The sequence below is a fragment of the Pituophis catenifer genome, unplaced genomic scaffold (assembly GCF_029215685.1).
Source record: "Pituophis catenifer annectens isolate HBS135680 unplaced genomic scaffold, rPitCat1.0.hap2 SCAF_9, whole genome shotgun sequence".
Lineage (NCBI taxonomy): Eukaryota > Metazoa > Chordata > Lepidosauria > Squamata > Colubridae > Pituophis > Pituophis catenifer.
Genome location: NW_027256889.1, coordinates 3,873,881 through 3,943,546, shown reverse-complemented (window position 1 = coordinate 3,943,546; position 69,666 = coordinate 3,873,881). Strand labels below are relative to the sequence as shown.

The 69,666-nt window shown below is 43.0% G+C and overlaps 6 protein-coding genes across 9 annotated transcripts in view; 4 read left to right on the top strand and 2 right to left on the bottom strand.

Moving 5' to 3' along the window:
- The window catches only part of APOE (apolipoprotein E), a 5,863-nt gene extending 4,179 nt beyond the window's left edge, over positions 1-1,684 (top strand). For both annotated transcript variants that reach the window (XM_070949872.1, XM_070949874.1), the window contains exon 4: positions 548-1,684. In XM_070949872.1, coding sequence (XP_070805973.1) covers positions 548-1,175 — 628 coding nt within the window. In that variant the 3' untranslated portion in view covers positions 1,176-1,684. The remainder of the gene's footprint in view (positions 1-547) is intronic.
- Positions 1,685-16,696: 15,012 nt separating this feature from the next.
- On the top strand, positions 16,697-24,858 carry APOC1 (apolipoprotein C1). Of its 3 annotated transcripts, none has more exons than XM_070949841.1 (4): positions 16,697-16,751; positions 19,532-19,600; positions 20,815-20,965; positions 24,612-24,858. In XM_070949841.1, exons 2-4 carry the CDS (start codon positions 19,543-19,545, stop codon positions 24,685-24,687), a joined length of 285 nt encoding a protein of 94 aa, XP_070805942.1. In that variant the 5' UTR covers positions 16,697-16,751; positions 19,532-19,542; the 3' UTR covers positions 24,688-24,858. The 3 variants fall into 3 exon arrangements, with proteins under 3 accessions (XP_070805942.1, XP_070805941.1, XP_070805940.1); XM_070949840.1 differs by lacking the exon at positions 16,697-16,751 and adding an exon at positions 17,272-17,295; XM_070949839.1 differs by lacking the exon at positions 16,697-16,751 and adding an exon at positions 17,272-17,295 and having other exon boundaries at positions 19,529-19,600.
- Positions 24,859-27,601: 2,743 nt separating this feature from the next.
- Positions 27,602-33,256, top strand: LOC139321250 (apolipoprotein C-II-like). The gene is made up of 5 exons (XM_070949911.1): positions 27,602-27,632; positions 28,642-28,693; positions 29,990-30,058; positions 30,917-31,073; positions 33,013-33,256. Exons 3-5 carry the CDS (start codon positions 30,007-30,009, stop codon positions 33,095-33,097), a joined length of 294 nt encoding a protein of 97 aa, XP_070806012.1. The 5' UTR covers positions 27,602-27,632; positions 28,642-28,693; positions 29,990-30,006; the 3' UTR covers positions 33,098-33,256.
- Positions 33,257-36,470: 3,214 nt separating this feature from the next.
- On the bottom strand, positions 36,471-39,028 carry LOC139321155 (C-X-C chemokine receptor type 3-2-like). The gene is made up of 2 exons (XM_070949791.1): positions 38,981-39,028; positions 36,471-37,496 (listed from the first exon to the last, which is right to left on the bottom strand). Exons 1-2 carry the CDS (start codon positions 39,026-39,028, stop codon positions 36,471-36,473), a joined length of 1,074 nt encoding a protein of 357 aa, XP_070805892.1.
- Positions 39,029-43,703: 4,675 nt separating this feature from the next.
- On the bottom strand, positions 43,704-47,346 carry LOC139321324 (C-X-C chemokine receptor type 3-like). Its single transcript, XM_070949995.1, has 2 exons — positions 47,269-47,346; positions 43,704-44,792 (listed from the first exon to the last, which is right to left on the bottom strand). The coding sequence occupies exons 1-2, from the start codon at positions 47,344-47,346 to the stop codon at positions 43,704-43,706; spliced, it is 1,167 nt and encodes a 388-aa protein (XP_070806096.1).
- A 15,491-nt stretch (positions 47,347-62,837) lies between these two features.
- BLOC1S3 (biogenesis of lysosomal organelles complex 1 subunit 3) lies at positions 62,838-65,536 on the top strand. The gene is given in 4 exon segments (XM_070949679.1): positions 62,838-62,902; positions 62,904-62,924; positions 62,926-62,963; positions 63,961-65,536. Coding segments are annotated over 4 exon segments (714 nt in total). The 3' UTR covers positions 64,551-65,536.
- Positions 65,537-69,666: the final 4,130 nt, after the last annotated feature.

The following is a 69,666-nucleotide window of genomic DNA, read 5'->3' as shown; positions in this document are numbered from 1 at the left end:
TGGCTGACGGTACCCTGAGGAGCCCCTCTCTATGGGAGCGAACTGGTCACTTTTCATGCCAAAAGTGGGACTAGAACTCCCTGTCTCCTAGTGATTGGCCCAAAGTCACCCAGCAAGCTTTCATGCCAAAGGTGGGACTAGAACTCTCCGTCTCCTGGTGATTGGCACAAAGTCACCCAGTGGACTTTCATGCCAAAAGTGGGACTAGAACTTCCTGTCGCCTAATGATTGACCCAAAGTCGCCCAGCAGGCTTTCATGCCTAAAATGGGACTAGAACTCCCTGTCTCCTGGTGATTGGCCCAAAGTCACCCAACACGCCTAAGGCTTTCATGCCTAAGGTGGGACTAGAATTCACCACCTCCTGGTGATTGGCCCAAAGCCCCCAGCCGCCTTTCATGCCTCAGGCAGGACTAGAACTCCTGGCCTCCTAGTTTCTAGCCTGGTCCTTCACCATTCCTAAACCTGGCTCTCTTAGACCAAGAACATAGCTATGTAAATATGATGCATCCGAGGAATTGACCCCCTTGGCTTCTCTTGTCTCCTCAGTGGCCTTATCACCGACACCATGGCTGAGGTGGAAGTCTACACGGATGACCTGCGTTCCAAATTTGGCCCCTATACCCAAGAACTACAGGACCGCCTGACGAACGAAGTGTCCACCCTCACCGGGAAGTTGAGAAACGATATGGAGGAGACCAAGGGCAAGCTGCTCCAATATTGCCGAGACACCCGCCTGATGATCGACCACAACGTGGACACGGTGAAGTCCCAGTTCAACCTCTTGATGCGCAAGCTGAAGAAACGTCTCACCAAGGACGCCGAGGAACTGCGTCAGAAGCTGGGGACCTACGCCCAAGAGCTGAGGACCAACACCGACGAGAAAGTCAGCTCCGTCCGCCAGAACCTGGAGCCCTACGTCTCCAACATCCGCGAAAAGGGACAGGAGAGAATCCAGGCCCTGCAACAAGCCATTGGGGAGCAAAGCCAAATGGTCCGCCAGCAGCTCAGCAGCCGCGTTCAGGAGCTCCAGAACCAGTTCCAGGAGAAACTTCAGGAGGTGAAAAGCGCCTTTGACCAAGCCGTTGACAAACTCCGTCAGTTGGTCAACCCTCTTTTGGAGGACATGGGCATCCAAGCCGAGACCAGGGTGGAGGAGATCAACCAGGAGGCATAAGATGACCTGTGCCTTCAGCAAGCCCTCCTAATTTGTCTCCTTGGAAACCAAACTTGAGGGCCTCTTGGTTGAGATGGGTCTTGATAGGCCAGCCATGTATTAACCTAACCTTCCCAACTGGCTGAGAGCCCTCCAGATGTGTGGCATGATGTCCTCCAGCATTGGGCTTGCAAGCCGACACATCTGGAGCACGCCAGATTGTTTTTTTTTGGGGGGGGGGGAGAGACTGCACTAACCTCATGCTTCTTTTTGCACAAGCCCCATCGTCCCCTTGAATGAAGAGTCTGCCATTCGGCCCTCTTAACCATCTCTCCCCCTTCCCAGTCTCGTATTAACCCAAGTTCTGTGTTGCACTTGTGAATTCTTCCTAGGAAGATCCTGGAACGATTCCTGATGCCCGTTTCCCCTTCTCACTGTAACATCTTGCATTCCAGATGTGTCACCCACCATCCTTCCTCAGCTTTACTGGTGTTTTGATCTGTAACAATAAAATATACTTTGGATATGAATCTCTCTTGGTCACTTGGCATTTTTTTTCTGCTTGGGATGGGTACGGACCTCAACCTAGGAACACTTTTGCAGAGGGGAAATAAAGATTTAATGGCAGGTGCTGTGTCCTGTTCCCGTTCCATAACAGAATGGGGTATTTTTTAAAAAAGCCTCCTTTCCATCTTTACAACCTGTAGCAAAAACCTTGGCCTGAAAACTGCAGGAATGGCAGAGTCTGACATGATAGAATGGAAGAAATGCAGACTCACAAACTGGAACAGAACAGAACAGAATAGAATAGAATAGAATAGAATAGAATAGAATAGAATAGAATAGAATAGAATAGAATAGAATAGAATAGAAAATAGAAAATAGAAAATAGAAAATAGAGAAAGAATAGAACAGAACAGAATATAGAAAATAGAGAATAGAATATAGAAAATATAGAAAGAACAGAACAGAACAGGAAAATAGAATATAGAAAATAGAGAAAGAATAGAATAGAATAGAATAGAATAGAATAGAATAGAATAGAATAGAATAGAATAGAATTCTTTATTGGCCAAGTGTGATTGGACACACAAGGAATTTGTTTTAGGTGTCTTAGGTGTACATAAGGAGAATAAAATACATTCATCAAGAATAAAAAGATACAACACTTAGTGATATTCAAGGTTACTAATAAGCTATCAAATCGTACTTAAGAAATAAATAAAAACAATATAAATTGAAAGATACAAACAACATGTTATAGTCATAAGTGGGAAGAGATAGATACTAGTAAGGAAGAGAAGAATAATAGTAATACGGTCTTAGCAAATTATTTGACAGTGTTGTGGGAATTAGTTGTTAAGCATTCGGGGGAAAAACTTGTGTCTTGTGTCTAGTTGTTCTGGTGTGCAGTGCCCTATAGCGTCGTTTTGAGGGTAGAAGTCAAAACAATTTATGTCCAGGAGGTGAGGGGTGTGTAGATATTTTCACAGCTTTCAATTCACAAAATGAAAGAAAGGAGAAAAAAAGGAAAGAAAAAAGTGAAGAGAGATAGAAAAAGAAACATTTGAAGAGAAAAAGTCCCGAAGAAACCAAAAAGGATTTATAAAGAAGCGATTCTCCATCTTTAGAGCAGTTGCAAGCATCCTTACCCTTCCCTATTTAAAAGTTTAAAATATCTTTCCCTTCTTCCCACATTCATCCCTCTTTGATCAGCAAATCCATAAATCACCAGATCAAAATAATCTGCTTTTGTAATGTTTGGCCCTGCCAACAGACCCCCTGAAGAAATATTTTAGAGGTTAAAAAAATGTTGGAGGTTATCTACATTGTCTTATTGAAGAACGATGCTAGTCCAATTACAGGTAGCCCTCGACTTACAACAGCTCGTTTAGTGACCATTCAAAGTTTAATGCACCCTGTAATTAACACAGCTGCCTGCAATTTCTGCAGGTTCGAATCTTACCAGGCACAAGGTTGACTCAGCCTTCCATCCTTTCTAAGGTAGGTTAAATGAGGACCCAGTTTGTGGGGGCAATAAGCTGACTTTGTATAAATATACAAAAAGGATGAAGGCTATTGCTTAATGCACTGTAAGCCACCCTGAGTCTCCGGAGAAGGGCGGCATATAAATCAAATTAAAAAAAAAAAAAGTTACAATGGCCCTGATTTACAACCAATTTTCATGCTTATGACCCTTGCAGCATCCCCATGATCACCTGATCAACATTTTGGATGCTTGATAACTGGTTCATAATGGGGCAAAACTCATTTCTCACTTAGCGACATAAATGGTGGTCGTAAGGCTACCTGTGCAGCGATTTTACTTTTTTTTAAATTTAGCTTTCATTTAAAAAAAAAAAGAGAGATCTTAGCAATATGTTTTGACCGACAACTGGAGGCAAAAACATATGAAGAACGGTTGCAGGAACTGGGTATGTCTAGTTTAATGAAAAGAAGGACTAGGGGAGACATCTGGATCAGAGTGTTTTTAAAAAAACCTACAAAAAGCAGTTAATTTTACTGATTTCTTTTAGCTGGCTGCCTCCTTTTGATTTAATTCAGAATGATGAGCCCCAGATAATAAAATAGGAGGTATGTGACAAGCATGTCTTTAGCCATCCGAAATGTGATTTTATTTTTTTTTTCTAATTTAGTGCATTTGGCAAAACCATCCTTTCGAAAGCACAGCACAAATTTTATTTCCCAAGATTTAACTTTTCGGTTAAATTTCTCAACATTGCTAGGGAAGGTGGTATCAAACCTGTTTTAAACTGATGTAAAATTGCAAAATAAGTGTGTTTTAAGGGAGGAGCCGGCAAGCCAGATTGTTAAAAACAGGTTATTCTGTTATTATGACAAAAATGGTTTCATTTAGAATTTTTTACTGATTTAATTTACATATTTCACTGGAGAAAAAGAGAAGAGAGATTTACTGCGGGATGGGCGTGCCAAAAAAAAGTGCAAATGATAATCCTTTGGTAAGACCACATTGGGAATATTGCATCCAGTTTTGGTCGCCACGATGTAAAAAAAGATGCTGAGACTCTAGAAAGAGTGCAGAGAAGAGCAATGAAGATGATTAGGGGACTGGAGGCTAAAACATATGAAGAACGGTTGCAGGAACTGGGTATGTCTAATCCTATGAAAAGAAGGACTAGGGGAGACAAGATAGCAGTCTTCCAATATCTCAGGGGCTGCCCCAAAGAAGAGGGAGTCAAGCTATTCTCCAAAGGACCTGAGGGCAGGACAAGAAGCAATGGATGGAAACTAACCTGAGTGGCGTAGGAGGCTAATGCCTCCTACTAAGGCAGCATTTAACATCCAGCTGCCTGCAATTACTGCGAGTTCAATTCTCACCAGGCTCAAGGTCGACTCAGCCTTCCATCCTTTCTAAGGTGGGTAAAATGAGGACCTGGTTTGTGGGGGCAATAAGCTGACTTTGTATAAAAATATACAAAAGTATGAAGGCTATTGCTTAACGCATTGTAAGCCGCCCTGAGTCTCCGGAGAAGGGCGGCATATAAAAATAAACAAACAAACAAACAAACAAACAAACAAACAAACAAACAAACAACCAAGGAGAGAAGCAATCTAGAACTAAGGAGGAATTTCCTGAGAACAATTAATCAGTGGAACAACTTGTCTCCAGAAGTTGTGAATGCTCCAACACTGGAAGTTTTTAAAGAAGAGATCAGATCTTTGTCTGAAACGGGATAGGGTTTCCTGTCTGAGCTGGGGGATGGACTAGAAGACCTCCAAGGTCCCTTCCGACTCTGTTATTCTATAGTTGCAATTGTGCAATGGAAGACCTGTTTCTTGCGCACATGACACACCTAAAAAGGGCTTTAATTGGGCAAGTGTGTCCTTCATCTTGATTTGTTCAACCCTCCCTGTGAGAGTAGGTGCAATAGGAACAGTATCTGATATGTTTTATTATCACTTTAATTAATGCCTTGAATAGCCAAATAAATTCAGATTCAAATCAGTCCCGAGTTGCGGAGAAATGGCTGGGCTAAAGTCCTGTGGTGGTTTCCTTGCTTTGGAAGGCTGTCATGAAAACTCAGCCTCTGTGACTTGTAAACTATGATTTGTGGCTTAAAATCATCGATTAAGCCAGCCCATTATTGGCTGCTTCAATTGACCCTGGCTTAATGCTACGTGTGTGCATCCAACTGAAGAGAAAGGGAAGCGCTTTCTTGCAAAGAGTGAGACGGGGATGGGAAGGAGATAAAAAAATATCTCCTTGCCAGAATTTGTCAGATGAGTGGATTTTAATTCCCAGAATTCCTCAGCCAGTTGAAATCCACCAATGCTGGTTAGGGAATTCTGGGAGTTAAGCTCCACAGGTACTGGCTAGATAATTTTGAAAGTTGAAGTCTACAAATGTTGGCTAAGGAATTCTGGGAGCTGAAGTCCACAGATGCTGACTAAGGAATTCTGGGAGCTGAAGTCCACAGATGCTGACTAAGGAATTCTGGGAACTGAAGTCCACAGTTGCTGACTAAGGAATTCTGGGAACTGAGGTCCACAGATGCTGACTAAGGAATTCTGGGAGCTGAAGTCCACAGATGCTGACTAAGGAATTCTGGGAACTGAGGTCCACAGATGCTGGCTAGATAATTTTGGAAGTTGAAGTCTACAAATGTTGGCTAAGGAATTCTGGGAGTTGAAATTCATAGATGCCACCTAAGGAATTCTGGGAGCTGAGGTCCACAGATGCTGGCTAGGGGATTCTGGGAGTTGTAGTTCACACATCTTAAGGTTAAGAAATACCATTGTAACCAGAAGGGAGGAAAGGGAAGGGAAAAAAATTAAATTTTCAGCATCCTGTCTGCCAGTTCAACTGAGTGTCCTTTTCCCACTTTCCTCCATGGATGAGCGACAGTTGTGTCGATCCTTGTTCAAGTCCAGCCAAAACCTTTCCTCCACTTTTCCTCTCCTTTCCCACAAGATAAGACGTCTAGCTTGCCACCCACAACTGTCTTCTCACTTCGGCAACCACAACGCTGAGCTGTCTTGAAATGTTCTCCACACCCAGAGGAGGCCTCAAAGTGAACAAGCTGAACTTGAACCCAGCCTCAACAGAACAGCCCCTGTTTTGTGGCTTTCCGAGCTTATTGGACTACAATGCCTTTCATTCCCAGCTAACGTGGGCCCTGGTGCTTGGGAAGGGTCCAACACCTCTGGAGCGTGAAAGGTTGGCCCCAAAATTATAAAATTACAGGTGGTTTACCCGTCTTTAAACTGATCTCACAAGATACAGGTAATCGTTGACTTACAACAGTTTGTGTAGTGACCATAAAAACTTATGACCATTTTTCACACTTATGACTGTTGCAGAGCCCCATGGTCATGTAATCAGGTGCTTGGCAACTGACTCGTACTTATGACAGTTGCAGTGTCCTGGGGTCATATGATCACTTTTTGCTACCTTCTGCCAAGCAAAGTCAACGGGAAAGCCAGATTCACTTAACAACCTTGTTACTAACTTAACAACGGCAGTGATTCGCTTAACAACTCTGGCAAGAAAGGTCATAAAATGGGGCAAACCTCACTTAACAGCTATCTCGCTTAGCAACAGAAATTTTGGGCTCAATTGTGGTCATAAATTGAGGATTATACCTCTCATTGGTTTCACCAGAGGTCACGGGCTAAACCACAGTCAGACATAAAGGAAGCCACAAAAAGTGGTTTACCAAACACCATTGTGAGTTCTTGCAAGATGCTAAACTGACCAAATTTAACGGACATAGTTTTTCTTATGTATGATGTACCCTGAAGGTGGCATTGAGTTTCGTTCTACGAGGTACAATGAAAAATAAAAGTAAACTAACTAATACATGTGAAAGCTAAATCATGATGGCTTAGCGCAGTGATGGCTAACCTTTTTGCCATTGCGTGCCAAAAGCGGGGAGAGCCCGGGAGGGTGTCGTGCGCATGTGTGCCCACACCCATAATTCTATGCGACCCACCCCCTCGTGAATGCGCGTGCATCCCCCCTGCACTCCCCCTACTTTCGGCATGTGATGGCATTGTAGCCGTTTTTTTGCCCTCCGCAGGCTCCAGAGCCTTTCTAGGAGCCTGGGGAGGGCGAAAACAGCCTTCCCCATCCTCCCTGGAAGCCCTCCGGAGGCCAGAAATGGCCCATTTGCTGACTTCTGGCGGGACCAAAAGGTCGTTTTTGCTCTCCCCAGGCTCCAGAGCATTTCTAGGGAAAAAAAATTTCTAGAAAAAATTTTTTTCTAGAAAAACAGGCCCCCCACCGCCCCTCCAAGGTCCTCCGGAGGCCTGAAACAGCCTGTTTCCCTACTTCAGGCCCAGAAGCCCTGAAAATAAGCTGAGCTCCCGTGCCCACTGATATGACTACGTGTGCCACCTATGGCATGTGGGCCATAGGTTCGCCATCACAGGCTTAGCGTGTCTCCTGATCGAGGGCTGATTTTCACAGCCCAAAAGGTGATTCAGTTTGGTTTAGTCCGTCATACAGACCTGCTCTATAAGTTACGATTTGTGTCTTCTTGTGTTCCGTGCCTCTAATCATGGTTTATCGGGTGAACAACAGTTCAGCCAACTGAACTGAGGTGGTGGGATGGATCCGGAAAGGATGCGGGACCGAATCCCACAAAATCAAAAATTGCTTTTAAAAAAAAAATAAACCATTGCAGCTGAAACAACACCTACCGTATTTACAAAACAACTTGGTCTTTGTTTTGGATTTGACTCCAGGGCACGTGGTTTCTTTGTGGTGGGGGCTGCAAAACCTCTTGGGAGTTGGCCCACAGGATGGAAACAAGATCAGACAAGAAGCAGAACAAATAGTTCACACGCCAGGCGAATTAATGTAGACTACAATTTCACCAAAGGAAGAGAACCGCATTTGAAATGCTAATTTAGCCAACGTTGCTTTGTAACTAATACAGAAAACCAAACCTTAGCAATCCTTTAGAAGTGACATGGATTCGACTAGGCAAAATTGAAAGGAAATTGGAAAGAAAGTACGTATTAATAGAAAATTGGGGATGCCCGGATACCAAATAGGGGAAATATCGGACAACAAAGGAAAAAGAAAGAAGAGAGGAGTAGAGGGTAAGATAGAAGAGGAGAGGGAGAGAGAGGCATGGAAGAAAAGGGAAAGGAGAGGAAGAAAAGATGGGGAAAAAGAGTAGGAGAGAAGGTTAGAAAGGGAGAAAGAGGGGAGGAGTGGGGGAAAGGAAGTAGGGAAGAGGAAGGAGAGAAGGAGAGGAGAGGAGGTAGGGAAGGGAAAGAAAGGAGAAGAAGGTTTGTTGTAAAATGAGAGGAAAGAAAGAGTAGAAGAGGAATGCCGAATCTAATTAAAATGTTTTATTGTTATGGTTTCTTTAGAAAAAATATGTATATGTATGATCAATTATGGATAAGAGAATGTACATTTACAATATGTGTATTAGAAATAAAAATAAAAATCTTTTCAAAAGACAAAAAAAAAAAAAGAAGAACTGACATGGATTGACCCTGAATTTTTACGGTGCGCTTTGCCAGTTAAAAACTGGGGATCAGAGAGAAGACCAAGAAAAGGCATATTTTGAACAAAATAACGAAGGAAATCCATTGTACAGGTACTCCTCTATTTACAACTTGTTCGTTCAGTAAGTGTTCGAAGTTACAAAAAGTAACTTATGAATGTTTTTCACACTTACGACCGTTCTAGCTTCCCCATGATCACAAGAATCAAAATTTGGATGCTTGCAAACTATCTCATATTTATGACGGTTGCAACGTCCCAGAGTTACATGATCCCCCTTACATGATGCTTAAATCTGGAGGGAAGGAATGTCGAACCACTTAAATGTAAATATCGGCTTTAAACCATCGAGCAGAACGTGAGAAATTGACAGAAACAAGAGGCTGACGGCAACATGAGTGTTACTGAAGTGAGCCAGAACTGAACATTAGTATGTTGCGTTGGAAGAAATGTCCATCTGGATTCAGTTCCAAGTGGGGAGAAAGACACTGGGAACATGGTGGCTGCTGGGGAAGATGGTTTTAATGGTGGACAGGATCACATGCCTTGAAGATCTTGGGTGAAGAGAAAAAAAAACGGGAAGCAATGTTATGGGTGCCTGGGTTTTATGCCCTCTCTGGGCTTTTGAATTTGAGCTTGTATTCTGATTGGTTGTCAGACTCCCATGGGGCCATGGAAGGGTAACTTTGTAGGTTGTCTGTGTCCCAGGCTTGGTTGAGCCATGCTGGGTGATGATGTAATGAAAGGGGCTTTGGGCAATTCCTATTATGGTTCTGCTTGAAGGAGGGAGATCTTTGTTATGTAGAATTGACTGGCCCAGGCCTTAATGGGGGTGGGTGGGTGTGGGTGGGGGCTGAGTTTCTGCCTCCCTTTTAGGAGAAATATTCTGCCCTTTTAATATTTCCTAAAATATTTCATTTTCCTAGGAGAGGGTTGGGTTTTAACTTACTACAGTTGCTTGTTACCATCTGCTGACATCCACTCTTATTGATCACGTAAATCAGTGTTTCTCAGGCTTGGCCACTTTTAAGACTTGTGGACTTCGACTCCCAGAATCCCCCAGCCAGCTGGCTGGGGAATTCTGGGAGTCGAAGTCCACAAGTCTTAAAATGGTCGAAGTTGGACATCCCTGTTTTAAACCAAGGAGCAGGGCCAAACAACATTCTTGGCAAAACAACATCCCAATGTTGTTGGGTCCTTAGTTGGGACTTTGTTCCCTGAGCAAAGAGCTCCCTCAGAGATCAAACTTAACTTTTCGTGTGTCAGCTGAGCTGCAGCTGTTTTCTAAGGCTAGCTCTTTGCTGGAAAGTGACTGATGCGGCTTTTTCAGAGGAATTTTGTTTTGCCAGATTCTTTTGTTCCTTTTATGATCGGTGATTCAGCTTTTATTGCAACAGGGAGCCGGGAGCTTTTTGGGTGGGAGTGGGGGTGGGGGTGGGGGAAACAGGACAAAAGATTTCACAATATAAACAGATAGAAAAGTGGAGCCAGACTGGGCTGGGTGAGGTAGATGAGTAGTGCAGACAGAGAAAAAAAAATATTTGGAGACAACTAGAAAGAAATATAATAATCTATTTAATGACATGTAGTTTACTCAGCTGATTTACCTACATGCTGTCTTTCTTTCTTTCTTTCTTTCTTTCTTTCTTTCTTTCTTTCTTTCTTTCTTTCTTTCTTTCTTTCTTTCTTTCCCTATCTGTTTATCATCTATCTATCTATCCATCCATCCATCCATCTATCTATCTATCCATCCATCCATCCATCTGTCCGTCCATCATCTATCTATCCATCCATCCATCCATCCATTATCTATGTATCTATCTATGTATCTATCTAGCTATCTAACTATGGGTGATAGAAATAAAATAAAATAAATAAATAAATAAATAAATAAATAAATAAATAAATAAATAAATAAATAAATATCTAACTATCATCTATCATCTATCATCTATCATCTATCTATCTATCCGTCCATCCATCCATCGATCCATCCATCATCTATCTATCATCTATCTATCCATCTATCCATCCATCCATCCATCCATCCATCATCTATCCATCCATCCATCTATCTATCTATCCATCCATCCATCCATCTGTCCATCCATCATCTATCTATCCATCCATCCATCCATCCATCCATCATCTATGTATCTATCTATGTATCTATCTAGCTATCTAACTATGGGTGATAGAAATAAAATAAATAAATAAATAAATAAATAAATAAATATCTAACTATCTAACTATCATCTATCATCTATCATCTATCCATCCATCCATCCATCCATCCATCATCTATCTATCATCTATCTATCTGTCTGTCTGTCTGTCCGTCCGTCTATCCATCCATCCATCCATCCATCCATTCATCCATCCATCCATCCATCCATTATCTATCCATCCATCATATAGTTATCTATCTACCATCTATCTCTCTATCACAGAAGTTTCCAAACTTGGCAACTTTAGGACATCTAGACTTCAACTCCCAGAATTCTCCAGCTATCATGTCCCCCAGGCTTAAAGTTGCCAAGGTTGGAGATCCTGCTCTGGAGGGTTGGGTAGATATGACTGAGTGATGAAGAAGATGGTCCTTCAAACAACCTGGTCTTGGCCAGGTAGGGCTTCGAAGGTGACAACCAGGATCTTGAATTGAACCCAGAAGCGAGTTGGGAGCCAATGCAGCTCCCTCAAGAGAGACGACACTTGTGCAAATCTTGGCTTGCACAAAACCAGATGTCTCGTCACATTCTGCACCCATTGAATCTCTCCGAAGGTCTTTCAAGAGCAGCTCCATGTAGAGCACAGGGCAATGGTCAAGACAGGAGGTGACTCGGGTGTGGTGGGTGATTGTGAGCAGAGATTATTACCAAATAATGCAAATGTTTCTGATTCTTGGACATCCCAATTATGCAATATTTATTTGGAGAACCCAAATAAATCCGATGGAGGAGAGTGCATGATGGAGACAGTTCTCTCTCTCTCCCTCCCTCCCTCAGGTACTCTTCTTGGCTAAATTTCTAAATTTCTAGTGGAAGGGGATGAGACATGAAACATGCAGTTTAGTTTACCAAAGGGTTTTAGTGCTTTATAACTTGTACTTAAGCCTAAAATCTTAAACCCAGTTTCTCCCACATTCCTTTTACTGTGGAAAATTTCTTTCTTTGTTTTCTTTCAAGGACAAAAGAAAAGGAAGTTTCCATAGAGGGAGGGAGGAGAGAGAAGAGGAGAGGAGACAAGAGGAAGAAGGAAGAGAAAGGAAGGAAGGAAGGAAGGAAGGAAGGAAGGAAGGAAGGAAGGAAGGAAGGAAGGAAGGGGGAGGAAGGAATGAAGGGTGGGAGGGAAGAAAGAAAGACAGAGAAAGGCAGGCAGGGAGGAAGGAAGGAAGGAAGAAAAGGAAAGAGAGGAGAAGAGAAAAAAGAAAAGAGAAGAGAAAAGAAAAGAAAAGAGAGGAAGGAAGGAAAGAAAGAAGGGAGGGAGGGAAGGAGTGGGAAGGAGGAAGGGAGGAAAGAAGAAAGAAATGAAGGAAGGAAGAGGGAGGGAGGGAGGGAAGGAAGGAAGTAAAGAAGGAAGAAAGAGAGAAAGAGAGAAAGAAAGAAAGAAAGAAAAGAAAGAAAGAAAAAGGGAGGGAAGGAGGGAGAGGGATGGAGGAAGGGAGGGAAGGAAGGAAGGAAGAAAGAAAGACAGAGAAAGGCAGGCAAGGAGGAAGGAAGGAAGAAAGAAAAGGGAAGAGAGGAGAAGAGAAAAAAGAAAAGAGAAAAGAAAAGAGAGGAAGGAAGGAAAGGAGGGAGGGAGTGGGAAGGAGGAAGGGAGGAAAGAAGAAAGAAATGAAGGAAGGAAGAGGGAGGGAGGGAAGGAAGGAAGTAAAGAAGGAAGAAAGAGAAGAAAGAAAGAAAGAAAGAAAGAAAGAAAGAAAGAAAGAAAGAAAGAAAGAGAAAGGGAGGGAAGGAGGGGGAGGGATGGAGGAAGAGAGGGAAGGAAGGAAGAAAGAAAGAAAGACAGAGAAAGGGAGGGAGGGAGGAAGGAAGGAAGAAAAGGGAAGAGAGAAGAGAAGAGAAGAGAAAAGAAGAAAAGAAGAAAAGAAGTAAAAAGAAAAGAAAAGAAAAGAAAAAAGAATCCACAATGCAAAGAGTCCAGGGAGGGAGGGAGGGAGGGGAGGGAGAACAAAAGATCCCTTAACCCAGCCTGTTTCTCTGAGCAGGAGGTGGCAGCCCTCCAGAGAAAAGAAATCCCGCAGGATCCCTCCAGGGAGAAGGTTACCAGCGTTCAACCTCCGCCAGTGGGAAGGAGAGGATCCCGGCCCAAACCCAAAGCCTTCCCCATGAACGCAAATAAACTCCCTCAACTCCTCCTTCCCCCAATGCGGGGGGGGGGGGGAGGACGGGGGGGGGGGGCGGCCAGGCCTCAACCCGAGGAGAAAAGGCGCATTGTGGGGTCGGACGGTTTGTTCCGTGGCGCTTCGTGTGCAGGAAACTCAAGGGCTGCCATTCAGTCCGCGGGGGCTGCACAAGGCCGGTGGAAACGGGGCCACCGGGCGATTCCCACGTAGGGCCAGAGTTTCCCAGGAATGGCCCCCTCGCTTCTCCCTCTGCAGCAAAGCAGAACAAGGCTCCCGATTCTAATCCTGCACCCTCCTGGAACCGACACGACGAGGTCCTTCGCGCCAAAGAAGCACAGACGGTCCTCCGCTTACGACCGTTTGTTTAGTGGCCATTCGTACTTACGATGGCACTGAAAAAAAGTGACTCGTCGGGACCATTTTTCACACTTATGGCCGTTCCAGCATCCATCTCCCGTGGTCACATGATCAAAACTTGGATACAACTGGCTCCTATTTATGACGGTTGCAGTGTCCTGGGGTCATGTGATCACTTACTGTTTTCCCTCCCTCCCTTCCTTACTTTTTTCCTTCCTTCCTTCCCTCCCTCCCTCCTTTCCTTCCTTTTCACCTTCTTCCTTCCTTCCCTCCCTCCTTTTCCTCCCTCCCTCCCTTCCTTTTCACCTTCCTTCCTTTCTCCCTTCCTCCCTTTTCACCTTCCTTCCTTTCTCCCTTCCTCCCTTTTCACCTTCCTTCCTTTCTCCCTTCCTCCCTTTTCACCTTCCTTCTTTCCTTTTCTCCTTCCTTCCTTTCTTCCTCCCTCCCTCCCTTCCTTTTCACCTTCCTTCCTTTCTCCCTTTTCACCTTCTTTCTTCCTTCCCTCCCTCCTTTTCCTCCCTCCCTCCCTTCCTTTTCACCTTCCTTCCTTTCTCCCTTCCTCCCTTTTCACCTTCCTTCTTTCCTTTTCTTCTTCTTTTCTTCCTTCCTTCCTCCCCTCCTTCCCTTTTCATCTTCTTCCTTCTTCCCCTCCCTCCCTCTTTTTTCACCTCCCTTCCTTCCTTCCTTCCTTCTCCCTTCCTCCTCCTCCTTCTTTTGCGACTTTCTCTCAAGCCAAGTCAACGGGAAACCCAAATTCACTTAACAACCTTGCAGGGATTCGCTTAAGGACCACGGCAAGAATGGTTGTAAAATGGAGCTCCCTCTGCTTAACGGTGGGCCTGTCCGTACAGAGCTGAAGAGATGGCTTCGGGCTCTCTTCCATAACTCAGCCTGGCTCAGGCTTCTTGGGTGAAACTCTTAAGTCAGCTCAAACTACAGCACCCATCACCCACTCCAGACAGCAGGGCTGGGAGTGATGAGAGACATACTCCAATGAACTTGGAATAAGAGTCCAACTCTTTTTCTAGGGCTTCTTGACTTTTGGGGTGTCCCCCATTCCCCCCCTCATAGACCACCTAAAGTCTAATAAGTCCGGGGTCTCCAAACTTGGCAACTTTGCAACTTGTGGACTTCAACTCCCAGAATTCCTCAGCCAACCATAAGAAGTCATTATTTTTTATTTTTTTGAATTGATAGAGTTCCCATAGATCAGTGTTTCTCAACCTTGGAAGCTTGAAGATGGGTGGACTTCAACTCCCAGAAAAGACCTTTTTCATTTTGAAGGAAGCTGGTTGAGCTTTCTCCATCCTTGTCTTTACTTCAAGGGGTCATATCCCAGCTTTCATGTCAATTAAAACCGAGGTACATGATCCTTTCAAAGTTCTCTCTACATCAGTGTTTCTCAACCTTGGAAGCTTGAAGATGGGTGGACTTCAACTGGAGTTGAAGTCCACCCATCTTCAAGCTTCCAAGGTTGAGAAACACTGCCATAGATGGTCATGTATGACACTATCCAAACAAGGACCCCAGGTGGAAAGGGAGAAGCCATCTTATGCTGGCAACTTTAGAAACACGTTTAGAACACGCTTAGTTCTCATGACGCCAGGAACCAAAACCTGTCAGTACAAGTGCTGAAATGCTGGAAAAGGTGCTCCCTCTGTCTTTGGCAACACTCATCCAACCTGTCCGGATGCTTAAAATGTATTTCATTGTATAGTTTCTCCTCATTAAGTAGAGGTCTTGCTTTCTGCAATCAGATTTTCCTTCCTCGGAAAATCCATGTGTGTGGTTAGATCCTGTTCCTCCTCCTCCTCCTCTTTTCTCTTTTCCCTTTTCTCTTCTCCTTCTTCTCCTTCCCCTTTCCTCCTTCTTCCCTTTGTTTTCTCTTTTCTTTCCCTTCCTTCCTTTTCTGTTTTTTTCCTTCCTTCCTTCTTTCCTCTTCTCTTTTCCTTCCTTCCTTTTCTTTTCTTTTCCTTTCTTTTCTTTTCCTTTTCCTTCCTTTTCTCTTTTCCTTCCTTCTTTCCTTTCTTCCTTCCTTCCTTCCTCTTCTCTTTCCTTTTCCTTCCTTTTTTTTCTTTTCCTTCCTTTTCTCTTTCTCTTTCCCTTTTCCTTCCTTTTTTCTTTTCCTTCCCTCCTTCTGTCTTCCCTTCTTTTTCTTCTCTTCTCTTCTCTTCTCTTCTCTTCTCTTCTCTTCTCTTCTCTTCTCTTCTCTTCTCTTTTCCTTCCTTCCTTCCTTTTCTTTTCTTTTCCTTTCTTTTCTTTTCCTTTTCCTTCCTTTTCTCTTTTCCTTCCTTCTTTCCTTTCTTTCTTCCTTCCTTCCTCTTCTCTTTCCTTTTCCTTCCTTTTTTTCTTTTCCTTCCTTTTCTCTTTTCCTTCTTTCCTGTTCTCTTTTTCTTCCTTCTTTCCTGTTCTCTTCTCTTTTCCTTCCTTCCTTTTCTCTTTCCCTTTTCCTTCCTTTTTTCTTTTCCTTCCTTCCTTCCTTCCTTCTCTCTTCTCTTCTCTTCTCTTCTCTTCTCTTCTCTTCTCTTCTCTTCTCTTCTCTTCTCTTCCCTTCTCTTCTCTTTTCTTCTCTTTTCCTTCCTTCCTTCCATGTTTCTCAACCTTGGCCAGGTTGAGAAACATGGAAGGTGGACATCGACTCCCAGAATCCCCCAGCCAGCCAATTCTGGGAGTTGGAAGTCCATCCATCTTAAAGAGGCCAAGATTGAAAAACACAGCTTTATGAAGTGTGTATCCAATGGGGAAAAAATGTTCTACTCTATCAAACAGAGAAGGTTCTCGACGCTCTCTAAGGCCTCCTTTGAAAAGAAAAGAAAAGGTGGTAATACAAAGTTTTGAAGGTGGGGCTTTTGGTTGTCCAAATGCCTCTTGAACCCCTTCCAAGATACTCAGCATGCAGAAGCTCTCGGCTTTTACTCGGTGCTAACAATAGCTTCCCATTTCTCTTTCTCCCCGTTCCCAGTTCCCTGTTCTTGGCATAGTTAAGCGGGCTCTGGGAACCATTGCTTAATAAATCGGAGTGTCTCTGAAAACACTTGATAGAGAATTAAATGGCGTTAAACAAAAAGGGAAAACTCCAAGCCAAACAGCCCCTCTGCCTTGTTTGTGGGTACTTGCATTTTTAGGGCAACCAAAGAACACAAAAGCATCTGCTTGCTTTAATATATCCAAAGTTTTTTTAAAAAATCTGCTTGCTTTTCTAGACATCTAAAAAAAAGAAATCCGCAATCCGCAATCCGGCTGGTTTAGAGTCAGCATCTTCAGGACGACTCAAGAAGATGTTTTATATTCTACTTTTTATCATTTATATTTTCTTATAATTCATTCTGTCTGGAAATTCAGGTCCTGCCTTCCGCTGGATCGGTCGGTCCCTCTGAATGTTAAAGATAAGGTGTCTCTTTCTTATGACTCACGGTCTGTTTTTTTTATTTCTAAAAAAAAAATAATGCTAACACTTTTCTATCCTATCGCTTACAGATCTTTGAAAGGTGGGTTGACTCTCACCAACAGAGAAAGCGGGAACTTTTTCCCATTTTCCCAAAGTTGCTCAATCTGCGAACGATTGGGGAAATATTATTTCTCTGTTCCTGTTTTTAATTCCTTCTTCCTTCCCTTCCCTTTTTTCTTTTTTTCTTTTTCTGCCTTGGGTATTTTTCCAAGCAGAAAAAACTGGATGGCACACATAAGGGAAGGGAAGGGGAAAAAACAAAACAAAACACCAGAATCCATCTCTGTCTAATGTTTCATTTCCTGCAGAAATGAAGCAATCTAATCGCAGGGAGGAGATTAAAAAAACATCAGGTCAGATTTTATCCTTGCCGGAGGTGGGGGGTGGGGGGTGCGATGACGGAGGCTGAGGGCAGGTTTATAGGGAACAGCAACTGGATGGACCTGCAAATTCCACCCAGGGATATTGTCTCCACTCACAGCTACAAGTAAGTAAACGGCAACGAAGAGAGTTGGGAAAGACTTTAAGATCAACTTTGGTTATCAGGGAGAGGGAAGGATGTTCCCATCAAATCATTCAGCTAAAAAAAACAAACATTTCTTTATCATTTTAAAATAATTAGATGTTTGGCTTAATTAAATGCCAAACAAGAATCGGCATGGGGGATTTATGGAAAACGTGTTACGGGGGCGATCGGAATTAAGGATTGAAAGCATTCGGATTTTGACAGTAGCAACCTCGGTGGCTTTAAAATGTAAAAAGAGATTTTTCCCATGTTTGCTGCTGTTTCGTCTCGGGGAAGTTTGTCACTCGAGTTTGACACCTGTGATTTCTTGCCTTGTTGAATATATGTTTTTTTTTTTAAATTAGTGAACAACAACACCTAACCAAATTGTAATGAATTTGAATGAAATGAAATGAAAATTTAATTTTAAGTGAAATATAACGTTTAACTCTCCTGTAGATTTTTTTTTACTTCACCAGCAAAATGTATTTTGTTAACAAATGAGATTTAAATTAAATTAAATTAAACTAATTTGTTAAAAGAAAATGTTTTGCCTGTATAAAATGAAACGGAAGCGTGATTAAAATGATTTATCTTTCAAGAGATTAAACGATATCTACAAAAATATTAATAGAGAATTGGTTCAATCCTTTAATGTATGACTTAATCTACCATCTGGAGCATCTGCGACTCCACCGTCCTGTTTAGACGAGACAAAGCCATTTCCAAAATCAATAAAGATCACATTTTATTTTATTTGTTCTATGAATTTATCATATTTAGGAAGTGCCCATCCCCTCCGTACATCCTTGGGTGATGTACAAGTAACTCTAAAAATATAAAAACCATAAATAAGTATTATACTAAAACAGTTAAAAACAAGAGTAAGATAATAAAAATTAAACATTTCTGATGAGCGGGGTCGATCTATTTTCTAAAGCAACTGATGGCAGGACAAGAAGCAACGGATGGAAATTAATCAAGGAGAGAAGCAACTTAGAACTAAGGAGAAATTTTCTGACAGTGAGAAAAATTAACCAGTGGAACAACTTGCCTCCAGAAGTTGTGAATGCTCCAACACTGGAAGTTTCTAAGAAGAGATAGGACAGCCGTTTGTCTGAACTGGTAGAGGGTCTCCTCTCCTGCCTGGGCAGGGGGTTGGACTAGAAGACCTCCAAGGTCCCTTCCAACTCTGTGATCCTGCAGCATGAGGATGGTATTTTCCCCCATTTCTTTAGGAAGCTTCCCTCTGCTGAAACATAAAGCAAGGTTTGTTAAGACACTGGAGCAAAGGCTGCTGAAAGCTTAGAAAGAAAGTCTAGAGAGGTCAAAAAAGTCAAATCACAATCAGGCAGCTGAGATTTTTCACCCTTATATATTGGACACCCTCAGAGACCTGGAAAGTGGTTCTGTCTGTTGAGTGAGGAACGCGTGAAGATTTTACAATCTGATCTTTATGTAAGCTATCAATAATACCTTATTTATATAAGATATTATACCACATCATTATATAATTACTAATTGGCTAATTACTATTAGTCAATTACCCATAGGGTGCTTACACACCCAGCTTTTGCAATTTTTCTGCTTTTTTTCACTGCATTTTTCTCTTCCTTGCACACCGGACTTCAGTTCATTCTGGACAGCACCCATCAAGGGAGCGATTCCCAACCGGGACCCCACCCCTCCCTCTCCTTTGGGTTTTGGGGGGAGGGCTACAAATCCTGTTATTCTGCAGCTCCAGGAGACGGTGATGGAGACATTGGAGTAAAATGCCTTACTAAGAAAGATTATTGGCCATACATAGCATGCATACCTGGTGTGGGGCTTTCAGATCTGGGGACTTCAATTTTGGCTGCAAATTTTGGAAATCTAAAATGAAATTGCAGATCTTGATTGATCTGTGTAATCAGAGGAACATCTGAATCTGGGGAGGGTTATATTGTGCCTGGCCATCATTTCTATTCTATTCTATTCTATTCTATTCTATTCTATTCTATTCTATTCTATTCTATTCTATTCTATTCTATTCTTTTCTACTCTATTCTATTCTATTCTATTCTATTCTATTCTATTCTTTTCTACTCTAATCTACTCTACTCTACTCTACTCTACTCTATTATTTTCTATTCCATTCCATTTTTTTCCTTATTTTATTTTCCTTTATTATTTTACTGTATTTTATTTTTATTAATGATTTTATTTTTTGCTCCAGCAGGAGGTGCAACCATGAAGCTGGTGTTGGCTGTTGCGGTCCTCCTGATGACTTTGTCTGCGGTGGTGACAGGTGAGACCTGGGAAAGGATAGGATTGCTTTCACCGGGGGAGAAAACAGGCCCCTTCCCCTTCATTGTGAGGGATTGCTAGCAAGGAACTCTGGGGGATAGATAGATAGATAGATAGATAGATAGATAGATAGATAGATAGATGATAGATAGATAAGATATAGACAGACAGATAATAGATAAATAAGAGAATGGATAGATAGATAGATAGATAGATAGATAGATAGATAGATAGATGATAGATAGATAGATAGATAGATAGATAGAGACAGACAGACAGACAGACAGACAGACAGACAGACAGACAGACAGATAATAGACAAACAAACAGAGATAGATGGATGGATGGATATAGACAGACAATAGATGATAGATAGATAGATAGATAGATAGATAGATAGATAGATAGATAGATAGATAGAATGATGGATGGATGGATGGATGGATGGATGATAGATAGAGATAATAAATGGATGATAAATAGATAGATAGATAGATAGATAGATAATATATGGATGAAGGATGGATAATAGACAGACAGATAGATATAGATAGATAATAAATGGATGATAGAGAGAGAGAGACAGAGAGAGAGAGACAGACAGAAAAACAGACAGATTAGTTTGAGACAGAGATTATGATGATAGATAGATAGATAGATAATAAATGGATGAGCCAATCCGGGCGGATGTCCTTATAAGGACATAACAGAGAGAGAGACAGAGAGAGACAGACAGAAAGACAGACAGATTAGATTGAGAGAGAGATTATGATGATAAATAGATTAGATAGATTAGATAGATAGATAGATAGATAGATAGATGCTTATAGATACTTCTATAAGTATTCAAATAGGCAAATGTTGCACAAATAAATATCATACATGATGCAAAAATCTGTGCACTCCAACCCAAAATCTCCATTGTTTGTTCTGAGTTTATTGAACCCTGTGTCAATTTCTTAACACATAGCTGGATTCACACAACATGCCGGACTAAGCTAAACAGAATTGGGTAGTTTGCGCTTCAGTATTTTGTGAGGCATCAGATATGCCTCACAAAACATGTTCTGTGAACCAGGTTATTACATTAAGCCCTAACAACACGGCTTATTTGTTTGGATATAATGTTTGTTATATGAACTCAACATGAAGCGTCGGTTTAGCATTGTGTATAAGCAAGTAACAAGGTTGTTTTTTCAATTTATCTACCCCAAGACTCCAATGAAGACGGTGAGAAAGAGCCCACCATGGCCCAGAAGTTTGAGAAGTATCAGAAGGAGGTCCAGACGTTTGTTGATAACCTTGGGGAGAAGGCTAAAGCTGCTTTTCTTGAATTCCACAACAGCGAATTCAGCAACAAAACCAGGTGAATGTTTTTAGCTCACATTCTTCCAACTATAACTATTAGGAGGGAAGTAAGATAGGGTGAGGGGCCTTGATGCAGCCATCTTGGCTGAGAATTCACAGAGAAGAAAGAAGGAAAGAGGAGGAAGAGGAGGAGGAGGAGGAGGAGAAGTAAAAGAAGAAGGAGGAGGAGGAGGAGGAAGAGGAGGAGGAGGAGAAGAAGAAGGAAGAGGAGGAGGAGGAGGAGGAGGAGGAGGAGGAGGAGGAGGAGGAGGAGGAGAAGAAGGAAGAGGAGGAGGAGGAGAAGAAGAAGAAGGAGAAGGAGAAGGAGAAGAAGGAAGAAGAGGAGGAGGAAAAGGAGGAGAAGGAGGAGAAGAAGAAGAAGAAGGAAGAGGAGGAGGAGGAAAAGAAGAAGAAGGAAGAAGAGGAGGAGGAGGAGAAGAAGGAGGAGGAGGAGGAGAAGAAGAAGAAGGAAGAGGAGGAGGAGGAGGAGAAGTTGGATTCTCCAGAAGACCCCAACATCTGGAGAACATCAGCCAAAGGAAGCCCATCTTAATATTTAGCATCAAACTTCTCCTTCATAAATCTGGAGACAGTTCCCCAGAATTGTTTTCACTCTGTTTCCATATCCTGGTCTTTCATCATTCAGTTTTTGGAAGTTGTTCTGCAAGCTCTTCCTCACTTCTGCCAATTTTGAAACCCTGGAAAAGCAGGAACATCCGCAGCCACCCAATTCTGATCCTCTCCTGATTCATTCTTTGATCTGTGCCTGCCTCTGCCAACTATACATGCCTCACTCTCATCCCATAACAGAAGTAAAATTAATAATTAAATGCTCTCTTCCCATCCATATGGTTGAAAGAAGCCACAACGACATCCCAAGCGTTACAACATCATTGTGCAAACAGCAGGAATTAGGCCACGTGGACCAATCCAGCTATGATGTAAAGGAGGAGCAGTAGGTGATTTCCATCCATTAGCCTGAAGAGGTCATAATGCAGGTGACATCCTCTGACCCCCCCACCCCATCCACTTTGCAACAACCTATGACTTATATGTCGGTGTATTTGCCTGATCTGGGCATTTATTGAAAAAAAAAAATCCAAGCATTTGATATGGGGGGAAGTTCCCTGCCTGCAAAGCCACCATTCCTTTTTTACATTCTCTCTCTGTGTGATCTCAACGATGAAACTCTTTCCAGGATTAAAGATTTTCCTGGGGTTTTGCTTCAAAGACTGTCTTGCCAGTCTGATTTTTCATCCCCTTGTGACTTCTTAAATTATCACCCCCCCCCCCTTTTTTTTTTTACGAACGGAGAGACTTCCTGATCAAGATCAGCTTTCCATCAGTGAAGACCTAATGTCTGAGAGGCATAAGCAGAGCGAAAAGGGTGCAAAATATTTGGGGGGGGGGGTCAGCTGGCAAAAAGTTTGACTTTCCGGAACTGAGCTTGTTTCCTCCATCAACCAGAAAGTGACGGCCTGAAAGCTGAAAAGGGAATATCAGCTACCTAGATTAGCAAAAAAAAAAAAAAGCAAATTTTTATTTAGGTTTACAGTATAAGCAGAGGAGCCTGACAGATGCGGCAGCCACCACTAGATGGAGATACAGAGCAGACCGAGAGGGCTCCATCGAGAAGATCCTATGGGGGAGAAGGACCCCGGGGTGGGGGTGGGGACGAGTTTGTTTGAGGGGTCCTTTGTGCTGTCTGAGCTCAGTTGTTGTCTTGCAAAGGATTCATCACCCAAACTAGGGAACATCATCAATCAGTGCTAGGTGACATGGTATAGCACGGGGTTGAACTAGAAGACCTCTACAGTCCCTTCCAGCTCTACTCTGATTAACTTAGCTAGTTTCCTCTGCTGCCTCTTTGCTCTCTGGAATCCAGCCCCTCCCTGCTGGGAATCCAGACAGCATTCCACCACACAGAGACAGTCCTGCCTCCAAACCCTATGATTCTATGATAGCCTCTTAGGTGCCCACGGCAGGTGCTTTCTAAATCCCTGCCCAAGGAATGCCAGTCAGATTTTGGCATGCAACCGACCGTAATCATCTGGAATTCTTGCTGGAGGCTCAGCGAAACCGCCAAACAGGTTCCTGGATTAGCATATCTGTGATTTGAAACACCTCTCCTAGAATGGTGTCTTAAGCGATACAGACTCTCCATGAATGAGCGTGAAGTGGGGAAGCCTTAAGTCCAAGGTGAAAAATATTTTTGGAAGCCGCAGAGCCAGTGGCAGAACAGGATGATGGAAAAGAGCCATGTTTGAAAATCGACAGGTACTCCTTGACTTACAATAGCTCATCTAGTTACCCTTCAAAGTTACAAGGGCCCTGAAAAAAGCAACTTTCACACTTATGGCCGTTGCAGCATCCCCATGGTCACATGATCAGAATTCGGATACTTGGCAACTGGCATGTATTTATGACGGTTGCAGTGCCCTGTGGGTCACGTGATTCCCTTTTTGACAAGTAAAATCCAACGGGAAAGCCAGATTCACTCAACAGCTGTTACCTTCCCACTGAAGTGGTACCTATTGATCTACTCGCCTTGGCATGCTTTCGAACTGCTAGGTGGGCAGGAGCTGAGGCAAGGATGGGAGCTCACCCCGTCATACAGAGCGCAGGTCTCAAACCCAAGGCTGTCAGCTTTTCATCGGATGAGCTCAACGTCTTTAACCACATGATCTTGCCGAGGGGTGTCAAACTCAAGGCCTGGGGGTTGGATTTGGCCTGCGGGGGGCTTAGATCTGGCCCACGGGCCCACCCTGGAAACAGCGAAGGACCAGACCACGGTGCCTCTGCCAGCAAAAACGGAGCTCGTGGTGTGGTCAGGGTGGGTAAGGCCAGCTTGATGTCACTCATCAAGGCTCCATTTTCAGCCGTGATGGCCTCCTGCAGCCCTCTGCCAAAGAAAATGGACCTTGGGGAGGCCGCACGTGAGCCGTCCGGTCTCCGTTTTCAGCTGTAACAGCCCTCTGCCAGCAAAACCGGAGCCTAGGTGGGCCACGCGCAGCCTCTCTGAGCTCCATTTTCTCTGGCAAAGTGCTGCAGGAGGCCGTCGCAGCCAAAAACGGAGCCTTGATGAGTGATGTTGAGCTGGCCATGCCCACCCTGACCATGCCCCCGGCTACACACACACACTGCCCCCCCTCAAGGTCAAACACAACCCTGATGTGGCCCTCAAAAAATTTGAGTTTGACACCCCTGATCTTGCCAGTCTGAAAGTACGATTTTCTCCCGGTCTCCTTTACCATGGAAACAACTCGGGAAGGTCCTTTCTGAGCTTTTCCTTCGCCCATTGTGCAGCTGAGGGCTAGGCTGTCCCTTATCTGACTGTTTCCTTGGCAGCATCTCTTAACCTAGTCAGAGGTGGGATTCACTTACTGTTACTACTGGTTCACCCAGCACCGGAAATGTGAGCGTGTGGTGTCACAAACCACAGCAATTTGCTCGTGCACGCTGCCCACAAATGCATGCAATGTCAAAAACACAGCGATATAGGAATGGGATTGTGCCCAGGCTCACCACTACCGGTTCGCCCAAACCGGTCTGAACTGGCAGAATACCACCTCTGAACCTAGTCTCCCAAGGTCTTTCTCACATTACAAGAGTCTGGGAGCTTTGGGGATGGCCAGATCACTCACCATTTCTCTTGTCTTTGGCAGGAAATGGCTTTCCGAGACTTTCCAGAAGTTGAAGAAAAAGTTTGAACCCATGACCTCCCAAGACGGATCCGACTGAATGTTCCCTCCATTCCACGAGCGATAGAGAAAGAGGGCCGTGTAATCCCAACTGTAGCAGTGAAAAAAGAAACATCTTTTTTCCCGACTTTCATGTTCTGCTTTCTTTGTCTACTGCTGTTGTTACTTCCAACCGATGGTTGTTAGACGTAAATAAAGAGAAAAAAATTAAGTAGGAGAAACGAGTCATTTGTAAATCATTTCTTTCTAAAATGTCGTCAACGAATATCAGGATGGTACAATTAGGATTTTAACTGTTACTCCCTTTAGATTTTCAAGTTTTCTTTCTTTTTTCCTGCGTTGGCCATCTATTATTATTATTATTAGTAATAGTAGTAGTGGTAGTAGTAGTAGTAGTTGTAGTAGTAGTAGTGGTATTAGTGGTATTAGTAATAGTAGTATTACTAATACCAATAGTAGTGGTATTATTATTATTATTAGTAGTAGTAGTAGTAATAGTAGTAGTAGTAGTAGTAGTAGTAGTAGTAGTAGTAGTATTTTCCCCCAAGATCAAGGCCCACATTTGATTTTTAGTGCATTCACAAATACATGTCACATTTCCTTCTTGCCCTACAAGAAAAACGGATGAAGTGGCTTTTCAAATAAATGCTTACAGGTAGTCCTCAACTTATGACTGCAATTGAGCCCTGTTGCTAAGCGAGACAGCTGTTAAGTTTTCCCCGTTTTATGACCTTTCTTGTCGCAGTTGTTCAGTGAATCAGTGTGGTTGTTAAGTAAGTAAACAGTTACAAAGTGAATCTCCTGAACATTTAATTCTACTATATATGCTAGTTTTGTGGAAATAGTCAGGCACGGGAAGGGTTTCTGTGGCTCCCGGTGTTTTCTTTTCTGTGGGAAATGGGTCCAAATTGCTCTTTGAGTGTTTAAGGTTGCAGACCCCTGGCTTAGATTCTCAACCTTTCCCGGAGGATGTCTTGTATCCTACACCTAATTCCAAGCACACTTTCTTTCCGGAAATGGAAGAATGTCTCTGGCTTTCCATAACTTGTGGTGTAGGTTTCCTGCCTCAGCAGGGGGTTGGACTAGAAGACCTCCGAGGTCCCTTCCAACTCTGTGATTCTAATTCTAACCCCATTCAAACAAGGATTCTTGCTTCAGCTGGTCTTAGAAGGCATTTTTGAAGGCCTCCTTCAGATACAGTAGGTTGATCAGTGACCAGGAGCAAATATTGCTTAAGTTTTAAGCAAACTGTCCTTGTCTCTCTAACTTCTGTCTACTCAACACGTTGGATGCTTGAGTAAATATTCCTTTGGACCCGTAATAGTTGCTCCAAAGTTCTGCTGCTGGGGACTTTTCATAGGCAAGGTCCTTCTGAACACGGGAGAGATCCGGGAAACATGGACGTTGGGAAGAAATGGCCTCTTTTAATGCTTCTTCCAGAGTTGGAAGGGACCTCGGAGGTCATTTAATCCAACCCCCTGCTTAGTCAGGAAACCCTATTAGAGGTACTCTCCAGTCACAACTGGGACTGGAATTCCATAAATCATTGGGGTTATTTATTTATTTATTTATTTATTTATTTATTTATTTATTTATTATTTAAATTTCTATACCGCCCTTCTCCCTTTCGGACTCAGGGCGGTGAAGAGCCAAAAATAAAACATTTGTACACAAAAGTTAAAATAGTTTTAAAATAATTAAATAAAGGATATTGTAATATCCTCATGTCGAGGATATTACAACATTTAACATTACAATAATTATAATAATTATTATTCTTCGCTACGGCAAAGAAGGGTGACAAGAGACCGTTTCTTCCTGACTTCCACGTTTGCCAAATCTCTCCCGAATTCAGAAGGGCCTCATCTTTGAGAAGTCCCCAACAGCCTCAACGTATGACCCCCAACGTACGACCTCAACTTACGACCAGAAATTGGGTAGTCCTCAACTTACGACCACAATTGGTTCCAGAATTCCTGTCATCAATCAATGCGGTCGTAAGTTGAGGCTCCACATCACCAGTGTTAATACCACTTTATAAGAACTTGGTAAGGTCACACTTGGAATACGGCATCCAGTTTTGGTCGCCATGATGTAAAAAGGATATTGAGACTCTAGAAAGAGTGCAGAGAAGAGCAACCAAGATGATGAGGGGACTGGAGGCTAAAATATATGAAGAAGAGTTGGCAGGAACTGGGTATGTCTAGTTTGATGAAAAGAAGGACCAGGGGAAACATGATAGCAGTCTTCCAATATCTCGGGGGCTGCCCCAAAGAAGAGGGAGTCAAGCTATTCTCCAAAGCACCTGAAGGCAGGACAAGAAGCAATGGATGGAAACTAATCAAGAAGAGAAGCAACCTTAGAACTAAGGAGAAATTTCCTGACAGTGAGAACAATGAATCAGTGGATTAATTGTCTGCAGAAGTTGTGAATGCTCCAACACTGGAAGTTTTTAAGAAGATGTTGGATAACCATTTTGTCTGAAGTGGTGTAGGGTTTCCTGCCTAAGCAGGGGGTTGGACTAGATGACCTCCAAGGTCCCTTCCAACTCTGTTATTCTATTTTCTATCTACCCAGAGAAGATCAATCTAGGTAGTCTCTAAGGATCAGCCACTTGATGGCAGGCAATCAATCCAAGTGGCAGTTCCACCCCGATTGATGGCTGTTCTTTTGATCAGATCCCCAAAAGGGTGCCTTTAATTAGAACGGATATCCTTCCAGATTCCTCCATCGCGCTTCAAAGATCATTGCTAAGTTTGGTTTTCCCGTGTCATAACATGGGATCCTGATCCTGTTTGCTTAGACTTTGAACAGGAAAGGGGGACGTGCCGTTTGGGAGAAGGTGGGCCATCATTTTGGATGGGACTTTGCTTGTCGTTTTTTTTTTTAATGTTAGCAAGTCTTCGGCCACGTATAAATATCCTGCTTTTCATAGGAGCGCCAGCTGGATCCGAATCTCGCCGCCGTAGCTGGATAAGAGAACGTGAGTGTGATGGAACGCCTTAACTTTGGGACTTAACTTTGAGAGAGCCAGTGAAATTGGAATATTTGGGTGTGGAAAGAAAAAGATGAATGTGATCTGGGGATCCTTTGCCTTAAGACTCCTAATTTTGGTGGAAGAGACAAAGCAGGTGTGGTAGAGGATTCAGCCCCAGGATTCAGCCGGCCCTTTTTACGCCAACAAGCTAGGATTAACATTGGATGTTAGGAACAAGTCTCGCATCTCAAACCACCTTATCACTTTTAACAGATTAACAGAGTTGGAAGGGACTTTGGAGGTCATCGAGTCCAACTTTATAGAGACCTTGCTGATTCTAAACTAGGGTGGATTTCCCCCCCCCTCCCCCAAAATATCAGAAAGCTATTGTCCTGTTGTGCTTGTGTTTGCAATTCTTGCATGTCTGAAAATGCATTTATATATTTATTGCTTTATTTATTGGTTCGATTTATATGCCGCCCTTTTCCGGAGACTCAGGGCGGCTTACAATGCGTTAAGCAATAGCCTTCATACTTTTGTATATACCTGCTTAGTAGGGCTTTCGGGGGGCCCCTAAGCGGTGTTCTTTTTTATACAAAGTCAGCTTATTGCCCCCGGCAAACCGGGTCCTCATTTTACCTATCTCAAAAGGATGGAAGGCTGAGTCAACCTTGAGCCTGGTGAGATTTGAACTTGCAGTAATTGCAGGCAGCTGGTGCTGGTTAATAGCACTTTAGTCTGCTGCGCCACCAAGGCTCTTCGGCCACAAGGGCCAACCTCAAAGAACCAGCTTTTAATCATCTTATAGAAGAGAATATTTGTAGCTTCATATTTGAACTGTGGAGTCCTGGGTGCTCGCTGAGCATGGTGGTTTAATCATCCTGTTTTGCAAGCAATCAGAATTGGGCCCAAGGATGCTTAAAGCATTTGGAGAGCCAAGAATTATGTAGGTAAATCTTCCTTTAACCTCAATGGATTTCAGTCTACCAGAGTGTCTCCTGTATTTAATTTTAGGTCTACAGAAAACTTCTGAGTAACAGAGAAGAAACTGGACGTTTGACACCAAAAGGTACGGCTGTGTCATTTCTAGAAAATAGCTGTCGCAATTTTTCTGATCATGCCCCTATGCCACAAACAGACTCCTTCCAGATGGGAAAGGAGATATGTACAGGGAATCCTCCACTTACGACCACAATTGGGACCAGAGGTTCCATTGCTAAGCAAGGTGATTGCTAAATGAGTTCATCCAACTTTACAATCTTCGTTGCCACGGAACTAATAAAGGAGAATATTTGTAGCTCGGTGTTGACTTGAGGGGTCCTTGGTGCTCTCTGAGCTTGCTTGTTTTCTTGCAGTCTTTTCATTACCCAGCTAGGTAACATCATCAGTGCTAGAAGGGAGTGGGGTTTGCAGAGAGGAGGAGGAGAAAGGATGAAGGAAAAGGGATGAAAAGGAGAAGGATGGAAAGAAGAAAGGGAGGAGAAAGAGGAGGAGAAAGAAGGGATGATGGAAAAGAGATGAGAAGGAGAAGGATGGGAAAGAAGAAAGAGAGGAAGAGGAGAAGGAGGAGTGATGATGGAAAAGGGATGAGAAGGAGAAGGATGGAAAGAAGAACGGGAGGAAGAGGAGAAGGAGGAGGGATGAAGGAAAAGGGATGAGAAGGAGAAGGATGGGAAAGAAAAAAGGGAGGAGGAGGAGGGATGAAGAAAAAGGGATGAGAAGGAGAAGGATGGAAAGAAGAAAGAGAGGAAGAGGAGGAGGAGGGATGAAGAAAAAGGGATGAGAAGGAGAAGGATGGAAAGAAGAATGGGAGGAAGAGGAGAAGGAGGAGTGATGAAGAAAAAAGGATGAGAAGGAGAAGGATGGAAAGAAGAAAGAGAGGAAGAGGAGAAGGAGGGATGAAGAAAAAGGGATGAGAAGGAGAAGGATGGAAAGAAGAAAGAGAGGAAGAGGAGAAGAAGGAGTGATGAAGAAAAAGTGATGAGAAGGAGAAGGATGGAAAGAAGACAGGGAGGAGGAGGAGGAGAAGGAAGAGGATTGTAGGGTCTTCTGTGCTCTTTGACCTTGCCGGTTTTCTTGCAGAGTTTTCATAACCAAACTAGGTTAACATCATCCGTGCCTCTCTGTCTTTGCAAACCACTTTGGAGAGCCCTGCTTGAAAGTTTAAGCGTGGGGTTGGATCTCAGTCACTGGATTTCATGGACTGGAAATGAGTGTTTGGTGCCCCCTGAGATCGGTGGCTTTTTTTTTTACAGGCGTCACTGATAAACCACCCATCAAACCGGGATGTCAAAGAAGGCGTCTGACTTCAGAGCTTTCTCAATGTTTGTTTACCTTGGCCCCTTTTTTCTCGTCCCAATTTTAGGAAAAGCGGTTGCAGAAATGAGCCTGAAATTGTGGGTCGCGTCAGTCCTGCTGCTCCTCCTCTGTTCAGGTTAGTTTTCATCCAAACGCTTTTTCTTTCGTCTTACATATTTTCATTTTATTTTTGTTTGTCGTACAGAAAACCAGATGTTCGGACTTGAATTTGGCCTTTTTGCCCGCCTATCCAAAGACCCGCGATAGGCAGAGATTGTTGTTTGACGGCGTTACAAATCTCGTCGCAGGATGGAAGCCGTTGCAAGTCAAGCTGCCTTTTGCAATTGACTAACATGGAATTTGTCAACGCCGATGATATTCACGGGCCGCTCTGGTTGTTTTGGGATTGCAAGGCCCCTCTTATTATTTATTTTATAATTTGATTTGATTTTTTTCTTTACAGGTAGTCCTCGGCTTACGACGGTTCGCTTAGTGACCGTTCAAAGTTACAACGGCACTGAAAAAAGTGACTTAGGACCGTTTTTCACAGTTACAACCTTTGCAGCAGCCCCATAATGACGTGATCAAAATTCAGACGCTCAGCAACGGGTTCATATTTATGACCCTTGCTGTGTCCCGGCCGGGGTGACGTGATTCCCTTTTGCGACCATCTGACAAAGTCAATGTGGAAGCTGGATTCACTTAACAACCGGGTGACTAACTTATCATCTGCAGTGATTAAGAACTGTGATTAAAAAAAAGTGTCGTAAAATGGGGCAAAATTCACTTAACGACATAAACTGTGGGCTCAATTGTGGTCGTATGTCGAGGACTACCTGTGTTTTAATTATTTTATTTTATTTTATTTGGATCTAAAAAGTTAGGAATTGCAACCACCGGCTGGGTAGAACAAACTCAGGCCATCGTCTCGTCATCTATACTTAAAGCCATTCAATGTTCTCCCACGTTCAAATCTCTTTGGCTTTTTTCTCAGAGGTTCTCAGCTACAGCGTAAAGAAGAGGGGTGCTGAGGAAAAAACCGTGCTGGCCCAAATTAAAGATGCAGCTGAGGGGTACATCACTTACGTCTCCGATGTGACTAATTCCTGGGTAGAAAAAGTCAAATCCTTGGACATCAGCCAGCGAGTTTTGTAAGGAAACGACGGTGTGTGTGTGTGTGTGTGTGTGTGTGAGACAGAGAATGGGGTTTTCCACCCCGATTTTCCTTTCTGATCAATGGTAGGCGATGTTTATTATTGATATTATTGATTTGATTTTTTTTTTTACATCCTTCCTTTATTACGTTATAAGTAACTTGAGGTGGCGAGCATACCTAATTCTCTTTCCTCCTCCTAGTTTCCCAACAACATCCCTGTGAGGTAGGTTGGGCTGAGAGGGAATGGACAAAAGTCACCCAGCCAGGTTTCATGCCTAAGGCAGAACTAGAATTCACAGTCTTTTGGTGATTTTTTAAAAAAAATTTGATTTATATGCCGCCCTTCTCCGGAGACTCAGGGCGGCTTACAATGCGCTAAGCAATAGCCTTCATACTTTTGTATATTTATACAAAGTCAGCTTATTGCTCCCACAAACTGGATCCTCAATTTACCTACCTTAGAAAGGATGGAAGGCTGAGTCGACCTTGAGCCTTGGAGAGATTTGAACCTGCAGTAATTGCAGGCAGCTAGTGTTAATAACAGGGTGCTTTAGACCACTGTACTACCAAGGCTCTTTTTTGATTGGCCGAAAGTCACCTAGCTGGCTTTCATGCCTAAAGTGGGACTAGAACTCCCTCCCTCCTGGTGATTGGCCCAAAGTCACCCAGTCGGCTTTCATGCCCAAAGTGGGACTAGAACTCACCATCTCCTGGTAATTGGACCAAAGTCACCCAGTCGGCTTTCATGCCCAAAGTGGAACTAGAACTCACTTTCTCCTGGTGATTGGCCCAAAGTCACCCAGTCGGCTTTCATGCCCAAAGTGGGACTAGAACTCACTTTCTCCTGGTGATTGGCCCAAAGTCACCCAGTCGGCTTTCATGCCCAAAGTGGGACTAGAACTCACTTTCTCCTGGTGATTGGCCCAAAGTCACCCAGCTGGCTTTCATGCCCAAGTTGAGACTAGAACTCACTTTCTCCTGGTTGTTCCAAAGTCACCCAGTCAGCTTTCATGCCCAAAGTGGGACTAGAACTCACTTTCTCCTGGTGATTGGACCAAAGTCAGCCTAGCTGGCTTTCCCCAAGACTGATTCAAGGTCAATTTTAACTTCTCCTCTATTCAATAATTACCTTTTCTGCTAAAATTAAAATTATGATCCAATTTGGGGGGAGGGGGGACAAACATTTCAAGGAGTTGCTTACTTCAACCTTCATTGCTTTACAGCAACTGAGTGCCAAAAACTATCAAAATAGATAGATCTCTATCAAAAGTAACCGTTCCCTTTAGTGACTGTTCGAAATTACAATGGCACTGGGCAAAAAAAGGGGGGGAAGAAATACTGAGAGTGCCTGGGTTTTTATGCCCTCTCTAAGCTTTTGAATTTGAGCTTGTGTTCTGATTGGTTGTCAGACTCCCATGCAGGGGTAACTGTGTAGGTTGTCTATATCCCAGGCTTGGTTGAGCCTTGCTGGGTGATGATGTAATGAAGGGGCTTTGGGCAATTCCTACTATGGCTCTGGCTGAAGGAGGTAGATCTTTGTCATGTAGAATAGACTGGCCCAGGCCTTAATGGCCCATTGACAAAGGTGGGGATGGGGGCCTGAGTTTCTGACTCCCTTTTAGGGAAAATATTCTGCCCTTTTAATGTTTCCTAGTGGGGGGTACTAACTTCCTACACGACCTTCCCAGCTGGCGTCTGACAAGCAAAGTCAGTGGGGGAAACCATTTCCTTAAGAACCATGTGATTCACTTAACAAGCGTGGCCCAAAAGGGGGCACAACGGCTCAACTCAACCGCTGTCTCGCTTAGTGACAGAAATGTTGGGTTCCGTTTTGGTCGTGTAAATCGAGGATTGCCTGCCGTGAGAAAAAAAAATCTTTGTCCTTGCGAGGGGGATGACGATTTGAAACATGTCCTATCTTCTTTTCTTCCCAGGAACAGCTATAACAACTTCGTATCAACCGTGGACACCTATAAAAATATCATCACCGATCAAGTGGTATACTTCTGGCACGACTAAGGAACTTGCCACGCAGCCCTCCCTGCGCCGTGTCCCCATATTTTTGTGTGTGTGAGAGAATGTTCCCAACAATTCCCAGTCTGGCTTTCCATATTTTTTGTGATAGACTGTCTGATGCCCTTCTGCTTAGCATGTGAATAAAGTTTGTTTCCTACTGAGGCCTCCGGACAACTCTCTATTCCAGCTTGGGGATGGATTTGTTTGCGGACGTGCAAGGGATATATAATTTATTTATATTTATACTAGCTGAAAACCCAGCATTGCCCGGGTATTTATTTATCCCAATCCTCAGAGGGAGCCCACTTGTGGAGTACTGTGAAGCAGTGGTGGGTTGTCCCCGGTTTGGACCGGTTCACAAGAACCGGTATTAAAACCAGCAGGAGGCTCCGCCCACCGACCCCAACGTCATCAGGAACCTTCTGCGCATGTGCCCGTGTGTGAGCAAAGTGAGCATGCGCTCGCAGCCCCATTGAGAACAGGTAGTAAAGGTAAGTAGAACCCACCCCTGCTGTGAAGCCGTTACCATGGCAACTCCACTGTGCTGTACAGTTGAAGCCATCGTAAGGCACAACAGGCTGTATCTTAACAGAACTTGAATCCAAAATGCATACTAGTACTGTGATTTGACACTATAGATATAATTCATTCCTTTTCATTTCAGCGGCCCAGGCGTTCCAGAGTTATGCTGGAACACACACACACACACACACACACACACACACACACACACACAAGAGAGGGGTGTTAGGGGTGTCTTACCCCCACAGTATTTCTTTCCAGAGAGTAAGTCATCTGGTCAGAGAGCAATCCAACCTGGAATTAAAGAGCAATTTACTGACGGTGAGAACAATTAATCAGTGGAACGACTTGCCTCCAGAAGTTGTGGGTGCTCCCAACACTGGAAGTTTTTAAGAAGAAATTGGACAACCATTTGCCTGGAATGATATAATCAGGAGTGGGTTACAAAAATTTTAGCAAAGGGTTCTTTGTCCGGTTGCTTGGTGGGCGTGGCCTAGTCGGCGTCCTGCCTCACAGTCGGGGGGGGGGTATTTTTGTCCTCCCTGGGCTCCGGAGACTTTTCTCGAGCCTCCGGGAGGGCGAAAACAGCCTCCCCAGGCTCCGGAGGCCCTCTGGAGGCCGGAAACGGGTAGGCCCGAACTTCTGGTAGGCCTGTTTTTCAACCTCCCCGAGCCTCCATGTGTGCCCTGCACTTACCTGTATCCAAAACAGGCCACGTGGGGACTCCTGGGAGGAGCCAGGTGGGGTGGGCGGGGCCAACCAGGAGTGGGATTTGGGGGTTCTCCGAACTGCACAGAATCTTAGCCAGAATCGAACCCCTGTGAACCACGAGCAGCCCACCCCTGGATATATAGTGTTTCCTGCTTGAGAAGAGGGTCAGACTAGAAGACCTCCAAGGTCCCTTCCAACTCTATTATTCTGACTAGTTATAACCCTTTTTATGAAAGAACAAAGGGTTTGGCTTCTTTAGTGAGCTCCGAGTTCCCGTATTTTGGAAGCTCAGAAAAGGAGTCCAGTTTGAAATCTGGCGCCCATCTAAAAGTTCTGAGGTTGAAACCAAACAGAAAGGGGAAAAAAAGTTCTTCTGAGCTGAAAATGCCAGGTGAAGTAATTCCCCTCAGCATGAAGCAAGGGGCCATGGGCGATGTTTTGAAACCACCTTCTGTGCTTGTTACACGTCAGATCCTTCTCGTTTTGCGGAAAGAGCATCAGGATTTATTTTGATTTTTTTTCCCCCTCTTATACTTCTCGGTAGGATGTGGAAGGAAGGCAAATGAAAGTGGTTAGAGCAGTGTTTTTCAACCTCGACAGCTTTAAGATGGGCGGACTTCAACTCCCAGAATTCCCCAGCCAGCTAAGCTGGCTGGGGAATTCTGGGAATTGAAGTCCACTCATCTTAAAATTACCGAGGTGAAGAAACTCCGTTTTATTTGATCAAATGAAGTTGTGGGTTCACTGTTGCTACTCATTCAATATCTTCTCTTCAAGCCTTACTACGGTAGCATCTTTTAGAATCAATTAACCCTTGAGACAAGAAGCAACGGGTGGAAACTAATCAAGGAGAGAAGCAACTTAGAACTAAGGAGAAATTTCCTGACAGTCAGAACAATTAATAAGTGGAACAACTTACCTGCAGAAGTTGTGAATGCCCCAATTCTGGAACTTTTTAAGAAGATGTTGGATAACCATTGGCCTGAAGTGGTATAGGGTTTCCTGCCTGGGCAGGGGGTTGGACTAGAAGACCTCCAAGGTCCCTTCCAACTCTGATTTCTATTCTATTCTATTCTATTCTATTCTATTCTATTCTATTCTATTCTATTCTATTCTATTCTATTCTATTCTATTTTTACGATCGATATTCTTCCTAGCCAAGGAAGACTTACATTTTTCCATATTAGAATATAAGCAGTGGTGGGATTCAGCCAGTTTGCACCACTTCAGGAGAACCGGTTGTTAACTTTCTGAGCAGCTTGGCAAACTGGTTATTGGAATAAATTATTAGGGCAGGACTAGAACTCACCGTCTCCTGGTGATTGGCTCAAAGTCACCCACCTGGCTTTCATACCTAAGGCGGGACTAGAACTCATAACTCCCGCTTTCTAGCCTTGTTCCTTAAACCAAACTAGCTAATTTGATTCATTTCTGAGAGTTGCAGGACAAAAGGGAGAAAAACATATAAAGTTCGCCTATGAAGACCAGCCTTGGCCAAAAAAACAAACAAACACACACACACAATAAAAAACAGAACTCTGCAACTACACCAAGATGTAATTCTTGTAAATCTGAAGCAAGACGCAACAAACGTTTTGTAATTATTATTTTCAAAGCTATTGCACATCTAGGAGAACTCTTCTGCTCTGGGGAAAAGTCCTTCATTCAACAATCCATTTTTTTAAATACAGGTAGTCCTTGATTTACGACCACAAAATGAGCCCCAAATTCCTGCTGCTAAGTGAGACAGTTGTACAGTGAATTTTGTCCCTTTTTAACCACCTTTCTGGCCGCGTTTGCGAAGTGAATCACTGCCCTTGTTACGTTAACAATAGAGTTGTCAAGCGAATCTAGCTTCCCCGTGGATTTCGCTTCTCGGAAGGTCACCAAAAAAAATCACATGATCCCAGGAGACACGGTCATAAATATGAGTCAGTTGCCAAGGGTTTAAATTTTGATCACGGGGATGCTGCGATGGTTGTAACTGTGAAAAACGGTCATTAAGGGCTGTTGTAACTTAGAGCGGTTGCTAAGTGAATGCTAAGTTGTAAGTTGAGGACTACCTGTACGTGGTGGGCAACGGTAAGGAGAAGATTTCACGGATCTTTCCTGGTTACGTGTAGCGGGGTGGACCACGCGCATCTCACATCATGACGGAATAATCCATGCCGTGAACGGAGCTGAAGTTAGCCTCTTGGCTAAACTCCTCGTTGCCCGAACGGCGCCTGGTTCGGCCTCTCCTACAGAAGATTCTAGAAAATTCCCTTTCGAACTTCACCCCTCCCAAAGCGTAGACCAAGGGATTGAGGCAGCAGTGAGTCAGGGCTAAACACTTGGAGATCACCAGCCCAAAATCCAAGACTTTCTCCCATCCACAGTGCCTCTTCAAATGACCCTGACGTTGAAAGAGGTCCACCAGCATCAAGGAATGGAAAGGAGCCCAACAGGCGATGAAGGTTATCCAGATCATCAACAGGAGCCTTAGCGGCAAATGCTTGCACAGAAGTTCAGCCTGGTGCAGCTTGGTGCAAATCCAAATATAGCAGGAGATCATTGCTAGGATAGGCCACCAAAAACCCAGAAGGAAGAAGAACAGTTGAAGCCCCAGTTTCCAAGAGTCGGCATCTTGGACCTCCAAGTCCAACTGGCAGACGAGAGTCATGGTTTCCGAGGCATAGGTGACCTTCTGGAAACGGAAAGCCACTGCGAAGAACGCAATGCCGATGCTCCAGAAAAAGGCCGAAGTTAGGTAGATGTGAGAAAGCTTCAAGAAGAACGTCAGGGGTTCACCTTTGACCACCACGAAGTAGCGCTCGATGCTGAGGTAGGTCAAGAGTAGGATGCTGGTGTAGACATTCATGGTGGAGAGACCTTCCGTCAGCTTGCAGAGGAATTCTCCGAAGGTCCAGCCGTGGACGAATTGGGCAGCTTGGAAAGGGATGGTTAAGACCAGGAGAAGATCAGCCACAGCCAACTGGAAGAGATAGTGGTCAGCAAAGCGCCAGGACCGGTGACGTCGGCCCAAGATAGTCAGCACAGAGCTGTTGCCCACCAGACCCACCACAAACACCACAGAGAAAAGCAGGGGGCCGAAATAGCGAGCGAAGGTTCTCGCTTCGGTGGGTAGACAAGGCTCCGCGTTGGGGTTGAGCACGGGCACTGTGCCAACCTGGGAGGGAGGGAGGGAAGGAGAAAAGAGGAGTGGGTTGGTTGGGAGAAATTCTCAGAACATCCCAGGTATATTATATGCAGCCTTACTTACACACGGGCTGCCCACCCGTGACTCCTTAGGAATTCTGTGTTGTTGCTGCTACTGCTTTTTCTGCTGGCTGAACTTTCTTTTTTCTTTCTTTTGTTCATTTTCCCTCTCTCTCTCTCTCTCCATTCCTTCCATCCTTCTTTTCTCCCATCCTCTTTCCCTCCCTCCCTCTCCTTCCTTCCCTCCCTCCCTCCCTCCCTTTTTCTTTCTTTCTTTTCTTTTTCTTTTTCTTTCTCTCTCTCTCTTTTTCTTCCTTCCTTCCTTCCTTTCTTTTTCTCCCTTTTCTTTTCATCTTCTTTGCCTTCTTCCTTCCTTTCCTCCTCTACTCCCGCTCTTTCTCCTCCTGCTCTTCCTCCTCCTCCTCCTCCTGCTTCTCTTTCTGCTCCTCCTCCTCCTCCTGCTCTTGCTCCTCCTCCTGCTCCTCCTCCTGCTCCTTCTGCTCCTGCTTCTCCTCCTCCTGGAACTGCAACCTCTCTGAGCCCTCCCTTTCAGGTTTCAAGCGATGTACTGTGAAAACCTCACAGAATCCAAAGTGCGCACACACATACACTGTCAACTTGCAAAGCTTTCAAGTTGCCATGAGCAGGAGGGAGGGAGAACTGAAGTGAATTCCATACATTCTTTCTGACCGCAATCAGAAGGAGGGTGTTAGGTTTCACAGCCAGCCAAAGTGGTTAATTGGAGAATGTGATTTATGACATGGCCAGAGAGGATTGGAGAGACAGGGTCATAGGGGAACGTAAATCTACGTAGGATCAGTCCTAACTGCATCCGAGTATTGCCGGAATGTTGCTCCTAATAAATGACTATATTTCCTTTGAAGTTTGGATCGTGGCTCATGAATTAATTAGGGCATCTTTCAGAAACTTGACATACACACTTTAAGGATTGGGTCCTGCTTGTTATTTGCAGGAAGCAAAGGAAGGGGTTGGTGGTGAGCATTTCTTGTGCAATCAAACAGGGAGGTCATTTGCGCCCACAGACAGGATTGGGCCAAGGTATTTTGCTGACCAAAGCAATCGATAAGACGGCTCCCTCATGGCATTGTACACATAGCACTCTTGGTCTGGCAGGTTGGGCTACTCCTGTCTTGCACATGAAACAACATAGTCGGTTCAAGAGTGCAGGAGAACCTTTGGACGCAATGATGGATCATGCAACCTGGCCTCCATGCTCTGCAAACCTCCCACCTCCAGTGTCCAATGGGCCAATTCCAAATGGGTCGATCTTGCAAGCCTACTTTTCAAACGTTGAAGGACAGGCTCAGCTAATCCATTGGCTACTCAACCGCTAGGCTAGCTGGGGAATTCTGGGAGTTGAAGTCCACACAGTTTAAAGTCACCAAGCAACGCTGAGAAACACTGGACCCAGAGGCAGACAGAGAAGTAACGTACCTCATAATATTCCTCATCCTCGTAATTGGCGGATTGGTTTAATTCCATTGTTGCATCCAAATGTTATCCTTGATTATCCTTCTTTGTTGCTGTTCCCCAGGGTGGACTTCAGAATGTGGGGAAGTCACCAGATCTTCTGGTGGGGGAAAGGAAACCCTCAGGTTATGAAAGGTTTCCTGATGAGGAAGTTACCGAAGACGGATTGCTCGTTTTTTTTCTCAGCTGCTTTGGTCAAGGAGCAGTTGGCGAATTGTGGCCCCCAAACCCATTTCTGAAATTGTCAATGTTCTCTAAGATGAGGGGTGGGCAACTATGGCTCATTTACAACCTGTGAACTTCAATTCCCAGAATTCCTGGCCCATTTACAACCTGTGGACTTCAACTCCCACAATTCACAACCCCTTTACATCATATGGACTTCAACTCCCACAATTCCTGGCCCATTTACGACCTGTGGACTTCAACTCCCAGAATTCACAGCCCCTTTACGACATATGGACTTCAACTCCCAGAATTCCTGGCCCCTTTATGACCTGTGAACTTCAACTCCCAGAATTCCTGGCCCATTTACGACCTGTGGACTTCAACTCCCAGAATTCTTTAGCCAGAAATCCACAAATCACAAAGGGGCCACAGTTTTCCAGACCTGCCTAAGATCGTGCTGTGATATCTATTCTGTGGCAAATATTGGTTGCACTTCAGTGGTAGAATTTGGGTTTTTTCCCCCCTTCCTTGTGCTAAAAGGGCTGTTTGCAATAGGGTCAAAAAAGCAAAAATTGCCACAGTGATAATGTGATCCAACCTCCCACCCAACAAACACAATATTGTAGGTGCATTGTGCTTGACTTTTTGGAGATGCCCTGAACGGCAACAATATGCAAGTGGTTTGTTGTTGTTTTCTGAGATAGCCTTTTTCTACTTTTTAGCTAGTATACTTTGCTTAATTTCTCTGAGATTCATCAAGGACTGTCATTGTCTTCTGCTGCAATTAGGGTAAAGTCCTCTTGAGAGAAGGGGGAGAGGGGAGGAGGAGGAGGAGGAGGAGGACGAAAGGGAAGGAGAATGAAGGAAAGAGAAAGTGAAGGAGAAGGAGGAAGGAGAAAGAGAAGGAAAAAAGGGAAAGGGTAGAAGGAGCGGGGAGGAGGAGGACAAAAGTGAAAGAGAAGAAGGAAAGGAGAGAAGGAGAAAGGGAAGGAGAAAAGGGAAGGGGGAGAAGGAGGGGGAGGAGGACAAAAATGAAGGAGAAGAAGGAAAGGAGAGAAGGAGAAAGTGAAGGAGGAGGGAGGAGGGAGGAAGAGAAAGAGAAGGAGAAAAGGGAAGGGGCAGAAAGGGGAAGAAGAGGAGGTAGTAGGAGGAGGAGGAGACTAGCAAAAAGCAATATAATAAAATAAAGAATGCAAAGATCCCAGATACTGAAAAACACCGAAAACACAAGACTTTACAATTAGCAACCAGAACCTTTAGTTAAAAACACTCTCCTCTCACTGCCGCATTTATATTTTTTTAATGTTAGAATGTTAAATACATTTTTAAAAAAAGTCAAACTTCTTTTCTCTCTCTCTTTTTCCTCTTTTGTTCTCCAACTTTTGTTCTCCTTTTGTTCTCATCCGGTCAGATTTACACAGACCAAATCATCTTCGGCTCTGCATTTCAGAAGTGCAGAGTCAGCGTTCAACGATCGGACAAAGAAGGACATACCAGTCGATGCAAAGTAGCAGCAGATATCTTAAAGCCTTCAAGAACTCAAGAGGTTTTTTTGGGGGGCACGAGCCCTGAAATCTTTTGATTTTCGACCTTCAAAGTTTTCAGCCCCAATCTTCAACCTCAGAAAGCTGTTCTTGAGCAGAGGAAGAAACTGAAAACACGAACAGGTAACCTCAAAACCATAGTCAGCAATCGGTTTCTTGACTCCGAGGTGAAAGCGATTGGGTTCAAAACCCAAAACCAGGATTGACCTAACTGGAGGGCATTTTGTTCAAGCAGGAAACCCGAAACCCCTTCAGACCAGTGGTGAGTTCCTCCCAGTTCCGCCAAACCGGTAGCAATGACGATATGACGTCACTGAACCAGTTCTGCCCCCCTGCTACCCCCTGCATTATTCTTACCTTTTATTTGGCCCCACCCCCAATCTATTGCTGCCTCCTGAGTCCCAGCTGATCGGCTAGAAGGAAAAAGACTGTTTAAACTCTTGCTGCGGGGCTTCAAAGGGCCGCCCTACAGCTGATCAGTATTAAAAGAAAACAAATGAGTAGACTGGTGCCTGCAAAAATAAATGGGTAGACCAGTGCAAAAATGGGTAGACCAGTGCAAAAGTAAATGAGTAGACCGATGCCTGCAAAAATAAATGAGTAGACCAGTGCCTGCAAAAATACATGAGTAGATCAGTGCCTGCAAAAAATAAATGGGTAGACCAGTGCAAAAATGGGTAGACAGTGCAAAAATAAATGAGTAGACCGATGCCTGCAAAAAGAAATGAGTAGACCAGTGCCTGCAAAAATACATGAGTAGATCAGTGCCTGCAAAAATAAATGGGTAGACCAGTGCAAAAATGGGTAGACCAGTGCAAAAATAAATGAGTAGACCGATGCCTGCAAAAAGAAATGAGTAGACCAGTGCCTGCAAAAATACATGAGTAGATCAGTGCCTGCAAAAATAAATGGGTAGACCAGTGCAAAAATGGGTAGACAGTGCAAAAATAAATGAGTAGACCGATGCCTGCAAAAAGAAATGAGTAGACCAGTGCCTGCAAAAATACATGAGTAGATCGGTGCCTGCAAAAAATAAATGGGTAGATCTGTACAGCTCTGCAAGCAGTTAAAAGCCTGGTAGACCAGTACCTCTGCTAAATCCTAAAGAATTGTCACATGACCATCAAGCCACGCCCACAAAATAAGCCACGCCCACAGAACCGGTAGTAAAAAAAATTTAGAACCCATCCCTGCTTCAAACGCTGCCCGGTCTTAAAAAATCTCCAGGGTATGACCGCTCTTGAGATCAGAACTTCCATTGCTAAGTGAGGCGGTTGTTTGGTGAATCGCGCCTGATTTTTTTCCCATCCTTTTTTGCCCCGGTTGTTAAGTGAATCATCGCCGTTAAGCGGATCACATTGTTGTTAAGCAAATCCAGCTTTCCCCCCCCCCCCACATTGACTTCGTATGTCGGAAACCAACTGGGAAGGTCACAAATGGGGATCATGTGACCCCCCCCGGAGACGTGCCGGTTGCCAAGCACCTAAATTTTTTTTTTAAAATAATTTTATTAAAGTTTTTTCTTAATTTTGACAATTTTCTTCTTTACATTTTCACATCGGTATACATCATATTATATGAATATTATATATTCATTTTTCCCCTTACTTCAATTTATCTTTATTTATACATATGGTTCCATTATATTTTATACATCATAATATATTCATATACTAAATTACAGTCATTCATTATGTGCCATTTCCATTTATACAAATTTGTTACTAATTTCTAACTCCTATATCTTCTTCATTCAATCTTTCCTTAACCTTTACACCTATCCTCTAACCATTTATACCATTATTCCATACCATATAGTACTCTGTTTCTCCTTTATCTTTTATTTCTTTTGTAAGTCTATCCATCTCTGCACATTAACTTTCCTTATCATGTTTTCCTCTGATGGTATATTGTTGTTTTGCCAATTTTATTTATTTATTTATTTATTGGTTCGATTTATATGCCGCCCTTTTCCGGAGACTCAGGGCGGCTTACAATGCGTTAAGCAACAGCCTTCATACTTTTGTATATACCTGCTTAGTAGGGCTTTCGCCCCCCCCCCCAAGCGGTGTTCTTTTTTTATACAAAATCAGCTTATTGCCCCCACAATCCGGGTCCTCATTTTACCTACCTCGAAAGGATGGAAGGCTGAGTCAACCTTGAGCCTGGTGAGATTTGAACTTGCAGTAATTGCAGGCAGCTGGTGTTACTTAACAGTGCTTTAGTCTGCTGCGCCACCAAGGCTCTATCTTTTGTGCATACATTATTCTTGCTGCTGTGGTAATATGTAAAATTAAATATTGTGTTTTTTTATCATAATTCCCTGTAAATATTCCTAATAAAAATAATTCCAGTTTCATATCTATTTGCTGTTTGGTTATCTCTTCGAGCCATTTTCTTATTCTGTTCCAACATTGTTTTGCTTTTGGGCATGTCCACCACATATGGTAGTATGTTCCCTGATTTTGTCTGCATTTCCAGCAGTCTGGTGATGTATTCGAGAACATTCTAGCCAATGTGGAAGATACCATCTATAGAATGGTGGAAGATACCATCTACAGAACATTTTATACATATTTTCCTTATAGCCTACAGACATCGTCAATGTATAGTTTTTTTTCCCCAAAGTTTCTCCCATTACTCCAATTCAATATTATAGCTGAAATTTTTGGCCCACGTTATCATAGTTTCTTTAATTACCTCCTCCTCCATTCTATATCTCAGTAAGTAATTGTATATTTTCCAAGTGCCCGAATTTTAATCACACGACTGTGGGGATGGTGCAACGGTCATTAAGTATGAGAACTGGTCATAAGACACTTTTTTCCCCAGAGCTGTTGTAACTTCGAAGGGCCCCATCCAAACGAATAGTTGTTAAGTTGAAGACTAGCGTGTACCAATGGAGCGCCAGGTTCCTGAGCAAGAGAAGAGAGAATTCTGGGATAGCAATGGCGTCCTTACGGCCACAGGCTGTTCTAGAAGGCAGCGTATGAGCAGTCTGTGCTTTCGGACCAACTCGAATCTCTCGGTTGACTGGATGATCTGAAATGCCTGTTCCAGAAGTTCTGATTGATGCAGCCAAATCTCCTCAACACGGTCAAGAGCTTGTTCCGGAACTTGATCCCGACGAAGGCGTAGAGCAGCGGGTTGAGGCAACAATGAAAGAAGCCCAAACTGGTGGTGATGGTATCGGCAATGTCCAGGTTGTCCTCCCACTGGCAATCCATCTCCAGGAGGTCCAGCTGGAGCAACGTGGTGATGAACTGCACCAAGTGGTAAGGCAACCAGCAAAGGAAGAAGGCCACCACCACGGCCAAGATCACCTTGAGGGCCTTGTGTTTTTTGAAGCCCTTGGAGCGCCGGAGGGTGCGGATGATGTGGGCGTAGCAGTAGACCATGGCCATCAGAGGGAACAAGAAAGCCACCACTTGGTTGAGGATGATGAGGGCGATTTGCCACGTCTTTCTGCTGTGCAGCGGGAAGGAGAGAACGCAGGAAGTGGCGTTCAGGCGACTGTTGAACTCGGCCATCAGGTACATGAAGTCGGGCACCGTCAGCAGGAAGCAGACGAGCCAAACCAGCAAGGCAGTGTAGATGAAGAAGCACTTATTCCTGTTGTACATCCGTATGACGTAGACGATGGAGAGGTACCGCTCGAAACTGATGCATATGAGGAAGAGGATGCTGGCGTAGAAGTTGATCTTCATGATGCTGCCGATGACCTTGCAGAGAAAGCCCTTGAAGATCCAGCCATGCACCGCCTGGGTAGCCCAGAAGGGGAGGGTCACCACCAGGAGAATGTCCGCGATGGCCAAGTTGAAGATGAAGATGTCATTCCCGAATAAGGAGACTCGGTCTAGGAGCAAGACAGCGATGACCATCAGGTTGCCTCCGAGACCCAGGAGGAAAATTAGGATGTAGAATGGAGGCAGAAACCGCTCGGAAAACTCCTGGTAGGGGTTAAAATCGCACGGCTCAGCGGAGCAACAGTCATAAGAATAGCTGTCATTGTAGTAGTACGTAAACTCTCCACTGGAATTGTTGAACATGATGTGATCTTCAGCCTGAAAGAAGGAGGAAACGTGGCAGAGGATTATTTTATTTTATTTTTTAATGCTTTAGTTTATTTGAATAGAATAGAATAGAATAGAATAGAATAGAATAGAATAGAATAGAATAGAATAGAATAGAATAGAATAGAATGAAGAATTAGAGTGGAATAGAATAGAATAGAATAGAATAGAATAGAATAGAATAGAATAGAATAGAATAGAATAGAATAGAATGAAGAATTAGAGTGGAATAGAATAGAATAGAGTAGAATAGAGTAGAGTAGAGTAGAGTAGAGTAGAGTAGAGTAGAGTAGAGTAGAGTAGAGTAGAATAGAATAGAATAGAATAGAATAGAATAGAATAGAATAGAATAGAATAGAATAGAATAGAATAGAATAGAACAGAATTTTTATTGGCCAAGTGTGATTGGACCCACAAGGAATTTGTCTTTGGTGCATAAGCTCTCAGTGTACATAAAAGAAAAGATACGTTCATCAAGAATCATAAGGTACAACGCTTAATGATAGTCATAGGGAACAAATAAGCAATCAGGAAACAATATCAATATAAGACCGAGTGGCTGTGGGTATTGCCTCCTAAAGACTATGTCGACTGTCCATCCTTGGTTCTGGGGGGTGAGAAATTGTCCCCCTCAGAACGAGCTCGCAATTTGGGTGTCCTCCTAGACTCACAGCTAAGATTAGAGCAACATCTGGCAGCTGTAGCTAGGGGGACCTTTGCACAGGTTCGCCTGGTGCACCAATAGCGACCCTACTTGGATCAGGAGGCTCTCCTCACAGTCACTCATGCCCTTGTCACCTCACGGTTAGATTACTGCAACGCAGTCTACATGGGGCTACCCTTGAAGAGTGTTTAGAGACTACAGTTGGTCAAGAATGCAGCTGCGTGAGCTGTCGTGGGTGCACCTAGATACACCCACATTACACCAATTCTCCGCGAGATGCACTGGCTCCCTATTGGTCTCCGGGCACAATTCGAGGTGTTGGTTATTACCTTTAAAGCCCTACATGGCTCAGGGCCAGGTTATCTTCGGGACCGCCTTCTACCGCATAGCTCCCAGCGACCGGTAAGATCCCACAGAGTCGGTCTCCTCCGGGTCCCGTCAGCTAAACAATGCTGGCTGGTGGGCCCGCGGGGGAAGGGCCTTCTCTGTGGCTGCCCCAGCTCTCTGGAACCAGTTACCTCCTGAGGTCCGGACCATCCCCACCCTATTGGCCTACCGAAAAGCGGTGAAGACCTGGCTTTTTCAGCAGGCCTGGGGCCGTTGATCTCGCTCTTGCGATCTGGCGAGATCCGGCCATGAATGGATGTGGTGTGCATGGACTTTTAATGTTTTTAAAATGTTTTTTAATAATTTTACTATGTTCTTTGTTGTATTATTTTTTGCTGTAAGCTGCCCAGAGTCCTTTGGGAGTTGGGCGGCACAGAAATTTGATAAATTAAATTAAATTAAATTAATTAAATAAATCTTAAGGATACCAACAACAAGGTTACAGTCATACAGTCATAAGTGGGAGGAGATGGGTGTCTCTCTCTCTTTCTCCCTCTTTGTCTCTCTTTCTCCCTCTGTCCCTCTTTCTCTCTGTCTGTCTCTCTTTCTCTCTCTCTCTGTCTCTCTCTGTTTCTGTCTTTCTCCCTCTCCCTCCCTCCCTCTGTCTGTCTCTGTCTTTCTCTCTGTCTCTCTTTCTCCCTCTTTGTCTCTCTTTCTCCCTCTGTCCCTCTTTCTCTCTGTCTGTCTGTCTTTCTCTCTCTCTCTCTCTCTCTGTTTCTGTCTTTCTCCCTCTCCCTCCCTCCCTCTCTCTGTCTCTGTCTTTCTCTGTCTCTCTCTCTCTTTCTCCCTCTTTGTCTCTCTTTCTCCCTGTCTTTGTCTCTCTCTCTCTCTCCGTCTCTCTCTGTTTCTGTCTTTCTCCCTCCCTCCCTCTCTCTCTGTCTTTCTCTCTGTCTCTGTCTCTCTCTCCGTCTCTCTCTGTTTCTGTCTTTCTCCCTCCCTCCCTCCCTCTCTCTCTGTCTTTCTCTCTGTCTCTGTCTCTCTCTCCGTCTCTCTCTGTTTCTGTCTTTCTCCCTCCCTCCCTCCCTCTCTCTCTGTCTTTCTCTCTGTCTCTGTCTCTCTCTCCGTCTCTCTCTGTTTCTGTCTTTCTCCCTCCCTCCCTCTCCCTCCCTCCCTCTCTCTCTGTCTTTCTCTCTGTCTCTGTCTCTCTCTCCGTCTCTCTCTGTTTCTGTCTTTCTCCCTCCCTCCCTCCCTCCCTCCCTCCCTCTCTCTCTGTCTCTGTCTCTGTCTCTGTCTCTGTCTCTGTCTCTGTCTCTCTGTGTTTCTGTCTTTCTCCCTCCCTCCCTCCCTCCCTCCCTCTCTCTCTGTCTCTGTCTCTGTCTCTGTCTCTGTCTCTCTCTCTGTCTCTCTCTCTGTCTCTCTCTCTCTCTCTCTCTCTGTCATGGCTGGCTGGGGAATTCTGGGAGTTGTAGTCCGCACATCGTAAAAATCGCCAAGGTTGAGAAACACTACGGTAAGTCCTCCGTCACTGATCATCTGAAGACTGTACCACGTCATGGTGCAAACCAGGATTGTGTACTTTGAACAGCAGTTTGGGGAGAAAGTGTCAGCATTTTCCCCCCTTTGCTGCCCTCCCTTCACAACTAACTCTCAGACAAAAACTTTGTTAGGGTGCCCATTACTACAAATACTTTGTTGATGTGCAGATTCGTTTCCTCCCCAACGGGGCATGCTGTCAAGAGAAATTTCCAGCTGAGGTTTGCAGAGCATGGGGGATGAAATTCTCAAATCTTTGAAGGAAGCCACAGTGCTTTCGCTCGAAAAGAAGCCGCAAAAAAAGCAACTCGAAAGCTACCCACCAGCCATGTTTGCAGAGAAAACACAATTCCCCTGAGCCGCGTCTCAATTGCACAGACAGTTTCTATTCCTGAAAGGGGCATTTGACTTTTAATTTCTCGATTTCTTAGCAGAAGATTCTTGGAAGGGGGGGGGGGTTGTTGAAGGATGTGAGCTTTAGCATCAAGGAACATCATGACGTGAGGTCATTTGATTCCCCTGGAGAGCACATTTAGAAAAGGAGAAATTTAAGGTCCCTTGGCCTTTCCAAATTTTGCAAGGAAATTGCGGGGTGACACACATACTGTATGCATCTTCTAGGAATGGAGTAGACAGAGCCAAAAAAAAAATTGCTTTCTGAATCAGATTTAAGGTTGGAAGCGGCGTTTTCTCAACCTGAGCAACTTCAAGATGTGTGGACTTCCAGAATTCTCCAGCCAACGTACATGGACTGTCAGCACTCCAAACTACATTCGTTCCAGTGCTGACATAAGGAGGAGAAGAGGGGGCAGCTGGCAAGAGGACGCTTGGCTTTTCACCTACTTATTTTCCCTGAAGATAATATCCCCTAGGAGATGAGATGGGAGGGGGGGACATTCCTGGGAGCTGAAGTAGAAGATATTGGGAGAGTGATTTAGAAGATGGCCAATGAGACGCAGAGAATTGGGGAATGGAAAGGGAAGGTTTGGGGTCAGGAAGTCAGTGTTGGCTACGACATAATCGGGGACAGATTGTCGTGCTTAATAAATGAAAGATTTCATCAAAGATTATTTGGTTGGAAATGCATTTTATTTGAGACGACACCAAAACCTGACATGGACCATACTTCACTTCTAGGAATGATATGAATATAAGTGCATAGGATATACTGTAAGTACATTATTCAAGTAAAGGCGAGATAGCTGCTTAGCTTTCTCTACACGAATGGCCAAGGTTTTGCTGGATGAAAGAGCTGACATATGTGGAGAACAAATATGAGATTGACAATTGCGATGGCATATAAGGAAAACCAGATGAAAATGTTTCATAGGTGGCACCTCTCTCCAGCCAGGATTGCGAAAATGTTCCCTAGAAACTCCCCGAAGTGTTGGAAGTGTAAGATTAGTTATGGAACATACTATCATCAATGGTGGACATGCCCGATTGCAAAGGAATTCTGGACGAAAATTAAAACTTGGATAGAAGAAATAACTCAGAATTCAATAGAGGGAGAACCGGAACAGTTTTTGTTAGGAATCTCGATAGAAAATTACACTAAAGAAATACAATATCTCATATTGCATATATTGACTGCAGCACGTATTGTATATGCGCAATATTGGAAGAGAGAAAATTCACCATCCGAAGAGGACTTAATTAAGAAAATTCTGGAATGCGCAGAATTAGATGAACTAACTAAAGAAATTAAGGGGAAAGAAGAATCAAAGTATTATAAGATATGGAGTAGATGGTATGAATGGTTGAAAAATAAGGAAATAAGTTAAATGAAGGAAGGAAGGAGGGGGAAAATGTGGACTATCAATTTATAGGATAGAGGGAATGAAAGAAAGTAGAAAATGAACGTTAAATAAGTTAATACTAAAATATTTGTAAATATTGATATATAGAAAGAAAGGATCACTGCTTACAGCTGAAAAGAAAAGTGATATTTTCTCTTTTTTTTTTGTTTTTATTTTTTTTCTTCTATAAATGTAGTATGTCCATGTTTTGTTTTTAATGTGTTTAAAATGAAAAACTTTATAAAAAAGAAAGAAAGAAAGAGCTGACATATTGCATTTGGTTTTGCATGGGATGTAAACCTCTCCCACGCAGTTGCCACTCACATGATCGAAGGACTTTTTTTTTGCATGTATCAACAGGAGGGGATTTTTGGTCATATGGCAGTGGCTGCCCTCTTGACTTTTTGACTCGATACAGCTGGAAAAAATTAAAATGAAATATGTTCTGGAATTCACACAGGTCCATGGCTGGCTATACCCCTGTTGTCATTCTGCCACCATGTGGACATCTCTGGAGAGGAGAGGAGGAGGAAGAGGTGGAGGAGGAGGAGGAAAGGGAAGAAGGAGAGGGAGGAGGGAGGAGAGGAAGGGGAGGAGGAGGAGGAGAAAGAGAAGGAGAGGAGGGGGAGGAGGGGAGGAGGAGGAGAGGAAGAGGAGGAGGAGGAGAGGAGGAGAAGAGGAGGAGGAGGAGGAGGGAGAAAAGGGAAGGAGAAGAAGGAGGGAGGAGGAGGAGAAAGAAGGAAGAGGGGAGGAGGAGAAGAAAAGGGAAGGAGAAGAGAAGGAGGAGGAAGAGGAGGAGGAGAAGGAGAGGAGGAGGAGGAGAGGAAGAAAAGGAGGGGAAGGAGATGAGGAGGAGGAACAAGTAGTAGTAGTAGTAGTAGTAGTAGTAGTAGTAGTAATAGAAGAAGAAGGAGGAGGAGGAGGAGGAGGAGGAGGAGGAGGAGGAGGAGGAGAAGGAGAAGAAGAAGAAGAAGAAGAAGAAGAAGAAGAAGAAGAAGAAGAAGAAGAAGAAGAAGAAGAAGAAGAAGAAGAAGAAGAAGAAGAAGAAGAAGAAGAAGAAGAAGAAGAAGAAGAAGAAGAAGAAAGTGGTTCATTTCTAAAGAGCTCTACTATTTCTGGAAAAGTTTGGCAGCTTTGGGGTTGGTTTCTTTTTAATTTTGTTAAGGTTGCCACATTACACCCAACCTGTGAAACGGAGGTTTTTTGTGTTATGAATGGGCCCAGAGAAGACTGGAGATTAGGAGACACTTTTCAGAGAAGTTGAAGATGGTGCTAGAGATGATTTGTGCTATCAGGCAGTTGTCTAGCCACGAGGGGAAATTCCTGGGTTTGCAGACATTTACATGCATGGGCAGTTTCTGCCTTTCTCGTTCGACTACGAGACGGCTCTTCTCTTACATTTCCACACAGATGCTCATTTTATGATCCCATTTGTTCGGGCAATTTGAATCGTATGTTTGAGTGTCATCCATGCCTGGAAACCACAAACGCACCTAATTGTGGGTCCCCATAGGTGTGTGTGTGTGTGTGTGTGTGTGTGTGTGTGTGTGTGTGTGTATAACAAAAGTGTGTATAGTCAAAGCTATGGCGTTCCCAGTTGCAATGGATGGCTGTGAAAGTTGGACCACAAGGAAGGCTGAGCGCCAAAGAATGGAGGCCTTTGAACTCTGGTGCTGGAGAAGACTCCTGCGAGTCCCTTGGACTGCAAGGCCATCCAATCGGTCAGTCCTAGAGGAGATCAACCCTGACTGCTCTTTGGAAGGCCAGATCCTGAAGAGGAAACTCAAATACTTTGGCCACCTAACGAGAAGGAAGGACTCCCTGGAGAAGAGCCTAATGCTGGGAACGATGGAGGGCAAAAGAAGAAGGGGACGGCAGAGAACGAGGTGGCTGGATGGAGTCACTGAAGCAGTCGGCGTGAGCTTCAATGGACTCCAGAGGATGGTAGAGGACAGGAAGGCCTGGAGGAACGTTGCCCGTGGGGTCGCGATGGGTCGGACACAACTTCGCAACTAACAACCACAAATGAACCCACATTCCTTTTCAAGGGTTTTATGAGTTCTTTTAAGGAGCTTTACCTGTTGTTTATCTTGCTCTTTTATAATTTAATCTTTATTTTTTTTTTAATGGCATCTTTTTTTTTCCATTCTGTCCCTCCACTTTGCTTTTCCTTTCAATGAAGTTTCTTTTTGAAATAGTCATTTAATATTATTTTTATTACAGTGAGGTTTCAGGTGAGTCATTGGTTAAGGGCAGCTTGAATGCCGTCGGATTTTACAAATGGAACAAAAACCATTTTTACAAACAAAACATAACCGATTAAAGAAAACCAAATTCCAACTTCGTATATTTCTAGAGTTAAGAATGGGTGGTTTTCTAATCATAGAATAACATCTCTTCAGCACTGAATCAAGCTGTCAGCATGCTGCTATTCAAAAGGTAAAATAGATTCACAAGTTCTGGCTGGGAAAATGTAGAAGTTTGATGTTCAAAATCCAATCCAACAGCCAGATTTATTTTAGAGACTGAATTAATTTGGTATTCTCCAGGAATGATCATTCATTCCTGGCTCTACATGCATAGGATCTGAGGTCCAAAACTTCATTGGGATTAGGGATAAATTAATTTAGTTTTGAGTCTTTAACTCTGTATTTTCAAGATTGAACTGAAATCTAGCGTTCTATAGGCATAATTCTCTATATTTTTAATCGCACACCAACCAGAGTTGCTCTAGGCGTAAGGTGCCAGGTTTCTAAGTCTGATAATAAAATATTTTGCATTAACATTTACCAGAATTTTAAACCTGGAAACCTATTCAAGACAGCTACGTGCAAAATGCATCTGTTTATTTGAAAATATATGAAGGTGCATTATATTAGAGAAGAGTGTGCCCATTGGGTAAAGCTGCCTTCCCTTCCAAGCACAGAGACTTTAGAGAAATGTGCACCAAAATACTTGCAAATTACCGTTTTTTTGTTTTCAAATAGCTTTACCATTACAATTAATCAAGAATTCGCTGGCACAAATGAAAAAATTCCTCCCACATCATACTCTCTACTTCCTCCTACAGGTTAAAATAAAGGATGCAAAATATATATAGGTAGTCCTTGATTTACAACAATTCATTGAGTTCGAAGTTCTAACGGCACCGAAAAAAATGACTTATGACCGTTTTTCATACTTATGACCATTGCAGCATCCCTATGGTCACATGATCAAAATTCAGACAGTTGGCAATTGACTTATACTTATGACGGTTGCAGCAGGGGTGAAATCCAGCAGGTTCTGACAGGTTCTGGAGAACCGGTAGCAGAAATTTTGAGCAGTTCGAGGAACCGGCAAATACCACCTCTGGCTGGTCCCAGAGTGGGGTGGGAATGGAGATTTTGCAATATCCTTCCCCCAAGGAGTGGGGTGGGAATGGGGATTTTGTAGTATCCTTCCCCGCCACGTCCACCAAGCAACGCCCACCAAGCCATACCACTCCCACCAAGCCACGCTCACAGAACCGGTAGTAAAAAAAATTGGATTTCACCAAGTTTGCAGCGTCCCAAGGCCATGTGATCGACCTTCTGACAAGCGAAGTCAATGGGGAAATCAGATTCACTTAACAATCGTGTTATTGACTTAACAACTGCCATGATTCACTTAACAACAGTGGCAAGAAAGATTATAAACTGGGACAAAATTCACTTAACACCTGCCTCGCTTAGCGACATGAATCTTGGGCTCAATTGTGGTTGTAAGCCGAGGACTACCTGTATATATATTTAAAGGACATTTTGGGCTGTGTTAATCTACGGTATCCAAAAATCAAAAGCAGTCTGGTAGAAATTTTAACCGTTCAGTTAAAAAAATAATGAAAAAGCATCAACTTTCACAAACTGCATCTCAATGCATAGCGCGGTTAGAGACAACAAAAAATATGTTTATTCTGTTACTTTACTGTGGTTAGAAGCAACAAAATGTTTATTACACTGTTAAGCTACCAAAAAAAACAAACCCAAAATTTAACCATAGTCAGATAGCACCTTTCTTGCTGACTAGGGAAAAATAGAATAGAATAGAATAGAATAGAATAGAATAGAATAGAATAGAATGGAATGGAATGGAATGGAATGGAATGGAGTGGAGTGGAGTGGAGTGGAGTGGAGTGGAGTGGAGTGGAGGGGAAGGGAAGAGAAGAGAAGAGAAGAGAAGAGAAGAGAAGAGAAGAGAAGAGAAGAGAAGAGAAGAGAAGAGAATAATGGAATGAAGAATGGAATGAAATAGAATAGAATAGAATAGAATAGAATAGAATAGAATAGAATAGAATAGAATAGAATAGAATAGAATAGAATAGAATAACTTTATTCTGGTTTAACAGATTAACAAAGTTGGAAGGGCCTACATTAAAATGAAATTTCGTTGCCCACAGCTCTCAAAGTCTAACATATTTTCACCAACTTCTGTGAGAGGAGCTGGCTTTATCAGCGATAACAAGCAACTCGTAAAAGTTGTTTGTGTTTTAATAAAATGTATTTGTCAACAGAAACGGTCTGCAGTATTGCAACCTTCCTGGAGAATTGCAGATGGCCCATCATTTTCAAAGCAGCTCTAATCTCTAATCAAAACCCAGGTCATCTTAACATTTAAAGAAAGGAGATAGGACAGAGGTCTTGTTATCTGGGCTTTTCAATGGGGAAAAGGCTTTATGGATATAAAAATAAAGCTCTCCCATTTCTCCCTGAAACCTAACCCAAGATAATTATGGCTTCAAAAAAATCTGCCTGTTTAGGTATACATCCAGACACTCAAATAAAAAAAATGCCGTTTTTTTATCTAGCTTTTGATGGTTCTGATTTTGCATGTCTTTTGAAAAAAGAGAGAAAGATTAAAAAAAATTCCAGAGGAGCAATGGAAGAAGATTAGATTTAATCTCTTTAGTACCGAATTTCTCAATCTCAGCCATTTTAAGATGTGTAAATGACTTCAACTCCCAGAATTCCCCAGCTGGCTTGTTTGGGCAGCCTTGTTGTAATCCAAAACACGGGATTATTTAGTCAGCTGTCTGATAATATTTTGTTTTACGATCCTCTTTCTTTATCCGTGGTTGCGGTTGGGATGATGCAATTTTGCGTTCCCTCTGCACCATAAATCTTGCAAGTATATTCGCATTGCTTGTTGTTTCTCAACCTTGGCTGCTTTTCAGATATGTGGGCTTCAACTCCCAGAATTCCCCCGTCCAGCATGCAACATTATCCCTCACCCCACGCCAGAGTCAATTAAAAAAAAAAAAGGATGGGCAGTCTACAAATGGAACAAATAAAATACAAATTATATTGTATACAGAACTCCCTTTTTTAGGGCCCTGAAATTCCTTAATTCAGACTAGAGTTGGGATCACAGGGAGCTGAGCGTTTACTGGCCGGATGCCCTTCCTGACACCTACGTGGAGTTTGCAGCAGATATCTTCACGACCAGAGCGCTATGCCGCTCGCCATTGTGTGTACAGAAAAATGACAATAAAGTCTATCTTATCTTATTATTGGGAGCGATAATAATAAGAGTTTCTGGTTTGTTAGGCTTAAAAAGATGGGAAAGTTAAAGGAAAACTGAAGCAAATGCTAATCACCAGTAAGCTTATTGAACAGACTAAAAGCTTTACCTCAGAAATCCACAAAGAAAAGGGAAAATATAGTATCGGTCTCCAACATAATTCCTACACTGAAGAATTATTTCTTATTATACATATTTTATTACCCAAATATTTTCTTCTGCATTATCCATTCCATTAGTATTGTATTCTGTGCTTAAGACGCTCCAGAATAACAGAGTCAGAAGGGACCTTGGAGGTCTTCTAGTCTGCTTAGGCAAGAGACCCTACACCACTTCAGACAAATGGTTATCCAACCTCTTCTTAAAAACCTCCAGCGTTGGAGTAGCCACAACTTCTGGAGGCAAGTCGTTCCAATGATTAATTGTTCTCACTGTCAGGAAATTTTCCCTTAGTTTCAGGTTGCTTCTCTCCTTGATTAGTTTCCATCCGTTGCTCCTTTCATAAATACGTAACAATAATAGCCCAATTGTGACCTGCCACTACAGTTTGGAGGTAACGAGTCTTAAAAATCTAAGATTAATCTACACTGGATTTATCTCTAAAGGTACAGGGAACATTTCAGACAAATCTGTGACTACTTTTCCCAAGTTGCATTGATTGATCGATTCAGCAAATTTATACATTCATAAACTGAATTTATAGCCGATTATAAACGAATAGATTATAGTTTGTTCAAACTAAAAACTAAATTTATTTAGTTCGCCCTTCTTCCTTAGAACCAATCACATCTACTTTTACCTGATGACACCAAGAGCCCAAAGAAAAGAATTTCAGGAATTTCATCATTCCGTTAATGAATACTTTAGAATAGAATTCTTTAGAATATTAATATTCAGGCAATTGTTGGGGGGTTTTTTTGCAACTGAAGGTACTCAGATTTTTTCATCAACTGTACATCCGTCCCAGCTCACAATTCTGGATCACCATCTAATCCTCCAATATCTATATACAGTCATTCCTTTTCCAACCACGTTTTAAAATACCTTCCCGCAGCCCAAAATGTCCAAATATTGAGCACGCATGTGGCAGTATCGTAACTCACCGTGAAGGAAGATGCTCTGAAACCAGTCAAAAGAGAGAAGAAGATCTGAACGGGAAGTCAAACAGGTGGGCTGATTTTAACTCAGCAGAAGAAACTTCCGACAGGCAGGATTGAGGTAGCATGACATGGTTAGAATATTAAAGATTAAAGACATATCGCACAGGCCAAGGGTATTTGTGGAGTACTTTCTGGAGACCCCCAATTCCTCTAGGCCCTGATGAACTTCAGCCTTGTAAATTTCTGTGTTTTCAGGAGATCGAAACGGGAAGCAGAAGGAAACTCTAAAACGGATGGAACATAAATGTCCTCCCTGCAACTCAGTTCTGACTGCATTGTGTGGTATTTTCCAACATCTGTTTGAGATGCTTCCTCCACTGAAGATATGAGGACAATGATGTCCTGATTTTCCCCCCACACCAAATATCTTGGGCCTGTCTGACCACCAGAGCAGAAGAATTATTTAAAGCAGCTGACACCAGCAAGGAAAAGAGTTAGGTCTTGTTCTTCTCAAGTTCCTCACTCATCAACAAAGTTCTCCCTTGGAGTGGCCCTCAGCCTTTCTCACCACCAACTTTGAGGAAACTCAAGTCAAAAGCCACTTTGGCTAGAGATTCAGGCGAATCACCCTTGCGTCAAACAGTCAAAAAGTCTCCAGCCAGCTTTGGACTGTCCAGCTCCCCAAGAAGATGAAGAATAAGGAGATGGGAAAGAACCATTCGCCCACATGAACCTGTCCTCCAGCAGCCCCGAGAACCTAAGATTTTCCTTTCGAGAAATTCCGCCATTTACCATCAACACGCCTCAGACAGAATCCATGATGTAAAAACAAGAGAGAAACTCTAATTCTCGCTTTGCGTAGTTGGTTCTCAGAATGTCATAATGGAACTGCTCCTATCCCTTAAGGCCAGGGGGTGTCCAACTATGACAACTTTACTTTCTGGCTTGTGGCCTTCAATTCAGCTATGCTGGCTCAGGAATTCTGGGAGCTGGAGGCCCATGGATTGTTAATGTTGGCACAGTTGCCCATCCCTGCCTTAAGACGAACTTCATACAACGTGTGGGTGTTCTGAGCTTTTCAGAAAACATCGGTGTGTCAGATGCCACCTACACACAGCCACAACCACAACAGAAGACCAGTGTAATTTATATGGGGCTGCTGTCGAGCGTCAAGAAGCACTCGACACCGTATCCATGAGATGTCAGAACATGGATACCTGATCGGCAGAGGTGGGGGGGGTTGACTCACATGGGTGCTGGTGTTGGGATAGACGTCCGGTTAGGAGTTCATGAGCACGGGCGTATGATGGGGTCGTGTGGGAATAGCACACAAACCTGAGAACGCTCCATAAAGGTGACGTCATCCTAGCGAGCCTGGAGGAAATGAGGAGATACGAGACCTGTCCAGCTGATTGTAATCAGGAATGGAGCTATATAAGAAACCAACTACCTGTGTGTGATAGCTGCGTCTTTGTTATGTTTTTGCATTCCGGTTCCTGTAAGAGCTGTTTGCCATGATTAAACGGAGATACACCGACATTGCCTCCAACGTATTCTTTGGGCGTGGACACAGTCCCAGGGGAGCCGAGAGCTGCCTTTAAAGACCAATAAAATACTAGTGTGAGTCCAAAGTGCAGAATAACAGAATAACAAAGTTGGAAAAACCTCTAGTCCAACCCTCTGCTCAAGCAGAAGATCCTATGCCATATCAGACAAATGGGTGTCCAGTCTCTTCTTGAAAGCTTCCAGTGTTGGAGCATTCACAACTTCTAGAGGCAAGCAGTTCCACTGGTTAATTGTTCTCACTCTCAGGAACTTTCTCCTTCATTCCAGGTTGCTTCTCTCCTTGATTAGTTTCCATCCGTCGTTTCTTGTTCTGCCTTCTGGTGCTTTGGAGAATAGGTTGACGGTCTCTTCTTTTTGGCAGCCCTTCAAATATTCTATAATATTCTATAATTCGATTCAACACGGTCAAACTAGTTACTAAGTCTGCACTACTATTAATCTTCTCATCGTTCCCATCACCCATCTCCTCCCACTTACGACTGTAACCTTGTTGCTGGTATCCTTAAGATTTATATTGACTGTTTCCCTATGACTATCATTAAGTGTTGTACCTTATGATTCTTGATGAACGTATCTTTTCTTTTATGTACTCCGAGAGCGTATGCACCAAGACAAATTCCTTGTGTGTCCAATCACACTTGGCCAATAAAGAATTCTATTCTATTCTATTCTATTCTATTCTATTCTATTCTATTCTATTCTATTCTATTCTATTCTATTCTATTCTATTCTATTCTATTCTAATTCTATTCCTATTCCTATTCCTATTCCTATTCCTATTCCTATTCCTATTCCTATTCCTATTCCTATTCCTATTCCTATTCCTATTCCTATTCTATTCTAATCACCTTTGTTGCCCTTCTCTGCACTCTTTCTAGGGTCTCAGCATCTTTTTTATATCGTGGTGACCAAAACCGGATGCAATATTTCAACTGTGGTCTTACCAAGGCATTATAAAGTGCTCCACATGTTGGCTAATGGATGATGCCACAGCAATATGACACCAGTGTTGTTTCCCCTCCTATTTGAGTTATCAATAAGTCTTTGGGTACATTTCCATAATCCAAAAACTCTGATAAGACTTGGTTCCAATTTATTCTCAAAACCATCTTCTCTGAATAAATTTGGAATAGAATAGAATAGAATAGAATAGAATAGAATAGAATAGAATAGAATAGAATAGAATAGAATAGAATAACAGAGTTGGAAGGGCCCTTGGAGGTCATCTAGTCCAACCCCCTGCTTAGGCAGGAAACCCTACACCACTTCAGACAAATGGTTATCCAACATCTTCTTAAAAACTTCCAGTATTGGAGCATTTACAACTTCTGGAGGTAAGTCGTTCCACTGATCAATTGTTCTCACTGTCAGGAAATTTCTCTTTAATTCCAGGTTGCTTCTCTCCTTGATTAGTTTCCATCCGTTGCTTCTTGACCTGCCTTTTAGGTGCTTTGGAGAATAGCTTGACTCCCTCTTTTGGGGGGCAGCCCCTGAGATATCGGAACCCTGCTGTCATGTCACCCCTGGTCCTTCTTTTCATTAAATCAGACCTATCCAATTCCAGCAACCGTTCTTTATATGTTTTAGCCTCCACTCCCTTAATCATGCAAGATTGCGTTGAAATTCAATCTTGCATGATGGCTGTAAATTGAAAATGAACCAAGCACCTACGCAGGAAGGTAGTTATGCACCTGACCTGGTTCTGCCAGCGGGCCTGGGGGACCCAGAGCTGGATGGAGCCCATTCAATGGCTCGTGTGATCTGCTGTCGCCGGGGCTGGAGGTGGGAAGTGGGGGATGATTTCGTTATATTGTACTATATTCATTTATTTGATTCTTTTTGCTAGTTTTTATTGTTTTAAATGTGGTTTTATATTCTGTAAGCTGCCTTGAGTCACCATGGGTGAATAGGAGGCAATATAAATTCAATCTATCAATCACTCAATCACTCAACAAAGAAAGAAAGAAAGAAAGAAAGAAAGGAAGGAAGGAAGGAAGGAAGGAAGGAAGGAAGGAAGGAAGGAAAGAAAGAAAGAAAGAAAGAAAGAAAGAAAGAAAGAAAGAAAGAAAGAAAGAAAGAAAGAAAGAAAGAAAGAAGGAAAGAAAGAAAGAAGCCAGGAATTGCATTAATTTGCAAATTAAGTACTGAAAAAAGGAACTAAGGTGTCCAGTCAAAAAAAACAGTCATAAGAAATGGCATCGGATGACAGACAGAAGGGGCTGGATGCCTAAACCCTAATTCGATGTTTTTCAACCTTTTTTTTTAAGGTATATGGACTAACTCCCAGAATTCAGCCAGCGTGCATGGATTTCAACGCCCAGAATTCCCCAGCCAGCATTTTGGACTTCAACTCCCAGAATTCCCCAGCTAGCGTGTGTGGACTTAAAACTGTCTGAATTCCTGAGCCAGCATTTTGGATTTCAACTCCCAGAATTCCCCAGTCTGCATGGCTGGTTGGGGAATTCTGGGAATTGAAGTCCACCCGTTTTCAAGGCTTTGAAATTGAGAAATGCAGATAATGCTGTTTGTGCCACCGACTTCTTCACTCTCTTTTTCAACTTCTTAGCACCTGTTGACGCCCTGCTAATGCAGCTCGATTTCTGCCTGAAACCACTTCAGAGCAAATGCAGGAAGTGCAGAGTAAGGCACATGGCAGTTTCGTTTTCGCACCTTTTTTTTTTTTTCCACACCGCTCAGGAGAGCAGGTTTTTCATTCTTCCTTCTTCTCTTGCGGTTCCCGATTTTGCACCGCACTCTTCACTTGCTGCGTAAACAGGGGGAAGCTGTGTGGTTGAGAAGAGGGCTGGCAGGACATGGCTATGTACGAGAAGTACTTATCAACAGTTCTTCTTTCTCCTTTCTATACGAGTAGGAAAGATCCGGTCGCTGGTTATTAAAGAGGATTTTGCAGTGGCCATCTTCACCCTTAAACCGGCTTTTCTCAATCTTAAAATGGGTGGCCTTCAATTCCCAGAATTCCCTAGCCAGGGTGTTTTTTTAAAGAAGTTTTTTTTTATTTTTTAGTTACAAGAATATAAATATTCCACATGTGTCCTCTGGCTACACACATCTCTGCAACTATTTCACCATTTGCCACATCATTCACATTCACATGATTTCTCTAAACTTAAAGTTATAATATATTAAAACCATTAAACATTGTAAAGCTCTTCATTTTCTTCATAATATCTTCTAGTGATAATACCATATTAACATTAAACATCATCATTCTCATCCTACGTGTATTAATAATTTTCATTTTATTTATTTATTTATTTATTTATTTATTTATTTATTTATTTATTTATTTAATGAATTAATTTTTTATACCGCCCTTCTCCCGAAGGACTCAGGGCGGTGAACAGTCAAAATAAACATATATATATATAAATGTGAATAGAAGCAATAAATAATAATTAAGTCAATTTGGCTTATCAGTTAAATTAGGATCTTCAGAATAAAATTTACACAATTAGGAAAAGGAAAGAAAAAATTAATTATGCCAGCCCGGCTTGGTGAAAGAGGAAGGTCTTAAGTGCCCGACGGAAAGTTGGAAGATCTGGGATATTTGTATCGTTCTTAATGTATTTTCTATTATTCTTTAGTCTTCATTTCCAAACTCCTTTTTTATTCTCCAGCCATTGATAAAATACTTCCCATATCATATAATATTCAGTTCGTTCTTTCTCCTTAATTGCTAATGTTAATCTGTTCATTTCTGCACATTCTAATTATTTTCCTAATCACCTTCTCCTTAATGGGAATCTCTTCACTTTTCCAATGTTGTGCAAGTACAATTCTAGCTGCGGTTAATACATGAATAATTAAATATACATTCTCTTTATTATAAATCTCAGGTAAAATCCCTAGCAGAAATATTCCTGGATTCAACTCAATATGTTGTTGTATCATCTCTTCCAACCATGTCTTAATTTTTGTCCAATACTTCTTTGCTTCTCCACATGTCGACCACATATGATAGTTAAGATCCAGGTATTTGGTGGCACTTCCAGGGTGTTTTAAGATGGGTGGACATCAGCTTTTAAGGAGAGGCCTGCTGTGGATGCCCACTGAGCATTGCTGTGCCAGGCAGTGAAGTGATGGCAGAAATATCCATTTTCTCCAAATTTTGAGGGTTTTTTTAAAAAAAAACTGGGATCATTCATCTTCCAAGTGAATGAAACTGTTCTGCCAATTGGTATCCACCACAGGCCACTCTTCAAAAGATCTCAACCAGTATTTCTCAAGTTCCGCAATTTTTTAAGGTGGGTGGACTTCAACTCCCAGAATTCTGGGAGAGGCTCAATCTACCTATCTTAAAGGCAACAGTTGGGAATTCTGGGAGTCAAAGTCCACCCATTTTAATAGACGCCAGCTGAGGAATTCTGGGAGTCCAAGCCCATCCATCTTAAAACACAGACTGTGGAATTCTGGGAGTTGAAGTCCAGTCTTAAAACAGACTGGGAATTCTGGGAGTTGAAGTCCACCTGTCTTGAAACACTGGGGAATTCTGGGAGTTGAAGTCTATCTGTTTTAAAACACAGACTGGGGAATTCTGGGAGTTGAGGTTACCTGTCTTTAAAAGACTGGGAATTCTGGGAGTTGAAGTCCACCTGTCTTAAAACAAACTGGGGAATTCTGGAAGTTGGAGTCCACCCATTTTAATAGACGCCAGCTGGGGAATTCTGGGGGGCCAAGCCCATCCGTCTTAAAACACAGACTGTGGAATTTTGGAAATTGAAGTCCACCTGCTTTAAAACAGACTGGGGGATTCTGGGAGTTGAGGTCCACCTGTCTTAAAAATAAACTGGGAAATTTTGGGAGTTGAGGTCCACCTGTCTTAAAAATAAACTGGGGAATTTTGAAAGTTGAAGTTCACCTGTTTTAAAATAGACTGGGGGATTCTGGGAGTTGAAGTCCACTTGTCTTAAAAACAAACTGGGGAATTCTGGGAGTTGGAGTCCACTGTCTTTATTATACGGACTGGAATTCCGGAAGTTGAAGTTCACCTGTCTTAAAACAGACTGAGGAATTCCGGAAATTGAGGTCCACTGTCTTAAAATACAGACTTGTGGAATTATGGAAATTGACGTCCATCTTTTTTTTTTTTACAACAGACTGGGGAATTCTGGGAGTTGAAGTCCACCCGTCTTAACACACCCTAGCCGGGGCATTCTGGGACTGCCCTTCCAGCCTCTTCCTCCCTGCAGACTCTTAGCTACTCTGTCAAAATAATAATGATTTTATTTTTTTAAAAAAAAATTGCATTTGCAGTCTTGCATTGCAAACCCTGGAGCGCCTGCGCACTCGGAAAGGCTCAGCAGCCACGGGACCAGAGGGGGTGGGGGGTGGGGGGGGAAGGGGATGAGCTACTCCCACCAGCCTCTTGGTAAGACCCGAGCATCCATCGCTGCCCCCACCCAGGCGGACAACTCTACGCATGCGCGCCCCTTTCCGTTTCCCCCCCCCGGCTTTCTCTGCAAGCTAAGCACGGTCCCTCTCCAAGCGCATGCGCAGCAGAGATCCACAACACCACGGCGGGTCTGAGTGGGTGGGTGGGTGGGTGGGTGAGCGACGGTCACGTGATCCGTCAGGTGACCCTCCAAGAGGAAGTGGCTGTTTCCTGCTTGGAAAGGTGAGTGCTCAGGTTTTGCTCGGCGGGCAAATGGTAACAGTAGCAGGAAGAAGAGTCACAAAGTAGCAGCTGTTGGAGCAGCTCCTTTTGCAAGCAATCCCAGCCAGGGCTTTCCAACTTTTTTTAAAGACTTGTGGACTTCAACTCCCAGAATCCCCCACTCCCCCCCACCCCAGCCAACTCTTTTTCCAGCTCCCAGGGAATTCTGGGAGTTGAAGTCCAAGGGTCTTTTAAAAATTGCCAAGGCCTTAGACCAGTTATTTCTCAACCTTGGTAGCTTGAAGATGGGTGGACTTCAACTCCCAGAATCCCCCAGCCAGCGCTGCTGGCTGGGGGATTCTGGGAGTTGAAGTCCACCCATCTTCAAGCTACCAAGGTTGAGAAACACTGCCTTAGACTCTTTTGCATGCAGGCTTGGGAGTAGGCTCCCTTTTGCCCGCAGCGCTGCCTGTCCCCCTTTCCACACCCTGCAGGGGGGGGGAGGACATGGAGAGGTGGGGGCGGATGCGCAAGGAGCCTGGATAGCTCTGCAGACTAAGCACTGTAATTTAACACCAGCTGTCTGCAATTAAAGTAAGTTCGAATCTCCCCAGGCTCAAGGTTGACTCAGCCTTCCATCCTTCCTAAGGTAGGTAAATTGAGGACCCAGTTTGTGGGGGCAATAAACTGACTTTGTATAAAAAATATACAAAAGTATGAAGGCTATTGCTTAATGCACTGTAAGCCACCCTGAGTCTCTGGAAAAGGGCGGCATATAAATCAAATTAAACATTACACATTTGTGGGAGAGTTTTTCTCCAGACCGGAGAGTCAAAGGAATGTTGGAGGGGGGGAGCAAAGTTGGAGCTGATAAAGGGACTCCTACTTATTCTCTGGCTGTGTTGCCTTTGTGCCACACCCAGAGTCATCACACAGTGGCTCGTATTCCATAACAGAAAGATTCCTCCTTGAGGCCTGCCTCTCCGATTCTCACATGTGCTTCCTCTCCTCTTTTAAGGTGATCCAGAAATGATCTCTCCAAGGTACAAAACCGTCATCCAGGGTGAAGCCTCCGAGACCGACTCGGAAGAAGAAATCAATTGTTCGGCCTCCACTCGGCCTGCCTTTGGAAACCCTTCTGGAGTTCAAGTCACTGGGGAAGCCTCTGAGACAGATGAGGAAGACGAAACCGGAAATCTCGCTGGATCGAAAACCGAGGCGACATTGATCACGCCGGATTTACCACCCCTGATCGTTTACAGGAACGAAGATTCGGCGTCCCCCACGGCGGTCGAAGAGAAGCCTGCCCTTCACATCAAACACCGGGGCCGATATAGCTCCCTCTTGCAGCAGAAGCTGGTGGAGAGTAACGCCCGTTTATACTACGACATCCACAACACCGTCAAACAGGTTTACCAAACTGCCATCAAGGAGATTGGAGCCATTACTGGACAGCTGAGCAATTCCCAAAACGGCATCATCAACGCTTCCCACAACATACGGCTGGTTCTGGACGATCTGCGGGCCGTGGCAGACAAAATAGACATTATTAACAGCTGCAGTTTGTTACCAGATATCCCGATAGAGGTGCCTTCGGCGCACACTTAAGAGATGGACGGACTGCTTCCTGCACACTGCTGTTCAAGAGAGTAAGGTTGGATGGGACCCTGCTTGTAGAGCTCAGCAGAACACTGAAGGAGACCGAAATATTTGTCCATTGTAAAGAAATTTTTGCTGCCTGTTTGATACTTAAATCACAGTACGTCCTTTTACAATCTGGCTCCAGCCCTTATACTGTAGTAAAGGCTGAACGAAACAAAATAAAACTGCTTTCACTGTTTTGGAGAGAAAGGGACGGTGCCATTTCAAGAGAGCATATTTTCTCCTGGCTCATATCTTTAAAAATGTAGACTTGGTTGCACAAGGTGGGAGGCACTTCCTGAGCGTGAAAATGTAGCATCACTTTGGACTCATGAAAGTTTGTCCGAAGATGCTAAACTGCCTTCATTGATACATGTAGATTATTCATTTGGAGGGAATGTATGATTTGAGCAGGACTAAGAAAAATGAAATAATTATTGATTTAATTCATGGGGGGGGTGAATCAAAGGAGTTGTAATCTGTAGATCTGTGTAAAACACAGCAAGCTCAATGTTTGTGGAGAGATGGTGTAGTAGTTGGCATTGTTTGAGTCAAGTTGGCATCAATTCTTGATGAGCTCGTAGATAGACCTTCTCCCATTCTCCAAAGGGGATCTGTCCCTTCAAATCTTCACACGGTGCCTCTGTTGCTGCTGTCACTCTTTACATTTGGGGACGCAGTGCAGTAGAATGAATTTTGAAAATCTGCACTGCTGATTCATAAAAACAGAATTCACAAGCCCTGTTTGAAGGTTTTGGTTCGCCCTCTTGTTGATTTACGATGGGTGGCAACTAGAAGCACTGATTGATTGATTGATTGATTGATTGATTGATTGATTGATTGATTTTTAATACATTAATTTTTTTTTTCAAGATATGAAATACAAAAGAAAATGAAAATAGTGGGAAATGGGGGAGGGAAAAAGCAAGAGAAAGAAGTGAAGGGTAAAAGTGGGGGAGAACAAAAAAAAGTACTTACAACTCTTTAGTGCAATAAAATAAGATAATAACATTACAGCCTCAATGTCTTAACTTTTACATACTAATATGGACTAGTTATTTCTATAGCAAAAGATTTATCTAATCGGCAAAATCCAAAGTCAATATTTCATTCTTTTTCATCTCAAGCCCAGAAGAGATTACCAAATTGGACATGATAGATTATATGCCATTATGTTAACTCTTGAGTGATGATTAGATGAATAGATATTCTGCAGGAATGATCTAACTGGATTCTTCAGTTCTTCCAATGGTATCCCTCAACCTTAGCCATAGCACTTAGTACTTATATACCGCTTCATAATGCTTTACAGCCTTCTCTAAGCGGTTTACAGAGTCAGCCTATTTCCCTCAACAATCTGGGTCCTCATTTTATCCACCTTGGAAGGACGGAAGGCTGAGTCAACCTTGAGCTGGTCAGGATCGAACTGCTGGCAATGAGCAGAGTTAGCCTGCAATGCTGCATTCTAACCGCTGTGTCACCAGGTCACCCTCTTCGCTTCCCTTCCATCATTCCCAACATTACAGTCTTCTCCAGAGAGCTGGGTAACAACTGATAATCCACTACTTGTTCGTTGTTTACCCTTCTGTCGCTTCATAGGTCTTTTCATTATGCCCATTTGGAAAAAAAAAAAAAAACTTTGACCGAAACAGTGAATATCACAGAAGGAATCCAGAATCTGTTGGCGTACCTTGGAATTTATTTTCATAGAGATGCTAAATTATGCCCCTCTTTGCGTAATTGAACAAGATGCAATCAAATGACAGAAGTGAGAAATAAGGAAGTAAAGATGGAAATTACTATTTCTGTAGTAAGATTGCATAGAATAGAATAGAATAGAATAGAATAGAATAGAATAGAATAGAATAGAATAGAATAGAATAGAATAGAATAGAATAGAATAAGAATTAGAATTAAGATAAAGAATAGATTAGAATAGAATAGAATAGATTAGAAATAGAATAGAATAGAATAAAATAGAATAAAAAATAGAATGGAATGGAATAGAATAGAATAGGAATAGAATAGAATAGAATAGAATAGAATAGAATAGAATAGAATAGAATAGAATAGAATAGAAAATAGAGTAGAATATAGAAAATAGAGAATAGAATATAGAAAATAGAGAAAGAATAGAATAGAATAGAGCAGAATATAGAAAATAGAGAATAGAATATAGATAATATAGAATGAATAGAATAAAATAGAATAAGAATAAAACAATAAAAAGAAAAGAATAGAATAAGAATAAGAATAAAACAATAAGAATAGAATAGAATAAATAATAATAGAATAGAATTAAAACAATTAGAATAGAATAGAATGGAATAGAATAGAATGGAATGGAATAGAATAGAATAGAATAGAATAGAATAGAATAGAATAGAATAGAATAGAATAGAATAAGAATTAGAATTAAGATAAAGAATAGATTAGAATAGAATAGAATAGATTAGAAATAGAATAGAATAGAATAAAATAGAATAAAAAATAGAATGGAATGGAATAGAATAGAATAGAATAGAATAGAATAGAATAGAATAGAATAGAATAGAATAGAAAATAGAGTAGAATATAGAAAATAGAGAATAGAATATAGAAAATAGAGAAAGAATAGAATAGAATAGAGCAGAATATAGAAAATAGAGAATAGAATATAGATAATATAGAATGAATAGAATAAAATAGAATAAGAATAAAACAATAAAAAGAAAAGAATAGAATTAGAATAAGAATAAAACAATAAGAATAGAATAGAATAAATAATAATAGAATAGAATTAAAACAATTAGACTAGAATAGAATGGAATAGAATAGAATGGAATAGAATAGAATGGAATAGAATGGAATAGAATAGAATTCTTTATTGGCCAAGTGTGATTGGACACACAAGGAATTTGTCTCCGGTGCATACGCTCTCAGTATGCATAAAAAGACAAGATACCTTCGTCCTTAGTAAGTGTCTAGGGAGATTCTCAGGTAATTGTTATCCCAAAAGTGCCTTTTCAAGAGGCAACTGGACTTCCTGTTTTTTCTTTGAAGACATTTCGCTTCCTTCCATTCCCCCACCCATCCATCCCAGAGCTGAAGAAGCTTCTTGGAGGAGAAGGGAAACCTCTTCAAAGAAAAAAACAACAACAACAGAAATTCCAGTCGCCTTTTGGGGAAAAAAAAAGGACTTTGGGGTCAACCCACATCACTCTTTGAGGACCACAAATTCCAGGTTTCTTGTGAAGAATCTGTAATCGATGCGATCGATTTTATTTTGCAGGGGAAAGCATGTGTGACAGAAACTTGGATGGGTTCATTGGTTTAGAGGGGGATATGGGAGCTACAACCCATAAGCCCTTCTCCTCCGTCCATCAAGGCAGAAATGGGAGGCCTTCATTCATTCAATACTGGACGCAGGAAAGAATCACGTCTCCGGCTATTTCCAGTTGGTCCACTTGAGAGGGAGGGATCCGATGGCAGTATTCGAATTTCACCTGCCCGTTCACCAACACCTGGTAGCAGTTCTGTAGATAGGTGATCTCCAGCTAATGGTCAAAGGAAGCAGGAGAGGTTTTTATCAGGGTGGATAAAAATCAATGATTTTTTTTTTTTAAATCAAAAAAATCAGATTTTTTTGATTTAAATCGGATTTTTTTGATTTTTATTGAATTTATTTTAATAAAAAACTTTTGGGGTAAAAATCTATCGTAAGATAGTTTTCTATTTAAGATACATAAATAATTTAGTTTATTCAGCATGAAACGGAGCTTAGTTATGTAGCACGAGGCTGTCTATTCTGCAACGCTGGGACTATCGGTGAGTCAACAGCGGGTCAAAGGAGTAGCAGAGATGACTGTTGCTCTTTAAAAATTATGATTTAAATCGAGTTGATTTAAATCAAGCCTTTTTACTAGTGATTTAAATCATGATTTAAATTGTGATTTAAATCAACTCGATTTAAATCAAATCCACCCTGGTTTTTATCCTGATTATTTAAAAATCCACTCGTTTGCGAGAAAAGTAGGGGGGGGGGGGAATCAGCCAGGAATATTGTGGGAAAAACTCAAGGGAGCAGCTGTTCAAGTCCCACCCCCTTTAAAAAAAACACCAGTGCATTATGGGTAAAATGAGGAGGGGCTTCAACAACACGGTCCCAGCTACCATATTGACTTATTTGAAATTTTTATTTTTATTTTATTTTGCCAAAAAATAGCATTTATTTCCGGTTTTCGGCAAAACTGACTCCTAGAGAACAGTGGGTTCGTTTAACGACCGTACCCTTTGCATAATGACCGCTGCAAAAAAGGTTGAAAAATCAGGTCGACTCATGTGGGTGAGCCACTTTACGACCAGCACAACTTATGACCATAAGGGGGAGGATCCATGACGGTCGTACGTTGAAGACTTAACTGTACACCAAAGAAAAAGGCACAGAGGCTCCTCCTCTTATTTGCCCCACAACAACAATCCTGTGAGGTGGGTTGGGCTGAGAGAAAAGAATTTGCCCAAAATCACTCAGCCGGTTTTCATGCCTAAAGCGGGACTAGAACTCCCAGTCTCCTGGTGATTGGCCCAAAGTCACCCAGTTGGCTTTCATTCCTAAGGCGGGACTAGAACTCCCAGTCTCCTGGTGATTGGCCCAAAGTCACCCAGACAGCTTTCATGCCTAAGGCGGGACTAGAACCCACTGTCTCCTGGTGATTGGCCCAAAGTCACCCAAACAGCTTTCATTCCTAAGGCGGGACTAGAACTCCCAGTCTCCTGGTGATTGGCCCAAAGTCACCCAAACAGCTTTCATTCCTAAGGCGGGACTAGAACTCCCAGTCTCCTGGTGATTGGCCCAAAGTCACCCAAACAGCTTTCATGCCTTAGGCTGGACTAGAACTCACCATCTCCTGGTGATCGGCCCAAAGTCACCCAGACAGCTTTCATGCCTAAGGTGGGACTAGAACTCACTGTCTCCCGTTTTCTCGCCTGCTACTTGAAAGTAACCCTGATATGGGTTTTTGTGGCCAACTCTGAAATGCCATGAAGCAAATTCTTATCCCAGGGATGCTCTTCTTACCTGGAAGGCCTGCCCGGGACAGAAGGG

Bases quoted from the DNA above. Each gene is read 5' to 3' on its own strand.
- APOC1 (XM_070949841.1), top strand. From the start codon at position 19,543: ATGAAGCTGGTGTTGGCTGTTGCGGTCCTCCTGATGACTTTGTCTGCG. The intron at 19,601-20,814 runs GTGAGACCTGGG...ATCTACCCCAAG, and splicing joins TTTGTCTGCGGTGGTGACAG to ACTCCAATGAAGACGGTGAG. The intron at 20,966-24,611 runs GTGAATGTTTTT...TGTCTTTGGCAG, and splicing joins GAATTCAGCAACAAAACCAG to GAAATGGCTTTCCGAGACTT.
- LOC139321155 (XM_070949791.1), bottom strand. From the start codon at position 39,028: ATGGAATTAAACCAATCCGCCAATTACGAGGATGAGGAATATTATGAG. The intron at 37,497-38,980 runs GTACGTTACTTC...CCTCCCTCCCAG, and splicing joins AGGATGAGGAATATTATGAG to GTTGGCACAGTGCCCGTGCT.
- LOC139321324 (XM_070949995.1), bottom strand. From the start codon at position 47,346: ATGACGTGGTACAGTCTTCAGATGATCAGTGACGGAGGACTTACCGTA. The intron at 44,793-47,268 runs GTGCGGACTACA...TCCTTCTTTCAG, and splicing joins ACCTTGGCGATTTTTACGAT to GCTGAAGATCACATCATGTT.
- LOC139321250 (XM_070949911.1), top strand. From the start codon at position 30,007: ATGAGCCTGAAATTGTGGGTCGCGTCAGTCCTGCTGCTCCTCCTCTGT. The intron at 30,059-30,916 runs GTTAGTTTTCAT...CTTTTTTCTCAG, and splicing joins GCTGCTCCTCCTCTGTTCAG to AGGTTCTCAGCTACAGCGTA. The intron at 31,074-33,012 runs GTAAGGAAACGA...TTTTCTTCCCAG, and splicing joins GACATCAGCCAGCGAGTTTT to GAACAGCTATAACAACTTCG.